Genomic DNA, 63826 nt, shown 5'->3' on the forward strand with positions numbered 1-63826 from the left:
CCTAGAAATAGTGGATGCATTGTGGTTATCTTCTAAGATTCTATAGACTCTGGAACAGTTCCTACAGGTTGGAGGGTAGCTAATATAACCCCACTATTTAAAAAGGGAGGCAGAGAGAAAATAGGAAATTATAGACCAGTCAGCCTGACGTCGGTAGTGGAGAAAATTCTAGAGTCCATTATAAAATATTTAATAGCTGAGCACGAGGAAAACAGTGGCAGAATCAGACAGCGTCAGCATGGATTTATAAAAGGGAAATCATGCTTGACAAATCTACTGGGATTTTTCGCAGATGTAACTCATAGATTTGATGAGGCGGAGCCAGTGGATGTGGTTTATTTGGACTTTCAGAAGGCTTTTGTCAAAGTCTCACATAAGAGAGTGTAACATTAAAGCGCATGGGATTGGGGGGAATGTATTGAGATGGATAGAAAACTGGTTGGCAGACAGGAAACAAAGAGTAGGAATAAACGGGTCTTTTTCCAAATGGCAGGCAGTGACTGGTAGGGTACCGCAGGAATTGGTGCTGGGACCCCAGCTATTCACAATATATATTAATGATTTAGATGAGGGAGTTAAATGTATCTCCAAATTTGCAGATGACACAAAGCTAGGTGGGAGGGTGAGCTGTGAGGAAGATGCAGAGATGCTTCAGTGTGATTTGGACAAGCTGACTGAGTGGGCAAATGCTTGGCAGATGCAGTATAATGTGGATAAGTGTGAGGTTATCCATTTTGGTTGCAAAAACAGGAAGGCAGATTATTATCTGAATATCTATAAGTTGAGAGAGGGGAATGTGCAACGAGACCTGGGTGTCCTTGTACACCAGTCGCTGAAGATAAGCACGCAGGTGCAGCAGGCGGTAAAGAAGGCAAATGGTATGTTGGCCTTCATAGCCAGAGGATTCAAGTACAGGAACAGAGATGTCTTGCTGCCATTGTACAGGGCCTTGGTGAGAACACACCTGGAATATGCAGTTTTGGTCTCCTTATCTGAGGAAGGATGTACTTGCTATAGAGGGAGTGCAGCGAATGTTTACCCAACTGATTCCTGGGATGGTGGGACTGACATATGAGGAGAGATTGAGTCAATTAGGATTATATTCGCTGGAGTTCAGAAGAATGAGGGGGGATCTCACAGAAACCTATAAAATTCTAACAGGACTAGACAAGGTAGATGCAGGAAGGATGTTCCCGATGGTGGGAGGGTCCAGAACCAGGGGTCACAGTCTGAGGATATGGGGTAGACCATTTAGGAGTGAGATAAGGAGAAATTTCTTCACCCAGAGAGTGGTGAGCCTGTGGAATTCATCACCACAGAAAGTGGTTGAGACCAAAACATTGTATGTTTTCAAGAAGGTGTGAGATATAGCTCTTGGGGCGAAAGGGATCAAGGATATAGGAAGAAAACAGGAGCAGGCTATTGAGTTGAATGATCAGCCATAATCATAATGAATGGCAGAGCAGGCTCGAAGGGCCGAATGGCCTACTCCTGGTCCTAGTTTCTATGTTTCTATGTGCCTGGCTCATTCCTGTGCCATAGTAATCTGAGTGGCTCAGGCAGAATCTGCATCTGTGACCTGCCTGGTGTGACTGTGCGCTGCCAATTGGCAGATCGGCCAGATCACTCCAGCTGTTGTTTGGAAGGACCCAGAGGTGCATGCCTTTGAGGCAGTTAGTGCCTCAAGGCAATGGTTCTCTAAACTGGGGGCCTGTGGACTCCTAGTGAGCCAACAAAGAGCCCGCGATGCAGGGCCAGCTTGCAAGTGAGCCATAGCGAAGTGTAAGGAAGAGAGCAGCGATTGGACGCATGCCCTGCTCCTCGTACCTGCAAATCCCTCCCCTCCATGTTCCAGCTCTAAAAGACTAACCTCTGATTGCCAGGACTCTCCACCATCCACTGCCTCGCACTTCAGTCCACCTTCTCCTGCTCCTAATGCCACACTCTGCACTTCCAACTCTACTCACTAATACTGTGCCTTCATCTCCTAACCCTTCTGGGACCCTTCACACAACAGAGTACCAGTGCCACCTTGGCAAGCACATCCTCAAAGCATCTCACAAGACACCCACAAGCACCCTCCCATCTTCCTTGCCGGGTAAACCTGATAGCAATGGCAGTTGGGAGGTGAGGGCTGGTGGAAGAGAAGAATCATTTCAGCTCCTCTGACCATTTATGGAGCAAGCCAGGGAGATCATGAGAATAGGTCTCATCAGGGGCGAGGCAAGTGGTGAGGTGGAAGGCTGCATCCTTCAGGGTTTCTTGGCAATTGGCTAGCTGGAATCGATGTCCAAGGAAAGCTTTAACCACAATGACGGGTCCCAATTTTGTGCGCAATTCTGTCGCCAGGACGTCCTGCTGTGAGGTTGGTTGTTGGGATGCCAATCTTAACCCCGCAACCGAGTTTGAACTCCTTGGACAGGCCCTGATGCAATTGCTGGTCTTGTACAGATCGTGAGGATCTCAGATGCAGACTCATCTGCCTGGCATGGACCTCCTCTACCTCTTCCAAACCCTGCAACTACAGAGGCATGTGTGCAGAGACAAACATGCAAGCAGCCTAAGAGGAAATGTCCGCAGGAAACACTTAGTTTCAGAAGTTGGAGTTCTCTTTAAGAAGCCAACTTTGCACAATCCTGATGCAGCGCGCAAATACACACTCACACACAGGCACATGGACACAGACACGGACACACACACACCCTCACATTCACCCAGACACACGCTCACAAAGACCCACGCATGGAGACACCCAAATATATATGTGACCAACACAAGCATGCACATATACAAATACATACAAACACCATACACCCACACTCATGTACATGCATGCAAACACATACACACTCTCACATACACAAACACATACACTCACACTCATACATGCCTACTCACAGAGACATACAGGCAGACTCAAATTAACCCACACAGACATACAAATGCAGACACACACTTGCTCACATACTTACACTCCCAAACACATACACACACTCACACAGATACAATGCACACAAAGACACACATAAAGGCAAGTCATGATACAAGCATTTCCATGGTACATTTTCAATTGTGAATCAAGAATTGAGCAGGCCTCGCTCTCTGACAGTAAGAGTCATCAGTTTCTTAAGCAAAGGCCACATTGTTAGTCCCATGAGAGTCACAGCTACTGGTAGGTTGCAGACGGCACAAGATCTTGCAAAGCACTTTACACAACCAATTAGCCTGATTCCCCAAGGAAAGCCTTTGAACTCAGCTCTGACTCATAAACTGGAAATAGTTCTTTCAAGATACCATTTCCTGATAATATCACGCTGTATCTCCTACGCATAGTTGCAGGAAGTATTTGCAAAACCTAACATTAATAAATCCCCAATGGATTATTCGGGAATTGTTTCAATTGTTTAATGTACTGCATTCCAATAGCCCAGTATGAGTGTGGGCATGCAGGTCCTATTCCCACCTGAGTTGGAAGGATGTGGGTTTGGGACCTGCTCTGTCAGCCCTGCTGATTGGAGATTAGAATGATGTCTCTAAATGCTGGATTGGTATCCACAGGGGCACATGGGTCCAGACAGAATGATTACATACTTGTGATATTTCTGGTTTTGAATCTAGTTGGGGGAAGAGGCTAAGCCCCACAGGTAGACCAGAGTTCAGGTGCTGCATGTCAGACCGATTCCCACCCAGTGGAGGGGAGGCACTCTCCTTCGATGGGTGCAGGTGCCTCTAATTCCAAAGTAAAAGGGTAGATGGTGCTCTTTAGTTTGCATCTGCGAGAACTAACTCTGAAGTTAAAAACTGAGTAGGTAAATATAAGACATTAAAATTTGGAGGTGAGTTAGGTCAGATTTGCAGTGGGGATGTAGAAAAGGACCACTGGGGAAAGGGAGGTTAAATTTGCTGTTGGGAATCCAAAAGCCGCTGTGTGGCTGAGCACAAATTAAAACGTTTACTGTGTGCTTTGATCTGAGAGATAGGAGTCCCTGGAGTAACTGTGGAGCAGAGACAGGGTCCGCTATCAACGTCCGGGAAACCCTGCCAGGCTAAACACCCAGAGTTTTCAGCCATCAGGAGTCAGATCAGGATCAGCCTCCTTAACCTGTGGTCTCTGTCCTGTCATACTGGCTTCTAAGCAAATCAGCAATTTCTTCACCTTAACATTCAGGCCCCTTCAGCTGTCTGACTCGCTGTGGAGAACCACAAGCTTCTTTTGAAGGAATGCAGGAATAATTGCAGGAAGTGGAGGGTGGGGTGGGGGGAGCGGTGGCAGGTGCGGTTCTCATGCACAAGTCTTTGAAGGGGCCAGGACAAATCAATGAGGCTGTTCATAAAGCAGGCAGGATCCTCAGCATTATATATGGAGACATGGGGTGAATTTTAACCAAAGAAAAGTTGGGTTTGGGTCCGGTCAGGGGATAAAGACTTAAAATCAGAATCCCAATCTCCCCCGACCCACCTCTATCTGACCCACTCCTTGCTTCAACTGAAGGAGGGTGGTGCCCAGGCAGCCAATTCACACCAAATTATGGGTTGGCATTAAAATACGATAACGGGGATGAGAGAAGACACACTGCTTGAACTGTTCGCTCAGGTCCGAGATGCCTCCGTGTGACATTATCAGCCCACACCCGCAGCCAGAAAACTTTTGCAAATGTGCAGGGGCGTGTTTAGTTCATGGCAGGCAATTATTGCTCAGTGTCATGCTTTGAGCCAACTACGAAGAGAATAAATTTTACAGTTGTGGGTGCTAACCGGTCCAAAATGTTGTGAGGGAGGATTGCATCTGATGATATTGAGGCACAATTGAAACTCCAGGATATTGAAATTAAAGACAAATGATTTAGGAATTTCTGAAAGGCAGCTTTGCACATAACTGAGCAGCACATATGGCTAAATATAGAAGGGTGTTTTGGAATCTGGCCTGTGTACGCGCATTTTACTTGATATAGTTCATTTGTCACTTGTTGAAGTTTCCTGTCTTGCAGAAGAGAGGGGCTCTTATCTTGAGAGAACATGAGCAGCCGGCGCACCATGCAGTTAAATGGGACCTGCCTCCACACAACCTCGCCCTCCAGTGTGTCTCAGCAAAAGAGTTGACAACTTCCGTATCTGATGAATAGTAGCCACCAGCTACTTTGTTACTGAGTGATCAGGGAGCAGAAAACGACCATCCCTTCTTGCTAGGGAACACTGGCCTTTGATGGATTATGGAAAGCAATATAGGCGATCATATTATGGGCTGTCAAAAGGAAAGGGTCTGATGCCCGGATCCAGTTCATTTTGCTGCATGCCGTTGGATTAATCAAATAGCAGGAAACAGTGATTGGGCCGTGTCGGGCAAGGAAGATGTTGGGTGTCGCTGGGAAGGATCGACAGGTGCAGCAAAGAGAGAAAACAGTTTGCATTCAGTCGCAATTCGTGAGGTAAAGGAAAATGAAAGAGAGGGAAGCAAGAAACATGGAACCAACTTGTATTTATATAAAGCCAGAGAACATGCCAAAGCAATTTATAGCCATTGAAGTACAATTGAAGCGCAGTCACTGTTGAAAGGTAGAAAACATGGCAGTCAATTTAAACACAGCAAAACTCCCACAAACAGAAATGTGATAATAACAAGTTAATCTGATTAAGTGATGTCGGTTAAGGGATAGATATTATCATGAAAAGCTGATTGCAGTCACGAATTACTTACGGGCATATCAAACTTTTTAAGGAAGGCCTGTAGTTTTTAAAGGAAATACAAGCAAAGGCACTGAGCAAAAGATGGCTGATAATGTAAAGTGACAACTTTCTTGAAAATACCTCTGTGGATTATGGTTGACTGAATGGCCCTGAGAGAATGTGGAATGGTGCTCCCAAAAAGGCATCATGGCCTTCTTCAAGCAGAGGCATTTGAAAGGAGGGTGTGGAAAAAGTAAAAGACTGGCCTTTAATCTCCTGTGGTTGTGAAGACAATGGAGACTGTTTCCTACTTTGTCAGACATCCAAAAATCCATCTCCTGTTGATTTATATCTCAGTATCTGTAAAATGGTCTGAGATGAAAGAAAATAGACTCTGAAAGACATTTTTTTCCCTCCTAACAGGGAAACACAGGGGAAAATGGGTTTAAAAGCTAGCTGCAGAGCAGTGCAGTGTGTGCCAAGAGTGACAGAAGTAAGAGAAACACCAACCAGTCACCCCTGCAGGTTGCAGACGAATTCGCTCTCTCGCTCTGTTGCTGGAGGCAAGGTACAAACCAGCAGAAACCACAAAAAAAGGAAATAGGACAGCCTCTTCAGCTATTCTTTGGAATCAAGTGTCTCCAACTGAATGCAAAATCTGCCAAAGTCAGCTCTACCACAGTCACCCAACTTAACAGCTGCAACGTACCGCATCTATATCTCAGGGAAAAGCAAAGGACTGATGTGTATATTTTTAAAACTTTTATTTGGACTCTTGACTTCTCATTTCTGATCTGTCTGTATGTGTGTTGTGTTTTTATTATTTTTCTTAAGTTTTAGTAACTAATAAACTTAATTTTTCTTTGACTCAAGAATGCCTGGTTAAATTGGCTCCTTAATAAAAGGAAATACATTTGGACTGGGAAAAGGTGCCCATGGGAAAGCATTTTTAAACTAACCTTGCTGCAACCTGCCAAGAGGGTTTAATAAAGAGGGGAGCCAGCTCATTCCTCCTTACCTGGGATCATAACAAATTGGGGTGCTGCCCCAGTTGTAAAAATTGGGGTTCTTGTACAGGAATTTAGCAAATTGGGGTCCTGGTCCGGGGACCAGTTGTAACAATATTGGTCAGGACACTGGGAAGAACTTCCACGCTCTTCCTAAAATGGTGGCCACGGAATCATTTATATCCACCTGAGAGGCTAATCGAGGCCTCAGTTTAGCATCTCAGTGCTTGCACTGAATGGTGTCAGCCTAGATGTTGGCCTCAAGCCTCTGGAATGGGACCTGAACCCATGGCTTTCTAACTCAAATGAGAGTATTGCTGAAAAAAGAGACATGTTGAAGTTTTTCATCTTGCATTTATCAGGACACTTCGCAAGAATTCCAACGCAAGGGGAAAAACAACAATTTATACTGTATGTGAAGAGAGTGCTGATCGGTTGACAAGTGAACTCTGATTGGTGGAGGCATTGCCATGGAGAATGCACCAGTGATGGCGACTGACAGTTAACTGCCGAGCATTGTTTAAAATTTACCAGGCAGCTCGACCCTGATTGGTCAAGGCATTACCCTGAGAAATGAGTCAGCGAATGGCTGGCACTTACTTTGTTTAGCTGAAACAGGCGCAAGAGTTGTCCAACCACAGAATCACATCTAATGTTGGACACTGTGTATTGAGTTTTGCCAGCACGGGCTGGCTGGGTTGGTCTGTACCTTGCCTGTTGTGAACAGCGGCTGGGACATGCTGTTTGATATGATCCGCCAGTCTTTGGGATGTATGGCCTACACACCTAGCGTCACACGGGCACTAAAATTTATATACCACATTACTCATTTGTCTGATAGGCAGGACGTCTTTTTGGCTTGGGGGCAGTATCCTGTCAGTGGCGAACACCACTCGTTTCACCTGTCGCTCAAACTTTCAGGATACCTTGCACTTCTAGGGTAATCTGAGGGAGACTGGTCACTTTTCAGGCCTGAAAGTGGTGGCCTTAGGCCTGTTCATGAATTGGTGTGATATACAGCTCGAAATGATCTGATCAGGGTAGCCATTATCCTGCAGGATGCCTTTGACGTGCCTTATTTCAGCATCAAGCTTGCATGGTGAGCAAATGGCTCGGGTCCTTTGAGCAAGGTTGCTGCACTCTCTTCACGTACAGTATAAATTGTTGTTTTTCCCCTGGTATTGGTATTCTTCTGAAATGTCCTGATGAGTGCAAGACAAAAAGTTTCAACATGTCTCTTGTTTAAGCAATACTCAAGTTCTGTACTACCAAACGACTATCAGATGTAGTGCTACCAACTGAGTCATAGCTGACAGTGTAGAATTATTGATGTAACAGATGCAAATGCAAAGCATGGAGAGCGTTCCAGTCTTAAATACCCAATTGTAACCTGCAATGGCTTCACTCCCTACTCTTGCACCATTATCTTTTGTGACCCCCCCCCCCCAGGATCTATCCTTGGAACACCTCATATTTCTCACGCACATGCTTCCCCTGGGCAACGTCATTTGACAACACATCAGTTTTTACGTGCTGAATGTTCCCGTTGGCATGCAGGACCCGCATGCTAACACGTAAAATGACGCGGGGTGATGTCACCATGTGCCATCGCGATATTTCAACGGGTGGGTGCACAATGATATCCGATGCGCGCCCGCCATTAATTAATGGGCCACTTAAGGCCCTTGAGGCGCCAACTGATGATGATTTTTCAGTGCCCATGCGACCTTCGGGTTGGCGCACAGGCGCAACAGGCAGGCATTTGTATAGACCTCATCCACAGGTGGGATAAGAGGACTCAGTGGAGTCATGAGTGTGCTCTGATAAATATTTATTTTTCAAAGTTACTGATACTTGCCTGTGTAATCTGCAGTACTTCAAAGCGCATACCAACTGTGTTTTCTGGACTCACAACCTTCAGGTCAGCACTCTGCAGTGAGGAATCATTTTTGGGCCTGCAAGTTTCAGGAAGCCTTCCCTTAGGCTGGGAATGGGAGCTGAACTCTCCACTGGAGGCACCTCCTCTAAGAGGAAGGGAGGGCTAAAGGGGGAGAAGGTCAGGGGTCCACATTCAGCATCCAGGGGGGCCACCTTTGGGAGGACACGTGCAGGCACAAGGGGTGCAGGGCCAAGAGGTAGTCCAAGGTGGAAGGGGCCGCAGAAGACTCCACTATCCTGCTGCCAGGGTATACAGGCAACGGAGAAGCTACATCAATATGTCTGAGGTGCAGTGCTGAAGGAGGCTCTGTCTCTCAAGGGAGACAGTCAAGTATATCTGCCAAATGATTGGACCTGAGATCTCCGTGAGCTATGTGGGTGGACACCCCATGCCAGTGGCTCTAAAGATCACAGCTGCCCTCAACTTCCATGCCTCTGACTCCTTCTAGTTGTCGGTGGGTGATCTTTGCGGTGGGCTATCCCCTCAGAAGGTGGCTCATGACTCCTCTCTGCCATCCAAGAATAGAAGCTGAGCAGCGGTACAATAGAAGTCACACCTCCACAAGGGCAGTGGTGGAGAGAGCCATCGGTCTTCTCAAAATGCACTTCCGCTGCCTGGACCATTCAGGGGGTGCACTCCAGTACCCCCCAGATCATGTGTCGCTGATCATGGTTGCATGCTGCGCTCTCCACAATCTTGCGCTGGAAAGGGGGGTTGCAGTGGACGAAGAAGATGTAGGCACAGTGACTGCGACTGCACGAGATGAGTCCAGCAGTGAGTCCGAGGATGAGCAGGCACAGGGAAATGCTGAGGGGGTAGACGCTGACCCAGGTATACTCCTCGGAGGCTTTAGTACAATGAAGCTTCAGCTAGCACACCACATATGGACCTCCAGGACAAGCCTGGGCTGCAGGCTTCATATTTGATACCTGATTGTAAAATCTGCCTGGATAGGAACATTAACTAAGGGCCTTGTTACTGATGCTGAATGTCCCACAAATCACTCACAACATTATTGGTAACCATCCACCCGCAGAAGAAAAGAAGCACCCTCAGCCACGGTCACATGTCTGAATTTAATATTATAATAAAAGAAACTTAAGAAAACAAAATGACAAAGGTGTTAAAAATCACACCAGCTCATAAAGACCTCATTGTGGGCCAACACAAAAACACCAGTGATAAACCCGGGGTGTGCCTAAGGTGCCTTATGTTTACATTTTCGGGTGCTTCGTGCTGCCCCCTCGCTAGCACTGGCACCTGAGACAGCCCGCTCACTGTCCTGTTGGCCTCGATGACCTTGGCGGTCGTCCTCTGGCCCGTGGAGCCAGTGCTGGCTCTGCCTGGGAGGGAGCAGCCAGTTCCACAGCTGGCTCCTCCCCAGTTGTCACAGCCTCATCGGATGCCATGGTCACTGGGAGAGGGGCGGAGGATCTGTCGCCCTCACCCGAGTGCCCTGAGAGGTGCCTGCAGAGATGCCAGGCAGCTGCTGTGCCAGTGAGGTCAGTTCGGACCTTCCTGCTCAGCGTGGACGGATGGGCACCGAGCAGGGAAAGCTGGTGCCCAGACCATCTCCCGCACTGGCACTGACCAGCTGAGGTCAATGCTGATGTGAGGGCTTGCTGATCCGAGCGCAACCCCAGGAAGCCCTGATGGGTCTCCTGGAGTAGCCTCTCCATGAGAGTCACCACTCTTTCCATGGAGGATGCGTGGTGCTTGGACATGAGGCTCATTGCATCGGCGATGGTCCACGTAGACTCCTCGACCACAGAGACCAAGCCAAACATAGCTTCTCCCCAAGATGCTCCCGCACACCTGGCCACATTTCCTGCGTTTGCTGCCTCATGGACGTCTCCAGAGGCACATCATCAACCACCGACTGAGCATGCGCCTGGTCCCCTGCAGTCCTCCGACTGCTGGCGCCATGGGCCCTCTCTGTCTCTGCCAGCTCCTTCAGCAACTGTGAAGTGCCCTCACCACTGTGCCCCGGGACACTAGCCGATGTTCGAGTTCCCACCGAGGTGCTAGTATCTGCGCTGGTGCCTACCTGGCAGAGATGGTGTGACGCTGGTGAGTCTGAGACTTCAGGGCCCTCCGGTGTGAGAGGGGGCCCGGACTGCTCCTCCTCCTGGCCCTGCTTGCGACACTGGATCCAGGTGCGTCGCACCACATTGTGGGAGCTCCCTATCTCCGCCACCTCCTCCCAGGCACGTTTGGTCATGTTGGGGGGGTGGGGTGCGGGGAGGGATCTCCTCCTCCTGTCCTGGGGTACGAGGACCTCCCTCTGTGCTGCCACCTCCTCAAGGAGGGCAGCAAGGCAATCATCAGAAAAACGCGGGGACAGTGCCCCCTCTGCCCTACCCTACTGCCTGGCCTGCTCACCAGCAGTGCTCTGGCGACCCTTCCACTGGCCATGTTTCACAGCCCTTGAAAGGATGCAGCAGCTTTTTAAAACAGGCCACCAGGTTGCCATTGGACCCGGCAGTCATAGCAGTCCCGCTGCTGCACGCCCACTCCCTCTGGCCTTGGGAGCCACGTTTCACACTGGGCGGGCCTTAATTGGCAGTGCGGATATGATCACGGGCATCAATCCGTGCCCACCCGCGCCTGCTCCCACATGGCCCACCCAACCAGGCAGAATACTCTGCCCTGCATATAGCTCACCACCACTTCCCTAGACCCCTCCACTGGTTCTGAGTTGTTAGGCTGCTTGTCCGACATCCAGTAATGAATGATCAGGAATTTCTTCCAGCGATATATTTGGAAGACCAAAACCAATGTCTTTGGTCCCCTCTACAAACTCCACTCCATAGCCGCCCACTCCATTCCTTTTTCCCCCGAGAAAACTTTTTTGTGCAACGAGTGGATTAGGCCTGGAATGCACTGCCTGAGAGTGTGGTAGAGGCAGGTTCAATCAAAGCGTTCAGAAGGGAATCAGACTGTTACCTGAAAAGGAGGAACGTCAAGGGTGACAGGAAGAAGGCAGGGGAGTGGCACTAGGTGAACTGCTCGTTTGGAGAGCTGGTGGAGATACAATGGGCTGAATGGCCTCCTTCTAGGCTGTAACAATTCTGTGATTCTACTCTCCATAAACCTGACATCATCCAAAACTCTGCTGCCCTTGACTGGACTCACACCAAGACTCATTCACCCATCACCTCTGTACTCACTGCCAACATTGATTTCCAGTCAACCAAAACGTTGCTATTAAAACTTTCATCATTATCTTCATGTCCATCTAAGGTTTCACCCTTCCCCAGCCCCGAAATGTTCTCCAGCCTTGCAAACCTCTGTACTCCTGCAATTCTGGCCTTTCGAGTATCTCCAACTTCCATTGCCCCACCATCGGCAGCCTGGGCCATAAGCTCTGGTGACCCTCCCTAAATGTCTTCACTTCTCCTTTCCCCTTTCAGACACACCTTAAAGCCTAACCCTTTGATTCATCTGCCGTAATCTGTTGATTTTGATAATCTGTCATAATATCTCCTTATTTGGCTCAGTGTCAAATTTTGTTTGATCATTGCTCCTGTGAAATGCATTGGGTTGTTTTACAACTTTAAAGATTCTACATAAATGCAAGATGTTTTTTTTTGCCATCCTGCTGGCATCCTTGGAGTTGAACCCTTGCATGAGGCAGCACTTTCAGAAAAGAAGAGGAAATATAACACACTAAAGAAAATGTCAGACTGCTCTTTGTGGGGGATGTCCCTCAAAGCCTTTGTACGACATGATACCTCATTGTATTTGTTGAATGTTGTGTAGATCCTAGAGTGAGTTTTAACAAGCCCAGCTAATGAAATATATTTGCCCAACCAGCTTATCCTTAGGAGCAAAGAAATTAACTTGTCCTTACTCCTCCAAGGCTGTGGGGAGAGGAAAATGCTGCAGATTGATGGTAACTTAACAACCAAGTAAAGCTGTCCCAACAAGGAGATAACACAGCTACAGGGAAGTGGTGAAATATGATATCGACCTGTCATTAAGCAATAGAACTCTGAAACATACTTCTGGCTGAAATTGATTGCAACCTGTTGTCAGTTCATTTATTGCCAGAGCTCATTATCAGTGTGTGTGTTCCTGTCATTGTGCTCAAATCTTTTGGGAATTTGCTCCTTTGTTGATGGAATTTAACTCTTCTACCGCCAGAGGTGTCCACAGTGAATGACTGTGAGGTTTGAGATTTTTAGTCGTGAGCGGAACCCTGGGGAATGACTGCAGACAGTTGCAGCTCAGAGGGATTTGGGGGTCCTTGCTCATGAATCACTAAAAGCTAGTGATTCAGCGGGTAATAGGGAAGGCAAATGGAATGTTGGCCTTTATTTCAAAGGGAATGGAATATAAAAACAGGGAAGTCTTGCTAAAACTGTACAAGGCGTGAGTTAGACCACACCTAGAATACTGTGAACAGATTTGGATCCCTTATTGAAGGAAACGTTTAATGGCATTGGAGGCAATCCAGAGAAGGTTCACTCAGTTGATACTGGGAATGGAGGGATTTTCTCATGAGGAGAGGTTTAGTAGGTTGGGCCTGTACTCATTGGAGCTTAGAAGAATGAGAGGTGACCTTATTGAAACATATAAGATTCTTAGGGGGATTGACAGGGTAGATGCTGAGAGACTGTTTCCCCCTGGGAGAATCTAGGACCAGAGGCATAATCTCAGAGTAAGAGGGCGCCCATTTAAAACAGAGATGAGGAGGAATTTCTTCTCTCAGAGCATAGTTAATCTGTGGAATTCTTTACCACAGAGGGCTGTATAGGTTGGGTTGTTAAGTATATTCAAGGTTGAGATAGACTGATTTTTAATCAGTAAGAGAATCAAGGGTTATAGGGAAAAGGCAGGGAAGTGGAACTGTGGATGATCAGATCAGCCATGATCTTATTGAATGGGGGAGCAGACTCGATGGGCCGAATGGCCCACTGCTGCTCCTACGTCTTATGGTCTCAGGGTCAAACTAGCAAACTCTATCACCTGAAAGGACAAGGGCAGCATGGGAAACTATCACTTCCAAGGTAAACTCCAAGTTACACACACGATGCTGACATATCAGCCTTTCCTTCATCATTCCCGAGTCAAAATTCTGGAATTGCCTATCCTAATAGTATAGAGGGAGAACTTTCACTGCAGGGATTGACTGTAGTTGTTCAAACAGGTAGCTCACCATCAGAGTAAAGGCAATAAGAGATGGGCAATTAGTGTCGGCCTTGCTGTTGATGTGCATAAAGAGTATTGACTTGAAAAAAAGTATACAGGACCAGCTGAACATTTCTGGAAATACTCAGACCAGGCAGCAACTTTGGGAGAAATATTCTCTTCCCCAGAGAGCAGTGGAGCTAGGGTCATTGAGTATTTTGAAGGCTGAGAAAGGTCCTAAATTGTCCTAGGCCCAATCATTTTCAGCTGCTTTATCAATGACCTTCCTTCCATCATAAGGTCAGAGGTGGGGATGTTCGCTGATGATTACACAATGTTCAGCACCAATTGTGACTCCTCAGATACTGAAGCAGTCCATGTGTAAATGCAGCAAGACCTGGACAATATCCAGGCTTGGGCTGACAAGTGGCAAGTAACATTCGCGCCACACAAGTGTCAGGCAATGACCATCTCCAACAAGGGAGAATCCAACCATCGCCCCATGATGCTCAATGGCATTAACAACACTGAATCCCCCAGTATCAACATCCTGGGGGTTACCATTGACCAGAAACTGAACTGGATCAGACATATAAATACTGTGGCTACAAAAGCAGATCAGAGACTAAGAATCCTGCGATGAGTAACTCACCTCCTCACTCCCCAAGGCCTGTCCATGATTCACAAAGCACATGTCAGGAGTGTGATGGAATACTCTCCCCACTTGCCTGGATGAGTGCAGCTCCCACAACACTCAAGAAGCTCGACACCATCCAGGACAAAGCAGCCTGCTTGATTGGCACCCCATCCACAAACATTCACTCCCTCCACCACTGACACACAATGGCAACAGTGTGTACCATCTACAAGACGCTCTGCATAAACACACCAAGGCTCCATAGGCAGCACCTTCCAAACCCACGACCACTACCATCTGAAAGGACAAGGGCAGCAGACACATGGGAACACTACCACCTGGAAGTTCCCCTCCAAGCCACTCACCATCCTGACTTGGAAATATATCGGCCGTTCCTTCACTGTCACTGGGTCAAAATCCTGGAACTCACTCCCTAACGCGTTGTGGGTGTACCTACACCACAGGGACTGCAGTGGTTCAAGAAGGCAGCTCACCATCACCTTCTCAAGGACAATTAGGGACGGGCAATAAATGCTGGCCTATACAGCAAAGACCACATCCTATGAATGAATAATAAAAAAAAAATTGACAAGGAGGTCAAAGGTAGGGGGTAGGCGGGAAAGTAGAGTTGAGGCCACATCAGACCAGCCATGATCTTTTCAAATGGCAAAGGAGGCCTGAGGGGCGAAAACGCCTACTCCTGCTCCTAACTCGTATGTTTGTGTGTTTGCAGTTAGCCTTTCAGGTTGACGATCTTTTGTCAGAACTGGGAGAAGTTTGAGGTGTAACAGGTTTTAAGCAAGAACAGAGTCAGGGAATGTGGGTGAAAGATCAAACAGGAAGTTCTGGGACATGGTGGAAAGCAAGTGTGTCACATCTACAAACGTTTTCCAGCTCTGATGAAAGGCCTTCAGACTGAAACGTTACCCCTGGTTCTCTTTCTGCCAATGCTCCCTGACCTGCTGAGTGTTCTCTGGCATTTTCTGTTCAGTTTTTCAGTTTTTCAGCATCTGAAGTATTTTGCCTTTAGGTAGCTAATTGTGCCAAAAATATAAAGATGATTAAACAAAACAGCAAAGGGCTCAAGGGAATTTCCATACTGTATTACAATATATACAGTAAAATGATACATATATTGAACATTATATGCAAATCAGCACTGTCCCTGGCTTTAGACACTTTTCCTTATATTTTACTAACTTCCTCCAAATCTAGTATTTACATCACTGCAGAAACAACAATATCCACTCCTTCCTCTCTCCTGCTGCCATTGGAATCTTCAATGCCACTTTTTTCACTTCCACCACCCATAAAACCATAAGACCATAAGACATAGGAGCAGAAATTAGGCCATTCGGTCCATCGAGTCTGCTCCACCTTTCAATCATGGCTGACAAGTTTCTCAACCCCATTCTCCCGCCTTCGCCTCATAACCTTTGATCCCCTTACCAGTCAAGAACCTATCTATCTCGGTCTTAAATACACTCAATGACCTGGCCTCCACAGCCTTCTGTGGCAATGAATTCCATAGATTCACCACTCTCTGGCTAAAGAAGTTTCTCCTTATCTCTGTTCTAAAAGGTCTTCCCTTTACTCTGGGGCTGTGCCCTCGCGTCCTAGTCTCTCCTACTAATGGAAACATCTTCCCCACATCCACTCTATCCAGGCCTTTCAGTATTCTGTAAGTTTCAATCAGATCCCCCCCTCATCCTTCTAAACTCCATTGAGTATATACCCAGAGTCCTCAAACGTTCCTCATATGTTAACCCACCTCCTGTACTCCCCACACTCGACTCCTGTACTCCACACAGCATGAACAGGAACGGATATAAATTTTGGGCCCTTCCACAGTGCCAGCCACGGGTCAATGTAAACAATGTTGCCTCTTAGTTAGAAGGCTGCAGTTTCCAATCCCAACTCCAAAGACTTGAGCGTGTAATCCAGCCTGACACTCCGAGTGCTAATGCTGAGGGTGTGCTGCACTGTTGGAGGTGCGCTGTTTCAGGTCAGATGTTAGGCCTTTCTGCCCTCCCAGTTGTAAAAAAAAAATCCCATGCCACCATTTTGAAGAAGAGTAGGGGAGTCCTGCTCCCATCTCCTGGGCCAATATTTGTCCCCCACCCAAACTCCAAAAAGCAGGTTATCTGGTTGTTATCACATTTCAGTTTGTTGGGTCTTGCTGTGTTCAGGCTTCCTTTGTACATTAAAGAAAGGAATTGCTGCATTTAAGGTAAGACATCATCGAGGCAGAGTAGTCGCCCAACAAAGGGATTGAACCCATGACCCTGCTCTAAAGTAACCAGATTAAACCAAGTTCAGTGACATGCTGCTCTGGTTGTCGGGGGTGCGTGGGATCCAATTGGATTGTGGAGCATGGCCTACTCCTCCTCCTATTTCCTTGTGTGCCTATGTTGAAATATCCATGAACACATTCAACCTGTTGCTAAGTGATGGTGAGCAGGAAGTGGCTCAAGGTAGGAAGAGGTAGTCGAAGTTCAGTGTATTTTTTAACCGTTCTCATCACAGAATCAGAGTCACAGTATCACAGAGTGCAGAAGAGGCCCTTCGGCCCATTGAGTCTGCACTAACACGTGAGAAACACCTGATGTACCTACCTAATCCCATTTATCAGCACTTGGCCCATAGCCTTGAATGTTATGAGGTGCCAAGTGCTCATCCAGGTACTTTTTAAAGGATGTGAGGCAACCCGCCTCCACCACCCTCCCAGGTAGCGCATTCCAGACCATCACCACCCTCTGGGTAAAAAAGCTTTTCCTCACATCCCCCCTAAACCTCCTGCCCCTCACCTTGAACTTATGTCCCCTTCTGACTAACCCTTCAACTAAGGGGAACAGCTGCTCCCTATCCACCCTGTCCATGCCCCTCATAATCTTGTACAGCTCGATCAGGTCACCCCTCAGTCTTCTCTGCTGCAACGAAAACAACCCAACTTTATCCAACTTCTCTTCATAACTTAAATGTTTCATCCCAGGCAACATCCTGGTGAATCTCCTCTGCACTCCCTCCAGTGCAATCACATCCTTCCTATAATGTGGCAACCAGAACTGCACACAGTCCTCGAGCTGTGGCCTTCACCAAGGTTCTATACAACACCAACATGACCTCCCTACTTTTGTAATCTATGCCTCGATTGATAAAGGCAAGTGTCCCATATGCCTTTTTCACCACCCCACCAACATGCCCCTCTGCCTTCAGAGATCTATGGACACACACACCAAGGTCCCTTTGTTCCTCAGAACTTCCTAGTGTCATGCCATTCATTGAATACTTCCTTGTCAAATTACTCTTTCCAAAGTGTATCACCTCACACTTTCCAGGGTTAAATTCCATCTGCCACTTATCTGCCCATTTGACCGTCCCGTCTATATCTTCCTGTAGCCATGGGGCCAAGGAGGAGGTCAACTGTTCCTGACCTTCCCCAGCACCCACATACTTGCAGTTAAGAACTTGGGACCCCATTTGTTGCATCAGTGTTGCCTGAAGTGCCAATGGCGGAGCAAAGAGATGGTTGATACACAAGAGGTTGGGGTCAGTGGAACGGACAGTTCTGGGTTGGGGATATGCGTTATTCAATCCTGAAATGAATGCATTTCTTTCATAGCATTTCCACAGCACAGGATCATCCTTCATCTGCATTCATCCTTCTAATTCGCAATCCCACCCAGATCGTCACCCAGACCCTTTGTGAAACAACAAGTGGACAAAGTTAAAAGCAAAAATATAAAGGCAAGATATAAAATGGACAAAGTGCATGTAGTGCAATCTATCCCTCGCCCATGTTACTCTACAAAGAAAAATAAACTTTTTATCCTTTTCATTTCTCAGCCCTTAAAAGCCCTGCTGTTGGACAATTTCTTTTGCACTCTGTAGCCACTCTTAGTTCCGGGTGCTAATTTTATAATGACATAAATGCTGAAAGGAAAGATTTCAGATCTGCCTGATTAAATGCAATGGAGTGACCTTTTTTTCCCCTCAGGGTTCAAATGCAAGTAATGTACCATACCCATTGTTGCACTAGAAGCTGTTATGTCATGTTTAAACGTGTGGGTTCCAGGCTCTATTTAGTACAGACTATGTGAGATCAGCTTCCAGCTCCTTGCAGTCAGGAATGATTTTATTTTCTGACATGCATTGGTCACATCTGTCAATACCTGGTCTTTTTCAAGCTTATGACCAAATCTCCGCATTAACCAGGCAGTGGGGCTGCAGATGGGCAGGGAAAAGTGTGTGAAGAGGGCAGATCCCGATGAATGACTGGTGGCCCATGCAGGTAAAGGGTGGAGAGCAAACGTGGATCAGCTGGTTTAAGAGGCTTTAATGTTTTAGACAATAATTTACCTATTTTTACTCTTTGAGCAGCACCATGGATTGAGTCACCCGGTCTGCGACCTGTGTATATGAAAAGGCACCGAAAGTAACGACACACACAAGAGGATGATTGTTCCTGCAGGCAGGTCATAAACCATCTCATTTAAAGGGGCAGTTGTTTCTGAACAGCAGAACCTTCAATTTGAATCATTGTATGATACAGCACTAAGAGAGGCCATTTGGCCCATCACGCCTGTGTCAGCTATTTGGTAGAACTATCTGATTAATCTCTGTTCCCCACTCTTTTCCCACAGCCCTGATTTTTTCCCTCCTTTTAAAATGCTCCAAAAACTGAATTTTAAACAAAATTTTATTTGTTTGTGGGATGTGAGTGTTCCTGGCTAGGCCAGCATTTATGCCTCTCCCAAACTGCCCTTGAGAAGGTAGTGGTGAGCCATCTTCTTCAACTGCTGCAGTTTGCCTGGCTAATACAGGTAGTCCAAGGCATAAGAAGGCCACAGAAGATGTCACTACCCTGCTGCCAGGGTTTACAGGCACTGGTGCAGCTACCTCAACATGTCCGAGGTGCATGCTGAAGGAGGCTCTGCCTCTCCAGGGAGACTGTGGCCTCCATTTGTCAGACAATTGGGTCTGAGATCACCTCCAACTGTGAATGTGGAGGCTGGTGACATGTCTTTTTCCTTAACTGAGGTTTCCCACCCACGGTGGTTGACAGGGCCCTCAACCGTGTCTGACCCATCTCCCATGCCTCTGCCCTCACATCTTCCTCTTTTTCCCAGAACCATGTCCTCACTTTTCACCTCACCAGCCTCCGCATTCAAAGGATCATCCCCAACCATTTCTGCCAACTCCAGCATGAAGCCACCACCAAACACATCTTCTCTTCACCCCCATTGTCGGCATTCCATCGGGACCGTTCCCTCTGGGACACCCTGGTCCACTCCTCCATCACCCCAACACCTCAACCCCCTCCCACGGCACCTTCCTACGCAATCGCAGAAGGTGCAACACCTGCCCCTTTAATTCCCCCCTCTACACCGTTCAAGGGCCCAAACACTCCTTTCAAGTGAAGCAGCACTTCACTTGCACTTCCCTGAATTTGGTCTACTGCATTCTCTGCTCCCAGTGCGGTCTCCTCTACATTGGAGAAACCCACCGCAGATTGGGTGACTATTTTGTGGAACACCTTCAGTCTGTCCGCAAGCATGACCCAGACCTCCCAGTCGCTTGCCATTTCAAGACACCACCCTGCTCTCATGCCCACATGTCCGTCCTTGGCTTGCTGCAATGTTCCAGCGAAGCTCAATGTAAACTGGAGGAACAGCACCTCATCTTCCGATTAAGCACTTTACAGCCTTCTGGACTTAACATTGAGTTCAACAACTTCAGGTCATGAACTCTCTACTCCATCCTCACCACCTTTTGATCCCCTTTTCTTCAATATTTATTTTTTAAATTTTTATATATATATTTTTTTCCCACCTATTTCTATTATTATTTTTAAAAAATTATTTCAGTTCATTGTCTTATCCCTACCCTTTGGCCTATTTCGATTTTTTTCTCCACACCATCTCCTCCCCCACCCCACCCCCACTCAGGCCATCTGTCACTAGCTCATCCTGCTTTCCACTCTTAATGTCACCATTAGCACCTCCTTTAGCCAGTATCACCACCATCAACCTTCGACCTTTTGTTTGTGCCATCTTTTGCAATCTCTCCTTTGCCTCCACCTATTATTGGCCTTCTATACAGCTTCATCTGTCCCACTCCCTTTAACAGTGTATATTTCACCGCATTTCTACTTCTCCTTCGTTCCGAAGAAGAGTCATGCGGACTCGAAACGTTAACTCTGTCTTTCTCTCTGCCATCAGATCTGCTGAGGTTTTCCAGCAATTTTTGCTTTTGGCCCATAACAACAGCTCTGTACACATGAAACATTGAACCTATTTACAAACAACAGTTGCCGAGTACGGTAAATCATCTACTGTAGTGGAGCCATCTCATCTCTAGCCTTTAATACTGCATGTTTCAGTTGTTTCATGGATATGTTGAGGCCAAGGGTTCTGTGTTTGGATGCAAGCATGGAAAATTATAAGAGATTTTGTATACAGCAATAATGGCTGTGTGTATTCCCATAGAACTGAGCCAGTAAAAGCAGCACAGGGAAGCTAGCCTGGGGCAAGAGCACCAAAGGTCAGATAATTTTTTACAATGGACAAGGCATTGGTGGTTAATTTAATTAAAACAATATGATCTGGAGTCCAGTGCTGTGCACCACAGATAATTGGAAGGCATTGATTGGAAGCAATGTACATTGACACAAAACAACAGCAGAACCTTCAAATTGAATCATTGTATGATACAGCACTAAGAGAGGCCATTTGACCCATCATGCCTGTGTCAGCTAATTGGTAGAACTATATGATTAATCCCTGCTCCCTGCTCTTTCCCCATAGCCCTGTTTTTTACCCCTACTTTTAAGTGTTTACCCTATTTGCTTCTGAATGTTACTGTTGAATATACTTCCGCCCCGCTTTCAGGCAGTCCATTCCAGATTACAACAAAAATAAAATTTCTTCATGAGTTCTCGGATTCTTTTGCCATGACCTTAAATCTGTGTTGCTCTGGTTATCGACCTTTCTGCCACTGGAAACAGTGTATCCTCAATCACTCTATCAAACTCCTTCTTTATTTTGAACACTTGTATTAAACTTTCCCTTAACCTTCTCTGCTCTAAGGAAAGTGAAAGGGTGTAGGCTTGCTCCAGTACCCAAAAACGCCTCAAGGGTTGGATGTCTTGTTCAAATGAGTGATCTTTATTACGAGTGTGCCAAGGAGAAGCCCCACTCTCACAAGTAGGGGTTCTACCTGTACAATGTTTGAGCAGTCAATATATACAGTTTTGAGAGCTTTATTTGATGACCTGTTTCTTTAATTATGCCATCTTTCCACCTTGTTCTCTTCCCTGATCTCATCTTTTCTCATATGACTCTGTCTTTTCCCCCTGACCTTGTCTCTTCTTGATCTTTCAATGGCCTCACAGACAAGTTTCTAATTTTGTCTTGCACTCATCAGGACACTATGCAAGAATACCAATATAAGGGCAAAACAACAATTTATACTGTATGTGAAGATAGTGCTGATTGGTTGGCAAGTGAGCTCTGGTAGAGGCATTGCCATGGAGAATGCACCAGTCTTAGTCTTAGTTTTCTTTCGGTATGCTCAAAGAAGCAAGCTTGTCACAGTGTGGTAAAGTGGAGTGCGATGCACCTTTAAGAGAATGTAGTTAATTGACCATGTGACTGTATTGACCAATCGCTATACAGCGCGGGCTGCTTGGGTAACTGTAAGACTAGAGCTGAAAGTGACTGAAGAAACACACATGCTGTTAGCGCTCTGTTCTTAGTTCCAATAAACTACCAGTGTTTGTTCAGTTAATCAGTCTCTCTCTGCCTATATTGTTTCAAGCACCAAATAATGTGTTAATATCAAGGGCGCAGCTAGCGTTGGCTGGGCAAAGTGAACTGGTTAACCGAAAACATAAAACGCAGTGCCAACTATTACTGTTTCAGACCCTCCTCCTCTAGAGCTAGCCTCCTCAGAGGCCTCAGGGCAGTTAGCTGTCACTGATTACTGAGGGGTGACTTGTTAGAGCTCTTTAATACTGTGAAAGTGTTTGAATGGGTAGACAAAGAGAATAAAATCAAAATCCAGTGGATACTGGAAATCTGAAATAAAAACAGAAAATGCTGGAAAAACTCAGCAGGTCTGGCAGCATTGGTGGAGAAAGAAATACAGTGAATGTGTTAAACCTCATATGACTTTTCTTCAGAACTGAGGCAAAGAGATGTTTTCACTTGTCAGGGAGACCATGGGGGACCATCAACATAAGATAGTCACTAATAAATCCAAAGGGAATTCAGCAGAATCTCCCCTACCCAGAAAGTGGTGAGACTGTGGAACTCACTAGCACAAGGAATGATTAAGATGAAATGTAGAGATATATTTAAGGAGGCACTAGATAAACTGATAGGGGAGAAATGAATAGAAGGATATGTTGATGGGGTAAGATGTAGAGGGGTGGGAGGAGGTCCCTATGGAAGATAAACACCAACATGGGTCTGGTGGACCAAATGGCCTGTTTCTGAACTGTCAATGCTATGCAAATCTATGTAATATGATTCAGTGCAGGCTGCTTTCTACTTACCAAGCTGGGCAATGACATGATGAAACAATACAAACTATCACCCAGCAAGGTGATCACTATCACCCAGCAAGGAATAATCCCATGTATAGCTAACCAATTGGGTTCATGCCTCATAGCGATGAGCTGGCTGACTAATGATTTAATGAGGGTAAAGTTTGATCATTTGAAAGTCAATTCCACTGCTATGTTATTTGTGCTCTGATCAAAGTCCAGTAACAGCATAAATAATCAACTAAAAATTCGTAATGACCATGCCATGGTTTTCAATTTAAGTGACAAATTTGATAACCTGCATTGTTACTATGCAGTAGACATGAATCCACTTTCTTGTTAAACCTTTCATGGCCTGGTATAACTTGACAGAAAAACTGTAAGGAAAAACCACAGAGCTCAGGAACTATAAATGATTCTGTTGGATGTAACAATATTGATTGTCGTTGCTTAGTGATCAGTCGCTTCTAATGATCAAAATCTGCCTTCAGAAACCACCATATGTCTCAGTCCAGCCTAAAAATTCTTTGTTGTTCTTGGGGTAATTTCAGTGTATAGTCAATTGCAAAATATTTCATTTACATAGCACCTTTAATGTAGTAAAACTTCTCAAGGTGATCTGGGAAGCATAATCAGGCAAAATTTGACACTAAGCCAAAGCCAAACACAGGTTGAAAGGAGTGTCTTAAAGGAGGAAGAAGAGGTGGAGAGGTTTAGGAAGGGAAGTCAAGAGCTTTGTGTCTCAGCAGCTGAGGGCATATGGCAGAAATCAGCGATGCACAAGTGGATCAGGCTCAATGTGTTGAATGGCCTTCTCATGATCCTGCATTCCCCTCCAATGTGGATGTCTCCAATTAAATGCCATGGCCTGGTTACTGTAGGTGTTAAGTATTGCTCCCATGAATATTCCTCTTGTAGCATTGGCGGTGCGTTGTTAGAGAACAATATTCGTGTAACCGAGTGATATGACGCAACATTTGGTAAAGGCTGTTATTTAAAATCTCAGAGGGAAACTTTAAACAACTGTGATAACCCAGATTTTCAAGTGGTATGTTTTGAGTTGCAGCTCTAAATTCAGGAATAAGACCACCAGTTCTTGAGGGATTTTTATATCAAACCACATGAGACATTTATTAATTTACACAAGTTAAACGCATGGCTACAAACTACTACTATCATAACTTTTTAACAAATTCCCCAACTAATCCCCACTAAGGCAACAACAAACCATAGGGCAGAATTTTCTGGCTGGTGGGCAGGCAGAGCGGGAGCGGACGCGGGCAGGCGCAAACCTGATCGCCGCCTGTGATCGGGTCCGCGCCGCCATTTTACATGGGCGGGCCAATTAAGCACGGCTCCCGAGGACTGCGGGAGTGGGTGGGCGGTGGTGGGACAGCAATCGCTGCTCGGTCCAATGGTAACCCAGTGGCCTGCTTAAAACAGCCAGGGTGCAGCCTTTCCAAGGCTGTGAAACATGCCTTCAGGAAGGGCTCAGCAGAGTTCTGTTGTTGAGCGGGCCATGCAGGAAGGTAGGGCCACTGTGCCCCCCCAACACCGCCCCCCCCTCCGTTTTTCTGACGACTGTCTTGCTGCCCTCCTCAAGGAGGTGGCAGCACAGTGGAAGGTGCTCGTTGTCCAGGAGGGGAAGAGGAGGCCACACCGCTTGATCAAACATGCATGGGAGGAAGTAGCGGAGGTGGTGAGCTCCCGTGATGTGGTGCGGTGCACCTGGACCCAGTGCCGCAAGCGCTTTAACAACCTCCTGCGCTCGGGAAGGGTGGATACCATGTTGGCATTGGTCACTTAACCCAGCAGGTAGGCTTTCCCCCTGGCGCCCTCCCCTGCCAGGCCTAAGTGTCCTGATTGCAATAAGTCATTGACCGCATGTGTCCCTTGCTGGGCGGGCCAGCGGATATTCCCCATGCCTAGGTCAGCCTGAGAGAGTGGAGATGAGATGGGTTCTGTACCCGCAGCATATGGTGCACTGAGACCCACATGACTGTCTTGGGGGTGACCTGGAGGATCTGCACCCAGACCCATGCTGGAACTCCAGGACGTGTCAAAGTCCGGGTGATGACATGCTGGGAGGGGGTCTTCAAGGTGGCGCGGCACTGAGCTATCTGCTGCCCTCTGCGCTCCATGTGCTTGCACCTCCTTGCTATGGAAGGTTATACCATATGTTCCCAAGTGTGATGCAGGCAGCATTTGGCCAAGGAGGTAGGGGGGGGAGGTTGAGGGGAGGGAAACACCTGGCATCTTTGTGTGAGTGTTCAGCAGCAACCGGGTAAGGAGACACTGGAGCCCTGCAATGCCCCACTCTGGTTGGGGTGGGCCGTCCACAAAGAGAATCCAGGTAGGAGTAGCACTGATCAATGCTCTTCTCTCCTTTTCAGGAGGAGAACTCTCACAATGCCGCAGAGTGGGTGAGGACTGGCGGTGGGCCGGCCCAGGTGGCAATGCTTACCTGCCTTGAACAGGAGGCTCTCAACCTAGAGAGGCACCATGTGCCCAGGTCCACTAGTGCCGGTGAAGCTGGGGTTCCGCAGGCAGGTATGTTTGGCCAGCAGTGAGGTCACCATTGGTGTCCTAGCAGCCATGTCAGTGCTGATTGCTCAGTGTGTGAAGTTTGCAACATGGCTTGCCTATTGCTTATGGAAGGATGAGCGCATAATGATCTGGGGAACAGGCATGGCCGACGGGAGGAGCAGCAGGAGCCCCATCTCACACCCGAGGGCCCAGAAGTTTCCACATCACCAGCGTCATACCATCTCTGCCAGGCAGGCACCAGCGCAGATATCGGCACCTCGGTGGGAATCAGATCATCGGCTAGTGTCCCGTGGCACAGCGGTGAGGGCACTGCTGGTGGATCTGGGGGAGACAGAGAATGCCGATGGTGCCAGCAGTTGGAGGACTGCTGGGGACCAGGCACATGCTCAGTCGGTGCCTGATGGTGAGCCTCTGGAGTCGTCTGCGATGCAGCCAATGCAGGAGATGCGGCCAGGTGTATGGGAGCATCTGGTGGAGAAACATGGGGCTCTGCTTGGCTTGCTGTCCATGGTGGAGGAGTCTACGTGGACTGTAGCTGATGCTTTGAGCCTCATGGCAGAGCACCATGCTTCCTCCATGGAGAGATTGGTGACTTTCATGGAGAGGCTCCTCCAGGAGAACAAGGAGTGTCTCCTGGGGTTGCTCTCGGACATGCAAGCCCTCACCGCGGTAACAACCTCAGCTGGTCAGTATCCATGTGGGCATTGGCTTGGGCACCAGGTATCCCAGCTTGGTGCCCATCAATCCACAGTGAGCAGGGAGGTCCGAAGCAACCTCACATCGGTGCAGCAGCTGCCTGTCACCTCTGCGTCTCCCCTCAGGGTGCTCCAGATGAGGGCAGCAGCTCCTCCGCCCCTCTCCCAGTGACCATGGCATCTGATGAGGCTGCAATGACTTGGGAGATGCCAGCTGTGGGACTGGCAGCTCCCTCCCAGGCAGGGCCAGCACTGGCTCCACTGGTGAGAGGATGTCCGCCAAGTTCATCGAGGCCAACGGGACAGCAGAGTGAGCGGGCTGTCTCAGATGCCACTCCTAGTGAGGGGGTAGCACCAAGATGTCGCACCCAGAAACGTAAACATAAGGCACATTAGGCACACCACAGGTTTATCACTGGTGCTTTTGTGTTGGTCTACAATGAGTTCCTATTTGATTTTGTGTGAAGTGATACACCATTTCCATTTTGTTATGTCAAGAACCTTTTGTGAGACCATTACAGTAAGATATGCTACCATGGCTGGGTGTGCCACCTTTCATGTACAGGTGGATGGTTTCCAATGATGTTATGAGTGATTTGTGGGACATTCAGCTTTATTAACAGGGCCCATCCTTAATGTTCCTATCCAGGCAGATTTTGCCCTTAGGTATCCAAGATGGAACCTGCAGCTCAGGCTTGTCCTGGAGGTCCATATGTGCTGTGCTAGCTGAAGGTGCATTGGATTAGAGCATCCTGGATGTCCCTGCCTCCCTGGAGTATGCCCGGGTCAGCATCTACCCCCTCAGCATTTCCCTGTGCCTGTTCATCCTCGGACTCACTGCTGGACGCATTGTGTGCAGCCACAGCCACTGCATCTACATCTTCATCGTCCACTGCGTCCCCCCCTTTCCAGCGCAAGATTGTGGAGAGCGCAGCATGCAACCACTATCACCGACACACGACCTGAGGGGGATACTGGAGTGCAGCCCCTGAATGGTCCAGGCATCGGAAGATCATCTTGAGAAGACCGGTGGCTCTCTCCACCACAGCCCTTCTATTGTACCGCTGTTCAGCTTCTGTTCTTGGATGGCGGAGAGGAGTCATGAGCCACCTTCTGAGGGGATAGCCCTTGTCACCCAGCAGCCATCCATCCAGCCGGGCTGGAGCACTGAAGAGCCTCGGCACCTGGGAGCATCTGAGAACGTTGGCATCGTAGGAGCTGCCTGGGTACCTTGCACAGACTTGTAGAATCTGCATCCTGTGATCACACACTATCTGCATGTTCATGGAGTGGAAGCCCTTCCTGTTGATGAAGGCACCGGGCTCACCTGCTGGGGCCTTGATGGCCACAAGTTTGCAGTCTATTGCACCCTGGATGCGGGGGAACCCAGCAATCGCTGCGAAGCCTCTGGCTAGCTCTGTCTGGCTGGTCTCAACCCAGCGGCAGTGGATGAAGGTCAATGCCCATCTGAACAGAGCATCTGTGACCTGCTTGGCCCAAGTGTGGACAGCTGACTGGGAGACACCACAAAGATCACCCACCAGCCCCTGGAAAGAGCTGGAGGCATAGAAGTTGAGGGCAGCTGTGACATTTAGAGGCACTGGCATGGAGTGTCCATCCACACAGTTAGGAGAAATCTCAGACCCAATCATCTGACAGATAATGTTGACTGTCTCCCTTGAGAGGCATTGGACATCAGACATATTGAGGTGGCTACTTCGCCACTTGTAAACCCTGGCAGCAGGATAGTGGCGTCTTCTGCTGCCCCTTCCACCTTGGACTACCTCTTGGCCCTGCACCCCTGGAGGCTGAAGGTGCACTCCTGGCCTCCACCCCCTTCTGGACCTCAAAGGAGGTACCTCCAGTGGAGAGATCACCCCCCATTCCCAGGCTCAGGGAAGGCTTCCTGAAACCTACAGGCCCCAAAACGATTCCTCATTGCAAAGTGCTGGCCTGAAAGCTGTGAGTTCAGTCCAAGCAGCTGGTATGCGTTCTGAAGTTTGGCAGCTCACACAGGCAAGTTTCAGTCACTTTTCAGGCTAAACATTTAAAGAAGCAGACTCATGACCCCACTGAGCCCTCTTATCCCGCCCGTGGATGAGGTTTATATAAATGTCTCCTACCCGCCTGCTTGTTGCGCCCATGCGATGAGCCGAAGATCACACGGGCACCGCAAAATCCCCATCAATTGGAGCCTCAAGGGCCTTAAGTGGCCCATTAATTAATGGCGGGCGCGCATCGGAGATCATCACGAGCCCACCCATCAAAATATCTCGACGGCGCGCAGTGATGTCGGGACACTCGCCCGATGTCACCACGCGTCATTTTACATGTTGGCGTACGGGTCCCGCCCCCGTACGCCAACAGGAAAATTCTGCCCATAGACTTTAAGCAGGCAGCAGGCAAAGCATTGTCACCTTACAAGGTCAAGATGAGGTTCCTTTCACTTTGGTTGCTTTGCATGCAGTTGTAGGCTTATGGCTACTTTGATGTTACATGCCTCTCTGCCCTGCACCCACAAAACTGCTTTCTATCCTACCCAGCACTTCTCTTTGAATGTAAAATTTCATTGTATCGCCAGGGTCTTTGAACTCCACCTCTTCTAACAATAAAAGCCCTTTCATAGTACCAATTTTATTAGTAATATAAACATTGCTTGATCTCTCGTAGCTAGTTGCAAGATTTCATTCCCCTTCTTGAATGCTCTATTCAACAAAAGGCAAATGTACTGTAGCTTACTGTTTACATCAAAACATCCAGACTAGCTGGATTTAATCCAATTAACGCACACAGACACACCCACAGACTAAACCACAATTTAAAAAAAATCCAATAACAATTGTATACTTTAATAGCTTCATGACACCGGGGCCTTGTTACTTAATAGACTACATAGGTAAGCGAAAAAACATTTGGATGACATTTTCTTGACATTTTGAATCTGCTTGAAGGTCTGCAGCAGGAGGATTGCATGCATTGCATTTTCTACTGGTTTCTTTTCTCTTTTTGAAATTGACAGCATTTTTGCTGGCACTGTGTAACCTTCTTATGCAGCCATCTCAGTGTTAGATGCAGAGGGGTGGGAGGATGCTCTTGTGGTACACCAACGTAGACCTGTTGGGTCAAACGGCTTGCTTCAGCGCTGTCGATCTTATGTAATTTTATGTAATTCCCCATTCATGCTTTGGTTAGAATGTGAGCAATGGAAATTGCAAAATGGAGATCGATAAATTATTGTTGGGTAAGGGTATTCAGGGATATGGAACAAAGGCCAGGGGTGGAATTAAGATACAGATCACCCATGATCTAATTGAATGGCAGAATGGGTGTGAAGGGCTGAATGGCCTCCTTCTGCTCCTTAGTACCTATGTTCTTATGAACAGGACCCATGGTTTATGATTGGTTTCCGTCAAACAACATGATGTGAATATAATCTTTCGACAACATTCCAATAGGACCATAATACTCACCACAGTATTCATAATTTGTCTGAAATCTTTCTTAGTCATTTATCTGTCCAACTTGGTTTAGTAGCTGCTCCATATTCTCTTCATCACCAGAGCCGCTTTACTTCCTCCTCTATCATATCACCCAACTCCACACCTGCCTCAATCCATCTTCTGCTGAAATTCAATGCCTTTATTAACTTCAAACTCAATTATTCCAAAGGTCTCCTTGCAGGCCTCCAACCTTGCATCCTCCAATAACTTCAGCTCATCCAATATTTTGCTCCTAACTCACATCATGCCCCCTTTACTTATCGCTCCTGTGCGAGCTAATCTACATTGACTCCAAGTCTGGTGGCATCTCATCCTTGTGTTCAAATCTTTCTATGGCCTCACCTCTCCCCATCTCTGGAACCTTCTCCACACCTAAAACCCCCAGCTATCTTCACATTCATCTAATTCTGACATCTTCTCCAACCCCGGTGTCCTTCATCACATGTATATTGTGAGGATGATCCTTTGCCGGGTGTTATTGACTCTGGGTGATAATGTGAAGTGGGTGATAACCCCACTCTCTGCACCACATCTGATTTTCATGTTTAAGATCTCCCTTTCTATGATTTGACAGCTCTGAGACAGCCAGCGTTGTGGGCTACATGCGGGGAAGCTAGCTCCAGGGATCACCTGCAGCAAAGACGTAAGTGACAGAACCATGATTCTGATCTCTGCAGCACCTGAACTCCAATCTCCCCCTCTCAACTTCCTCTCCGAACTCCCCATCATTGCTGCCTCCCTGACCTCCCTTCCTGATTTCCCTCCCTCAGCCTCAATACCACCTAACAACCTTTCATGCTGGCTCCACTCATCTTTTTATATTTCTCCTTTTAACTTTTCTCTTTTTTAAACTAATTGATGCACCACTGGTTTTGACAGAAAATACTAAGAAAATTACAACAGAGGAAGATAGATTTCTAGATACCAATGACATCAGGTGATGTAGGGATAGTGTGGGAAGATGGCATTGGGGTAGAAGATCAGCCACGATTTAGTTAAATGGCAGAGCAGGCTTGAGGAGCTGAATGGCCTACTCCTGCTCTTATGTTCCAAAACAAACTTCTTATCACCTGGTTACGGTCATATTGTTTAGAAATTTTTCCCTGCATATTGCTCAAGTTGAGGGTTATACATACCATAGAGCTTTTGCAAGCACATAGAAACTATCTTGTGATGCAAGCTACCATTAATATGCAACAGTTCACAACTGCAATCAAAATAGGAACAAGAAGTGGGTGTCCTAAAATGACACCCAGACCAGCAGTGCCTAATGGGTATTCCATTGCTACAGTGGGGTCTGCTTGTGCAAGATAGTAGTACATGGGGCATGAAGGGTGTGTGTTGCCTCTAAAACTAAGGTGTTTTCAGCACTATACTTTATAGTCCAATTGTCACTTTTGGTTCAGCATTGGCTCAGTTGATACTACTCTCGCATCTGAGTCACAATGTCCTGATTGAGGGATTACTGCTTTGCCGGAGGTGCTCCCTTTCAGATGAGATGTTAAACTGAGGCCCCATCCACCTGCTTGGATGATAAAAGGTCCCATAGCATTATTTTGAACAAGAGGAGGGGAGTTAGCCTAGGAGTGCTGGCCAATATTTATCCCTCAATCAATATAACAAAAACAGATTATCTGGTCATGATCACAATGCTGTTTGTGGGAGCTGGCTGTACACAAATTGGCTGCCTCATTTCCTATATTGCAACAGTGAATACACTTCAAATACCCTTCATTGCCTGTAAGGCGTTTTGAGACGTTCGGTGGCCCTGAAAAGCGCTGTATAATAAATATTGCAGAACAGAAGTTTACAGCCAGTGAGAAATCAGGAAAGAGTTTGGGATTTGGTGTCAGGGCCAAGCTTGGAGTTTCTGGAGAACAGGCCAGGGGCACTATTTCCCCAGAGACGGCTGCCTAATTAGCTAACTCGGAGCTTGCCATCTGTTTGAGGATGACGGGCAGTCACCAACTGACTCTGGCCCAATCAGAGAGCTGGCAGGAGACTTGGCAGGCCCAGGGTGGGAGGGGGGCGCTGCTCAAGCAGGGAGGGAATGCGAGGGTGCCTCAAAATGGCTGAGCCCATGGAGGGGTGAAAATTAATACATTTTTTCAGAGAGACTGTGCAGGCGGGCTGAGAAATTTCTGCCCGTAGGTCACCACAAAGGGTAAATTTAAAATGCTTTATTTAATTGCTGCAGCATCTGATCCAGGTCACAGTGATTCTGTGTGTCTGCGTTGGGGAGCATGGGTCGGTCATGGACTTGACAACTGAGGACAATTTGATTAAACTGAGGACTCAAAGCCAAGTGCTGAAAGCAGGGTGTAGCTAAATTAACCATGATTCAGTGGGTGCTTTGATCTTCCCAGAAACTTCTCAATTATATGACCCCATGTAAACTCTGCTATTTGTTGGGAAAGTTTCCTCATGTTAAAGAGGTTTGTGTGTGCTGTGACTCAGTGGGTAGCACTCATGCCTCAGGGTCAGAAGGCTGTGTGTTCAAATCACATTCTTAAGCAGAAAATCCAGGCTGACATCCCAGTGCTGGGTGAGTGCTGCATCTTCGGTGGGGCTATCTTTTAGGATGAGACATCAAACTAAGAGGCCTGTCTGTTCTCTCAGGTCTTCGTAAAAGATCCAATCACTACTATTTCAACAGAAGAACAGTTGAGTTCTCCCTGGTGTCCTGACCAATATCTATATAAAAAAAATATATATATATAGTATATATATCCATCAACAAACACCATCAGCCAATTATTTGGTCATTATCACTTTTTTTTTTGAAAAATATACTTTATTCATAAAATATCCGGAAGAACATTACAAAACATTTCTAAATTGCCATCACAAAAGGTACAATCAGACTCAACTTTTACACATGGATCACGAGGTGCTTCAATACAATCAGTGAACATTACAGACATTTCAACATGGTCATTACAGACAATCAGACAGTGCAATGGTATTGGAGTTATCAGCATACATCACGTTGCACTCTGAGGTGCTTCAATACAATTATAATACAACCAGTATTCAATGCATACGTTCATCATGAGCTGTACAGCCCGAGGGGCTCTAAACAGTTCCCAGCCCCTCGGTGCACTATGGCAAAAAGGTCTTGGACAGCGACCTTTCCCCATTTTGCCTTTGTGGCGGCTGCCCCAAGCTTTAGTACATCCCTCAGCACGTAGACCTGGACCTTGGAATGTGCCATTCTTCAACACTCGGTCAGGGACAACTCTTTGCACTGGAAGACCAACAAGTTTCAGGCAGACCAGAGAGCGTCTTTCACCGAGTTGATGATCCTCCAGCTGCAGTTGATGTTTGTGTCGGTGTGGGTCCCTGGGAACAGCCCATAGAGCACAGAGTCCTGTGTCACAGAACTGCTCGGGATGAACCTCGACAGAAACCACTGCATCTCTCTCCAGACTTTCTTTGCAAAGGTACATTCCACAAGGAGGTGAACAATGGTCTCGTCCCCACCACAGCCACCAGCCAAGCTACGTCTTGGTGCTTGTTGGAAAGTTCTGGTGATGAGGCATTCTGCCAAATGACTTTGACAATCTGCTCGGGGAACCATCCCACAGGATCCACCCTCTCCTTTTCCCTCAGGGCCTTTAAGGTGTTACTTGCCAACCACTGCCTGATAGACTTGTGGTCAAAGCTGTTTCTCTGCATAAATTTTCCCACGAGGGACAGGTGGTACGGCACAGTCCAACTACTTGGAGCGTTCCGCGGCATCGTGGCCAGACCCATCCTTCGTAACACTGGGGACAGGTAGAACCTCAGCATGTAGTGACACTTGGTGTTTGCGTACCGACGGTCTCTGCATAGCTTGATGCAGCTGCACACAAAGGTGGCCATCAGTATGAGGGCGATGTTGGGCACGTTTTTTCCTCCCTTATCTAGAGGCTTGTACATCGCGTCCCTGCAGCCGCCACAAAGGCAAAATGGGGAAAGGTCGCTGTCCAAGACCTTTTTGCCGAGGGGGTGAGACTCCTGGCATGTAGGAAGGATCTGATGGGGAGGGCCTTTCTCACCACCAGCCAAGCTACGTCTTGGTGCTTGTTGGAAAGTTCTGGTGATGAGGCATTCTGCCAAATGACTTTGACAATCTGCTCGGGGAACCATCCCACAGGATCCACCCTCTCCTTTTCCCTCAGGGCCTTTAAGGTGTTACTTGCCAACCACTGCCTGATAGACTTGTGGTCAAAGCTGTTTCTCTGCATAAATTTTCCCACGAGGGACAGGTGGTACGGCACAGTCCAACTACTTGGAGCGTTCCGCGGCATCGTGGCCAGACCCATCCTTCGTAACACTGGGGACAGGTAGAACCTCAGCATGTAGTGACACTTGGTGTTTGCGTACCGACGGTCTCTGCATAGCTTGATGCAGCTGCACACAAAGGTGGCCATCAGTATGAGGGCGATGTTGGGCACGTTTTTTCCTCCCTTATCTAGAGGCTTGTACATCGCGTCCCTGCAGACACAATCCATTTTCGACCTCCAGATAAAGCGGAAGATGTCTCGGGTGATCGCCATCGCGCAGGAGTGTGGAATGGGCCTGATCTGCGCCACGTACAGCAACAACGAGAGTGCCTCACACCTGATGACCAGGTTCTTACTCGCAATGGAGAGGGAGCGTCGCTCCCACATGCCCAGTTTTCTTTGCACCGTAGACATTCGCTCCTTCCAGTTCCTAACGCGTGCCCTGGTCCCTCCGAACCATATCCCCAGCACCTTCAGGATAGGTCAGCCCAGTTCCCAAAGAACATGGCCTCACTCTTCCCATGATTTACCTTGGCTCCCGAGGCCAGTTCGAACTGGTAGCAGATGTGGATCAGTCTGTGCACCGACAGCGGATCCGAGCAGGAGACGGTGATATAATCCATGTACAGGGAGGCTTTGACCTGAGTGCCGCCACTGCCTGGGATCGTCACTCCTCTTAAGCCTGGATCCTTCCTGATGGACTCAGCAAAGGGTTCTATGTATCACATTGCTGTTTGCTCATTCACTGCTCCATTTCCTAATTTACAACGGTAAACTACACTTCAAAACAACAGTCCATTGGCGGCAAAGCACTTTGGGTCATCCTGAGGCAGTGAAAGGTGCTCTACAAATGCAAGCCTTTCTCTCTTTAAGGTTTAATGTTAACAAAAGTGTTGGGCAAGGAACTATTTGTGTGATTTAGAGACTCAGCCACGGCTCCTGAAAAGAGAAACAGGGTATTTTCACCCTCGGCTTATTTGAATATCTAAGCCGGAGGTCAGCAGAAGATGGTTGCTGCTCCTGTTCTGCCTCTGGAATTCCTTGTTGTGAAGTTAATTGGCAACATGATCAGACATGGCTATGAAAGACTTGGTCAGCCTGTGCTTTGCAACAAGATGGATGGTTACTTGGGTGGAGTGCCAACGTGCAGAATATGCCCGTGGTGACTATTACCCCAGCAAGATATTCCCTATTTCGCTTCTCTCAGAAGATTGTGTGCCTGGGTTAGTGGAGGCATGAATTGGGATCATGGTTTCACAATGAGTGAATGAGGCAGGCCTGGTGCACTAGCTGGCCTTCCCCTTTATCTCCATATGTTGATGTTTGCTGGTTACAGACTTTATCTTCAGTGTTAATGTTGCAAATGCTGTGACAATTGAGTGCGTGCTCTAGTTATGATTAAGAGCAGTTGATACGAATTGGGGAAAAGTTAGGGTACATATATAAGAGCCAGTTTCCACCTGTGGCAGGATGGAGTTATGTGGAAGGGAAAGGGAGCCTGCACTTAAGGTATACAGGATTTTGTGAATAAACCCACACTAAAGACAGACTGGTTCCAGCTTCCACCTTTGCCAGAAGATCTTCACCTCCTTAACTTTCAAAAAAGGAGAGCAGGAAAGTAAGAAACAAGGATGGATTTGAAGAGGATGGATTAGGACACGAAACATTAAGTGTATTCATCTCCTCAGATGCTGTCAGACTGGCTGAGTTTTTCCAGCTATTTTTGTTTTTGATTCAGATTTCCAGCATCCGCAGTATTTTGCTTTTACCTATGGATTTGAAGAGTGTCAGGAAGAAGAATAATCTCCAAACACCAGGCAGATGGTGGCACTGACTGGATTCTAGAAAGGTTCCAGTAGATTGGAAAAATGCTAATATAACGCCCTGATTCAAAAAGGGGGCAAGGCAGAAAGTAGAAAACTATAGACCAGTTAGTTTAACATCTGTCATTGCGAAATTGCTGGAAACCATTATTAAGGAATAGTAATGGGGCATTTGAAAAGTCAAAATGCAATCCATCAGAGTCACATGGTTTTATGAAGAGTAAATCATGTTTGACTAATTTGCGAGATGTGACAAGCAAAGTGGATAATGGGGATCCTGTAGGCATGGTGTATCTGGACTTCCAGAAGGCCTTTAATAAGGAGCCACACAAAAGATTAATACACAAAATAAGATCACACGGAGTTAGGGGTAATATATTAGCTTGGACAGAGGATTGGCTAACCAACAGAAAATGGAGAATCGGGATAAATGGGTCTTTTTCTGGATGGCAAGCTGTAACTAGCGGGGTGCCACAGAGTTCGGTCCTTGGGCCCCAACTATTTACAATCTAGATAAATGACTTGGATTCAGGGATAGAAGGTACAACAGCTAAATTTGCAGATGCCACCAAATCACCAAAATAGGTGGGAAAGTAAGTTGCAATGAAGAAAGAAGAAACTTACAAATGGATATGGACAGGTTAGGTGAATGGGCTAAAATTTGGCAGATGGAGTTTAACGTGGATAACGGTGCGGTTATCCATTTTGGTCAGAAGAATAAAAAGGTGACTTATTATTTAAATGGGTGTCCTCGTGCATGAATTGCTGAAAGCGAGTATGCAGGTACAGCAGGTAATATGGAAGGCAAATGGAATTTTGGCATTTTTTGCTAAAGGAATAGAGCATAAAAATAGGGAAGTATTGTTGGAACTGTACAAGGCATTGGTGAGACCACAACCTGAGTACTGTGCACAGTTTTGGTCCCCTTACTTGAGGAAGGATGTAGTTGCATTGGAGGCGATTCAGAGGAGGTTCACTAGGTTGATTCCAGAGATGCGGGGCTTGTCTTATGAGGAGAGATTGAGCAGTTTAGGCCTATACATGTTAGAGTTTAGAAGGAGGAGAGGAGATCTAATTGAAGTATATAAGATGCTAAAGGGGATAGATGTTAAAGGGGATAGACGTGGAGTGGATATTTCCCCTTGTGGGGCACTCTAGAATGAGAAGCCATAGTTTTAGGCTAAGGACTGGTAGATTTAAATCAGAGATGAGGAGGAATTACTTTTCTCACATGGTTGTGAATCTGTGGAATTCACTACCTCAGAGTGCAGTGGATGCTGGGACGCTGAATAAATTTAAAGGGGAGATAGATAGATTTTTAATTAGTAACGGGTTGAAAGGCTCTGGGGAGAGGGCGGGAAATTGGAGTTGAGGCCGAAATGAGATCAACCATGATCTTATTGAATGGCAGGGCAGGCTCGAGGGGCTGAATTGCCTACTCCTGCTGCTAGTTCTTACATTCTTATAGCATTGCAACTTTAATCATTACCAACACAGTGAAATATGACCCTGTGTTTCATTCTGCACTGCATAACTTACAAGGAAATAAGGAAGTAGATCACCAAAAAAAACAATGAATATACCTATTATCTTGAAAGCAATTACCTCCAACTGCTAACAACATATGATACTGCTTTAACAGCTCTAATTTAGGCTTATTGCAAACTTGCAATCTGTATCTTTGGTTTGACCAGAATGTGGATCATGCGGAATTATATCAGTCTCCTCATCGCTCAGAAGACATTTTGTTTTTATGCAATGTCACTGTTGCTACATTGTTTTAAAGGCAGGGTAATAATAATAGTTGGTGGCATTTCCACTTGAGCATCTGGCCCAGGGGATGGGAGAAGGGAAGACCTTAGAGTCATAGAGTCATTATGGCACAGAAGGAGGCCATTTGTTCAGGTGGGTCCATGCCAGCTCTCTGTAGAACAATCCATTCCCCACTCTAGCCTTATCGCCTCCAGGTTTATTTACCTTAAGTATCCAGCCAATTTCCTTTTGAAATCATTAATCATGTCCGCTCTGATCACCCGCTTAGGCAGTGAATTCCAGAGCATTACCACTTGCTCCGGTAAAAGATTCTTTCTCACGGACCCCTGGCATCTCTGACCCAGAACCTCAGATCTCTATCTATGAGTCCCTGTACCATCAGCTAATGAGATGAGTTTTTCTTTGTCTATTTTATTCTAGTCTGTCACAATCTTCTATACCGCTGTCAAATCTCCCCTCAATCTCCTTTGTTCCAATGAAAAAACCCCAATTCCCCAACCTAATCTTATAGCCAAAATCCCTCATCCCTGAAACCATCCTGATAAATCTCCTCTGCACCCTCTCAAGGACCTTCAGATCTTGAGTGTTGCTGAAAAAAGACATTTTGCCGAAGCTTTTCCTCTTGCACTCATCAGGACAATCACAAGAATACCATTGTCGGGGTAGCAACTGCTTTATACTGTATGACAAGAGAGTGCCGATTGGTTGGCAAGTGGACAGTGATTAGTAGAGGCATTGCCATGGAGAATGCACCAAATAATGGCGACTGACAGTTAATTGCCAAGACAAAAACAAATACAAAAATACCTGGAAAAACTCAGCAGGTCTGACAGCATTGGCGGAGAAGAGCACAGTTGACGTTTTGAGTCCTCATTACTCTTCAACAGAACTAAGTAAAAATAGGAAAGGGGTGAAATATAAGCTGGTTTAACAGGGGTGGGGTGTTGGGACAAGAAGAGCTAGGTAAAGGGCCAGTGATAGGTGGAGATAACCAAAAGATGTCACAGACAAAAGAACAAAGAGGTATTGAAGGTGGTGATATTTTCTAAAGGAATGTGCTAATTAAGGGTAGAAAGCAGGACAAACAAGGACAGATAGCCCTAGTGGGGGTGGGGTGGGGTGAAGGAATCTAAAAAGGCTAAAAGGTAGAGATAAAACAATGGATGGAAATACATTTAAAATAATGGAAATAGGTGGGAAAAGAAAAATCTATATAAATTATTGGAAAAAACAAAAAGGAGGGGGAAAAAACAGAAAGGGGGTGGGGATGGAGGAGAGAGTTCACGTGCTAAAATTGTTGGACTCAATATTCAGTCCGGAAAGCTGTAAAGTGCCTAGTCGGAAGATGAGTTGCTGTTCCTCCAATTTGAGTTGAGCTTCACTGGAACAATGCAGCAAGCCAAGGATAGACATGTGGGCATGAGAGCAGGGTGGAGTGTTAAAATGGCAAGCGACAGGGAGGTCTGGGTAACGCTTGCGGAGAGACCGAAGGTGTTCTGCAAAGCGGTCACCCAGTCTGTGTTTGGTCTCTCCAATGTACAGGAAACTGCATTGGGAGCAACGAATGCAGTAGACTAATTTGAAGGAAGCGCAAGTGAAATGCTGCTTCACTTGAAAAGAGTATTTGGGCCCTTGGACGGTGAGGAGAGGGGAAGTGAAGGGGCAGGTGTTGCATCTTCTGTGGAAGGTGCCGTGGGAGGGGTTGAGGAGTAGGGGGTGATGGAGGCGTGGACCAGGGTGTCACGGAGGGAACGATCGCTACGGAATGCCGCTGGGGTGGGGGGGTGAAGGGAAGATGTGTTTGGTGGTGGGATCATGCTGGAGTTGGCGGAAATAGCGGAGAATGATCCTTTGAATGCGGAGGCTGGTGGGATGATAAGTGAGGACAAGGGGGACCCTATCATGTTTCTGGGAGGGAGGAGAAGGTGTGAGGGTGGATGCGCGGGGCTAACTGCCAAGCATTGTTTGAAACTTAAACCAGGCAGCTTAACTCTGATTGGTTAAGGCATTGTCCTGAGGAATGAACCAACGAATGGCTATCACTTATTTGGTTTAGCTGAAACAGGTGCAATGTGTGTACATGTTCTTTCCATCTGCAAAGAGCTGGGCCCTGCGTATTGATATATGTAGCTTCTAGTACACGCAAATCTTCCACAATGCGAGCATGACTGACAATCTTGAATTGAGGATTATTTAGAAAATGTTCTCCAATCGCAGAATCACATCTAATGTTGGGCACTGTATTTTGAATTTTGCAAGGACAGGCTGGTTGGGTACGGTCTGTACTTCGTGAACTGTGGATGTGAAATGCTGTTTGTGAGACGTAACCAGTTTTTGAGACGTAAGGCCTAATTACCTAGTATTGCACTGGCACTGAAATTCATATTCCACACTACTCATTTGTGTGATAGGCAGAACGTCTTTTTGGCTTGATGCCAGAATCCTTGCCTACTTTCACCAGTTAATATGTGCGTTGGGATTCTTACAGTTCCACGTGCTATAAGATTGGCCTTATTGGCAACTTTATAAATTGGGCCCAAGCTGTTTGCTCAGTATGCAAGCTTGATGCTGAAATAGGGTGCATCAAAGACATCCTGTGGGATAATGGCTGCCCTGATCAGATCATTTTGCACTATATATCACGTAAACTCATGAATGGGCCTAAGGCCATCACTTTTTGGCCTGACAAAGTACCCAGACTACTTCAGATTACCCTGGAAGGGCAAGGTATCTCAAAAATTTGAGCAACAGGTGAAGCTAGCTGTTTCATGCTGCTACTGTGCCATTGCAACATGAGTGGTATGCACCACTAACACAATGCTGATGCAAAAATAAAGCAGAATGCAAAAAAAACGCTCTGCCTATCATACAAATGAGTAATATGGTATGTGAATTTCAGTGCCAGTGTGATGCTAGCTAGGTAGGACATACATTCCAAAGAATGGTGGATCGTATCAAACAGTGTGTCTCTTCCACAGTTCGCAGCGGGCAAGGTACAAACTGTACTGAACCAGCCCCGTGCTTGCAAAACTCAAAACACAGTGTCCAACATTAGATGTGATTCCACGATTGGGCAACAGTTGCTGAATAATCCTGGGTGTGCTAAAATTTACACCGATAGCCAATTTAAGATTGTCAGTGGAGCTCACAGTGTGGCACGTTTGCGTGTACTGGGGAAGCTACATATATTAATATGCAGGGCCCAGTTGTTTGCAGATGGAAAGAACATGTACACGCATTGCACCTGTGTCAGCTGGACAAAATAAGCGATAGCCACTTGCTGGGTCATTCCTCAGGACAATGCCTTAACCAATCAGCATCAAACTGCTTGGTTTAAGTTTCAAACAATGCTTGGCAGTTAGCTGTCAGTCACCATTAACTGGTGCATTCCCCATGGCAGTATCTCTACCAATCAGGGTCCACTTGCCAACCAATCAGCACTCTCTTCTCATACAGTATAAAGTTGTTGCTACCCCCTGACATTGCTATTCTTGTGATTGTCCTGATGAGTGCAAGAGGAAAAGCTTTGACAAAATGTCTTTTTTCAGCAATATTCAAGTTCTGTACTACCAAACAACTATTTGTAGACCTTCAGGTCCTTTAGGAAGCATGGTGGACCAGAAATGGATTCTGTGGAACAATCAAGCACAAGCTGGTCATCATTTTCTGCCCATTCATTATAATTCACAAAACACTGAAACAGCCCATATCTACTTTAATGACATGGGTTTTTGTGTCAACAAACTCATGTGCACTGGTCCTCTCTGATGTCCTCATAAATACCCACTACATAATGAATCAAGTCTGTTCTCTTCTGATTTCAATACAGTGGGACCCTATTAAATGAAAGGGTTTGAAACATAGGCCAGAATACTGCCATTGGAAGGGGTGGTGTTAAATGACGGAGATGATGTCGGGCGTGCATCATTTCAATATTGTGTTCGGCGGGCACGTGCCATAGGCAGGTGCGCGCCCTCCGAACTGTCAAAGGCCTGTTAACACCTTTAAGAAAGTAATTTACATCATTAACACCACTGCCTGTCCAACCTGAAGGTTGGCAAGCAGGTGAAGAGCCCGAGTGGCCTTCACGTTTTCTAGGAAAGCTCATCCACGGGAAGGATGAGGTTTCCTGAGGGTTTTATAGAATTAATAAATAAATTTGGTGAGCTTGACAAACATGTCCCAGCTCATGTGACAGTGTCACACGAGGGGACGTTTAAATAATTTTTCACTTGAATTTTTAAAAACTTTAATTGTCTATTCAATCTCCCCTGAGGCAGCTCCGCGCATGTGCATAAGACCGCAGGCCTCAACTCTCCCTCCTCCCCCCGCCCGCACAGCTAGCGCTGATGGAACGTGTATTACACTGGGCAGACCTTGATTGGCCTGCCTATGTAAAATGGCAGCACGCAGCTGATCACAGGTGCCGATCGTCTACGTGCCAGCCACCACCTGCTCCCGCCCAGCCCGCCCAACATGGGTAAGATTCAGTCCATAGTAATGTGCACATAATCTCAGGTTATGTGACTATTAGCATCCAAAGGGAATAAGATATATGAAAGGTTTGTATTTATACAGCTCCTTTCATGGCTTCAGGACATCCCAGACACTTCACCACCAATGAATTCCTGAAGGGGAGAGAAAAACTAAAGGTCATTAACATAAACCACTCACCAAGGAGTCAAAAAAAGAGAATACAGAAGAAATGAGTTTACCCAGAGAATGGTTAGAATGTGGAACTCAGTTCTGTTGAAGAGTCATATGGACTCGAAATGTTAACTGTGTTCCTCTTCGCCATTGCTGTCAGACCTGCTGAGTTTTTCCAGGTGTCTTTATTTTTGTTTTGGATTTCCAGCATCCGCGGTTTTTTGCTTTCATCTTTTCACTTCAACTGTAAGTGGTAGAGATTAATAGAATATCTGCATGTAAAAGGAAGTTAAATTAAGAACATAATGGAGAAGGAAATGGAGTTTTACACTCACAAAGTTGGATGAGGAAAGAGAGAAGGAGAACCCAGTGCAGCATAAATGTGAAGCTGCCAGGAACTGGTTCTGCTGGTTGGCCTGCTTCTGTGCTGTGTATTTTATGTAATGTAGTTTTTTTTTAAGCGTCCCTGCTCACTGGAAGTAATGCCTGTGGGCCTGTCGGGCCCTTATCCCATAAGTTATAGTCTGATGAATACAAGAGTGCAAGGGGAGGAGTGAAAAGGACACTGAGGGCTATCGAATTAGTGCATAAAATTGCTAAAATCCAACACAACTGCTACTTTTACCGATATCATTAAACCACACTGTGATTTTAATCTGCAAGCTTGTGGACAAGCAAGCAGAAGCAGAAAGAGAAGAGGCAAGCACAGCTGTAGAATTGGGATGCCATGAGGTTAAAATTTAAGTTAAAATGGTGGTTTAAAAAAGTGGTCAGGAAGTAAAGTTGCTCGGACATAACCAAAAAACAAAAGCTTGCAGGCTAGAAATTTGACTTGGGCAGTTTCGCTAAACTTGCAGCGAAACTGAATATTGGGCAGCTGATGCTATAGCGGCAGCTTTGTGCTCTCACTGTAGTCGAACTTCTAACCCAAAATTTATAAGGTGGGACCAGCTGCTTCTTTCTCCAAAGCACTTGCAGATTCATGCACAAAAAAGAAAAATACCTGGAAAACCTCAGCACGTCTGACAGCATCTGCGGAGAGGGATACAGTTGATGTTTCAAGTCCTTATGACCCTTCATCAGAACTAAGAAATATAGAAATGAGATGAAATATAAGCTGGTAAAGGGGGTTGGGACAGGTAGAGCTCGATAGGGGGCCAGTGATAGGTGGAGGCCAAGAAGAGACTGCCAAAGGTGTCATAGACAAAAAAACAAAGGGGTGTTGACGGTGGTGATATTATCTAAAGGATGTGCTAATGGGGACATTATGGATAGCAAGCAGGAACAAGCTAGTGGTAGATGGCCCTAGTGGGGGTGGGGTGGGGGGAAGGAATCAAAATGGGCTAAAAGGTGGAGATGAAACAATAGATCGAAATAAATTTAAGAATAGGTGGGAAAAGAAAAATATATTTGTAAAAAAATTATAAATTATTGGAAAAGGGGGGATCGGAAAGGGGGTGGGATGGAGGAGAGAGTTCATGGTCTAAAGTTGTTGAACTCAATGTTAAGTCCGGAAGGCATTAAAGTGCCTAATCGGAAGATGAGATGCTGTTCCTCCAGTTTGCATTGAGCTTCACTGAAACGTTGCAGATTCATGCACTCAGGACTCTGGAGGCTGCGGGGGGTCGGGGGTGGGGGGGGGGGGGTGTTGGTTGGCGTCAAACCCTAATCTCCTGATCCAAAGTCTTACCTCCGAGTGAGTCACAGCTGACACCCAAGGCTAACAGAGGTTCTGTTGCACTGTTTGTGCTGGTTTTGTCATCAGGCTTTAAGCCAGTAGAAACCCATTTGGTTCTCAACCACATGGTGTTAAGTTACAATCCTATGCTGCCTGAAACTAATGGATGTGACACTTGGCTGGTTAATAGGAGACTGTCAACCTAAGGCATGAAATTCTATCCATTATACGCCATGCCCAATTTACCTTCCATTGATTTAATATTTAAGAAGACCACTTTGACATTAGACAACACATCTTTCACTGACAAAAGCAAGCAGAAAACACTCAGTAAATGTTTGCAATTTATATTATTAGCAGCAAAAGTGATATGAATCCATTTAATGCCCTGAGCTGCGTACATTTTTCAGCAGTGATATATACCAGTATGAGTTATAGTTTAAAATTAATATATAGCAGTGATCAGCACTCCCAATTTCAGATAAATCTATTCCCATTGGTTAACTGGCAGCAGCAATACAGTCAACAACCAGTAGTAGGTAAAAACAGATTGTGTTTCACAATGTGCAGGGAGTTTCCACACATATATAATAACTGCTTGCCTGTAACCACAGCAGGATCAGCAGACAAACTGCAGCTCCTTGGGACTTACAAGAATTTGATTATGTAAGCAGATTGTACAGATCGTGCCAAACTCATGCATTTCTCTGGTGGCATGGGTTCCTGCTTTAGTTATTTAAATGCTTAGACAAATGTGTCAGCCTTAGCTCAATGGATAGCACTCTTGGTCCAAATATACTTCAAGTCCCATTTCAAGAGCCCATGATACAAACTGACAGTGCTGCATGGTTGTGGTGTAGTCTTTTGGATGAGGTATTAAACTGAAGCCCTGGCTGCCCTCTCAGGTGGATATGAAAAATCCCATGCCACTACTCCAAAGAGCAGCAGTTCTCCCTGGTGTCCTACCAATGTTTATCTCTCAAACAACACTAGTAAAAAAAAAACAAATCATCTGTTTATTTATCTCACTGCTGTCTGTGGGGCCTTGCGGTAGATGCCATATTTGCTACATTGCAACAGTGACCATATTTTAAAAGTACCTTGTTGGCTGTGAAACGCTACAGGGAATTCTGGATTCTGGATTTTAGGTTAGAACCCTGATGTTGGGGTCAAAAGGAGAGCCCAACTCCACATTGTGGAAACCATCACCAAACAATGATTTCCCCGAGTTGGCTTATTAGCACACTTGCCATCTGGTGGGCAGGGTTTGGGTGCTGCAGGACAAGCCTGTCATTTCAGGTAAGAGAGGGTGAGAGAGAGAGGACATGTCCACCTTGAGCCACCCTCCCAGCAAATTTAAAACCCTTAAACTAAAAAATGGCCACAGTTTCTAAGTAGCCATCACAGAAGGGGAGCCCCTCCACTGTGTGGCCTGTGGCTGCAGAAGTGGCCAGAGAGGGCCTCAAAGCCTGCCTGGAGTGCTGGCCCTCAAACAGCTCTCAGTCTGGAAGGCCACTTTCAGGCAGCTGCTCTAGTCTCCAATGGCTTTGGGGGCCTGCAGGCCAACTGGAATATTCTCGTCGGCCGCTGATAATTGGCTTTAATTGGCTACCTTCCTCTTTCCTCACCTCCATATGAAATTTCTGCCCCATGAGATTGTAAGAAGCGCTATATGAATGCAAGATTGTTCTTTAACTGTTAAATTGTTGGCCTAGCATATGCCTAGCACTGGAATTCCAATGAATGCTCTGGTAATTCCTGCATATTTACATCAGTTCATTTCACAATGCTCAGTTTTCACTATCATTCACTTACCTTATTCTTCTGTGCGTCCTATTCCATCCTGTAACATCGCAAGTGGGAAATAGGGGAGGTGGTAATTCCTGAACAAGGGCTCACATAATGCTGCATTTCCTTAAGCTGGCATCTGCGCTCCCCATTGGCAGAAATTTTTTTAAATGGGCATTTTTCCCACATTTTATTAATTCACAGGAAGTGGGCATCGCTGACCAGGCCAGCATTTGTTGTCCATCCCAGGTTGCCCTTAAGAAGGTGGTGATGAGCTGCCTTTTATAACTACTGCAGTCCATGTGGTGTAGGCAATCACTCAGTGCTGTTAGGTAGAGTGTTTCAAGATTTTGACCCAGCGACAGTTAATGAACAGCGATACATTTCCAAGTCAGGGTGGGATATGACTTGAAGGGGAACTTGCAGGTGGTGGTGTTCCCATGTACCTATTTTCCCTCATCGTTCTAGGCACATTGTGGTGATGGGCTTGAGGAGTGGTGCCGAGGAAGCGTTGGTAAGTTGCTGCAGTGTGTGCCAGATTCTCAGTGCGCCAATGCTTGAGGGAATGAATGTTTAAGGTCTTTCATCAGAACTGGAAGAAGTTAGAGATTTAAAAGATTTTACAGAGCTAGGGAAAGAGTGGATGAGGATGAGAGTAGATCATGTTTTACATTGTTCCAGCAGAAGGATGATTCTGCTAATGACCAGGGAACAAGGAGGATAGTCTTTGACAGGCAAAGCATCTTGAATGGCAGTAGTAAAGCAGTAACATTAAAACAAACAAAATGGAAGACAATCCAGTCCAAATAGATAATAGTGCAATACAAAGAAAGCAGTCCAAATATGAGGATTAATCTCCCCACAAGCATAGGACTGAAACCCATTTTAAACCTACATTCAATGACTGTGCATCCACAGATGTGTGTTTTCCCCAAGTTGCTAAAGATGAAAACAACTGTGCACAGGAGTACATAGAATTAACAGTACAGAAACAGGCCAGTTGGCACAACTGGTCCACGTCTGTGTTTATGCTCCTCATGAACGTTCTCCTACCTTACTTCATCTAAACCTGTTAAAATGTTCATCTAAAATAAAAAAAGAAAATGATCCACAGCTCAGGTGGCATATGTGGAGAGAGAAATGAAGTTATACTTCAGGTCGATGGCCTTTCATCAGAACTGGAAGAAGTTAGAGATTTAAAAGATTTTACAGAGCTAGGGAAAGGATGGATGAGGATGAAAGAGTAAAGGGGGAGATCTGTGATAGGTGGAGGGAAGTGATGATTAAATGATAAAAGGGATGATGCTGCAAAGTAAAAGGTGGTATGAATGGGCATGTAAAGATGCATCCAGAGGAGATGTAAATCATACAGAACATTCATCAGCACATCCTCTATTCCTTTCTCTCCCATGTGTTTATCTAGCTTCCCTTTAAATGCTACTCCATGTGACAGCTCATTCCACATTATAACCTCTCTCTGGGTGAAGATCAGTAAAAGCACATGTAATGGGGCAGTACATTAGAATTCTTGGGCCAGCAAGGACACATCCACAAAAGATTCCATGATTGCACCGAGGCGCATAACAAGCCTAGGGCAACATTACTGGAACATCTCAGAGCAAAGAGACACAAGGATCGAGGATCTTTGCCTCTCATTGGCTTGAGATATATCTCTGTGGCCAAAAAAGGACTGGTTTGAATCCTCATTCCTTTCAGGGAATGAAGAGTGGGCAGCAGAAATAGTTGGTTTGGTGTGCCATCTTTAGTCATTAGGTGATCATAGTGCTAATCATAGCGTGAGTCAGATGTGGCTCAGTGGATAACTCTCTAAGCAAGAAGGTTGTGGTTTCAATTCCCACTCCAGTCACGAAATTCTAGGCTAGCATGATGCTGCACTGTTGGAGGTGCTATCTTTCGTGTGAGATATTAAAGCAATGTCCCATCTGCTCCAAGATAAAAGCAAAATACTGCGGATGCTGGAAATCTAGAACAAAAACAAAAATACTTGGAATACTAGCCCATTTCGATCCCTTCCCATCACCCCACCCACACTAGGGCCATCTGCCACTAGCTTGACTTGTTTACTTCCCTTAATGTCCCCATTAGCACATCTTTTAGATAATGTCAACACCCCTTTGTCCTTTTGTCTATGACATCTTTGGCAGTCTCTTTTTGGCCTCCACCTATCACTGGCCCCCTATCAAGCTCTCCTGTCCTACCCCCTGTCCTACTTTCCTGTCCGAATGATGTGCGGTGACATCAGAACGCACACCCGATGTCACCGCGCGTCATTTTATGTGAAAATTCTGGCCGATGTGACTTGTCAATAAAGCTCAATGACAAACAAGTCACTCAAAACATCAAGGGCTCCTGTCCTGCAGAAGTAATAAAGCACCCAGAGGCTTATTGAGAACTAAAACATTTAATGATTGTATGCTACAATACAGAAATGAAAGTGCATTAAAAGGTGTTGAGCATCATACCGAATGAAAAGCAACTAATACAGGGACAAAAGAAAACCACCAGTGATAAGCCCATGGTGTGCCGAAGGTGTTTCATGTCTATGTTTGCAGGTGCTACGTCTCGGTGCTGACCCCCTCGCTGGCACTGGCATTGGAGACAGCCTGCTCACTCTGCTGTCCTGTTGGCCTTGATGACCTTGGCGATCATCCTCTGGCCCATGGAGCCTGTGCTGGCCCCGACTGGGAGGGAGCAGCCAGTGACACGGCTGGCACCTCCCCAGTTGCAGCAGCCTCATCAGATGCAACAAACACTGGCAGAAGGGCGTAGGAGCTGCTGCCTTCATCCAGAGTGCCCAGAGAGTTGCTCACAGAGATGACAGGCAGCTTGTGTGCCAATGTGAGGTCACTTCGGACCTCCCTGCTCACCACAGATGGATGGGCACTTAGCTGAGATATTGGGTGCCCAATCCAACTTCCATGCTGACACTGAGTAGCTGAGGTCTGTGAGGGCTTGCAGGTCCGAGCGTATCCCCGGGAAGCCCTGATTGTTCTCCTGGAGGAGCCTCGCCATGAGAGTCGCCACTCTCTCCATGGAGGAGGCATTGCGCTCGGCCATGAAGGCCATTGCATTGCTCATGCTCCACATGAACTCCTCCAGCACAGCGACCATGGCACGCATTGCCTCATGTATCTCCGCCAGATCCTCCTGCACACCGTGCTGGACTTGCAGCCTCTGCCGCCTTAGGGACGACTCCAGAGGCACATCGTCAGCCATCGACTGGGCATGTTCCTGGTCCCCAGCAGTCCTCCGACTGCCAGTGCCCTGGGCACTCTCTGTCTCCTCGTGCACCTCAAGCAACTGTGAAGTGCCCTCACCACTGTGCACCAGGACACTAGCTGATGATCTTATCCCCACCGAGGTGCTGGTATCTGCGCTGGTGCCTGCCTGGCTGAGATGGTGTGACGCTGGTGCGTGTACATCTTCAGGGCCCTCAGGGGTCAGCGATGGTCCCTCTGCCTCCTGAGTGTGGGCATGCTCCAGAGAGGCTGAAAGGAAGAACAAAGATATTTGATTAGTTGAAGTTGTTACACTGTTAATGTGCACGCCTGGCACCCGGATCAGAATGCACTCCTCCTTCCAATATCAAGTGGAAACGCATGTTGGATGCTGAAATCAATATCGTCACCAGTGGAATGCTTGCACTTGCAGACATTGTCACCTCAGTGCGCACCACTCTTACCTTCCACTGGCACTTCAACCTCACAGCGGCTGGTAAACCTGGGTGCATGGCGCCTCTCCAGCTTGAGGGCCACCTGCTCATATCTGGTCAGTATGAGTAGGTGGGCCTGCCCTCTGCCAATCTGTATCCATTCGGCATTATTATGTGCGGTCTCGTCCTGAAAGGAGGGGGGAGCATTGATTAGTCCACCCTGTACCTGCATTGCCATTGCAGCCTTGCCACCCCCACCTGAATGAGACATTACAGGGCTCATCCGATTCATGACCCTGGAGCTGTCATACACTCACCCCAAGCAGCCAAGGCTGACCCTGTTGCCCAGATGCTGCCTCCATTACATTTGCCACTCACACTATAAGACCTCTCAAATCAAGGAACACTGCCACCTAGAAGGGCAAGAGCAGCAGATGGATGGCTGCCCCACCACCTGGAAGTTCCCCTCCCAATCAGTCAGCATCTTGACTTTGAAATGTTTTGGCATTCCTGCACTGCACCTAGGTCCAGGTCCTAGAGCTCACCCCCAAAACAGTACTGTGGGTGTACATGCACTACATGCAGCAGATACAGAAGGCAGCTCACCACCACCCTCTCAGGGGCAACTAGGCATGGGCAATAAATGCTGGCCCACCCAGCGAAGACCACATGCCATGAATGAATGAATGCAATCATAAAATTCTGAATTGGGTGGGTGGGGGGTGGGGGCAACCTAACTGCTGTGCTAAGTGACCCATGCCAACACAGTACTCACCCTCCCCAATTGCAAGAGGTCATTGAACCGCTTGAGGCATTGCACGCAGGTGTGTCTCATCACATTGTGGGAGCTGGCCCTTTCTGCCACCTCCTCTCAGGCACATTTCGTCATGCAGACGGGGGCCTCCTCCTCCCGTTCCTTGGCACTACGATGTCGCGCCATGCTTGCCATCTCCTCAAGGAGAGCAGCAAGGCACTCATCTGAAAATCTCGGGGCACACTGCCCCGCCGACCTGCCCTCCTGCCTGTCCTGCCCTCCGAGAGCGCTCTCGAACGTCCTCCTGTGCGCCATCATTGGTAGCCTTTGGGAGGCTGCCTGCGCCATTTTTAAACAGGCCACTGGGTCGCGATTGGACCCGGCGGCCATTGGACTCCTGCCGCGGCCCACCCCTTCCTGCTGTTCTCAGGAGCCGTGATTCAGGCTGGGTGGGCCTTAATTGGCCTGCCCGCATAAAATGGCGGCACAGAGACAATCGTGGGTGGCTCTGTGCCCATCTGTGCCTGCTCCCAAACAGCCTGCCCGCAATAGGAAAAATTCTACCCCTGGTGATCGTATTCTGTTAACCTAAATTAAACAGTTAGGTAGAACTGGGCAATCTGGTGGTTAGATCAAATTTCTCTCACATTTGTCACGGCTCAGGGAACAGTGGGTCTTGGTATTACAGTTCATTATCCCCAGTGACTCATAATAATAGTAGGAGGGCTTTAGATGGTAACTTTTCCCTACTGGGGCAGCTGCCCCAAGCTTTAGTGTGTCCCTCAGCACCTAGTGCTGGACCTTGGAATATGGCAGTCAGCAACACCCAGTCCTGTTTAGGCCCTTGTGCTGGAAGATCAACCATTTTTTGGCAGATCAAAGAGTGATTTTCACCAGTTTGATGGTCCTCCAGCAGTATTTCATATTTCTCTCGGTGCATCCCTGCTAACAGCCCATAGATCACGGATTCTTGCATTATGGACCTGCTCAGGATGAAGCTCAACAGAAAACACTGCATCTCTTTGCAAAGGCACATTCCAGAAGATGGGCAACGGTCTTTCATTAATCATTCACCTCCCTGAAAATAACGCTTATTGGGGATCGGGGGGTAAAGTCGGCCATCTGGCATCTACCTTTTAGTCACCATGCAGCCACATTAGGATTGAAATTGGATCTCAGATGCCTTCTCACAATTCCAACAGGAAATGTGCAGGATGCCACCTTGGCAAAGGAGAAAGAAGAGGTGCCCTTTACCCATGCCTGAATCAGAGATCACCATTTGCATTTGCATGCATCTGGGAAAGCTAACTCTAAACATCACACAATTAAGCAAAGGGAAATACTTGCCATAATCACTGCTGACCCTACTCCAAGACCTCTGACCTTATTCCCCATCTTGAAATCAAGGTCCTACCATTGGATCCCGTTCAGCCCTGGCCCCGACAGTGACCTCCTAGCCGCCTGACAGTACTCCAAACTCCCCAAAAGTACGTCCCAGGCCTGTGATCTTCCTATCCAATTCCTCACTGAATCCCAATCATGGACTCTTGAGGCCCACCCATCCCTCTTCCAAGCTCCCACAATCGAAACACATCGCTTATCAGGAAATTGGAGCACTACCCTGAATGGGGCCCTATTACTGTACCATATGAATGATGAAGAGTCCTGAGGATGAAAGTCTGGGTATCCTTGGACCTCACCATTTGAGCTTGGATTTGATAGCACTGTATGGGTGAGGTGCCTAATGATGGGTAATCCCAGATTTCTCCCCCACCATGTCTAAAACCAATGAAAATAAGACAGAAATGCTCATTTCTGCTGACACCTCTTTCTGTACATTATAACGTACACCAAAATGGCTCCCTGAAAGTCCTACTCCTATGCGATACCAGGATTTCATTTTAAGAACTTGCCTGTATGGTCTAATTACTGGATCGAGCTTTGTTAATGGTTTTATTTCTCCCCTCCGGGTGATGTTGTGGTACTGTCATTGGACTGGCAATCCAGAGACCTAGGGTACTGCTATGGGGACCTGGGTTTGAGTCTCGCTGCGGATCTGGAATTAAAAGCACAATGATCACCATAAAAACCATTATCGGAAAAATCCATCTTTTTCACCATTATCCTTTGAGAAGGAAACCTGCCTACATCTGGTTGACTCTGAAATGGCCTAGCAAGCCTCTCAAATCGCTTAAAAAGAATGAAACTGGGTGGCCTACTTGATATCGACCTGGGCACCGGAAATGACAATGGCAAATTCAGCCCTGTCAACCCTGCTAAGTCCTCCTTACTAACATCTGGGGGCTTGTGCCAAAATTGTGAGAGCTGTCTCACAGACTAGTCAAGCAACAGCCTGACATAGTCGCCCTCACAGAATCATACCTGGCAGATAATGTTCCCAGACATCACCATCACCATCCCTGGGTTTATCCTGCACCATCAGGGAACAGCTCAAGCAGAGGAGCAGCATAGTGGAATACAGTTGGGGGAGAGTTGCCCTGGGAGTCCTCAACATTGACTCCAGACCACACAAAGTCTCATCAGGTCAAACATGGGCAAGGAAACCTCCTGCTAATTACCACACACCACCTCCCAATACACCTCCGTGTTGAACACGACTTGGAGGAAGCACTGAGGGTAGCAAAGGCACTATATGTACTCTGGATAGGGGATTTCAATATTACTTCTCGGCCTTTTGACTAAGATCAAGTGTAGTGTGTGTGTGCGCATAGCAGGGGACTTCAATATCCATCACCAAGAGTGAATTGGTAGCACCAGTACAGACTGAGCTGGCTGAGTCCTAAAGGACATAGCTGCTAGACTGGGAAAAACATACTTGACCTCGTCCTCACCAATCTACCTGTAGCAGATGCTTCTGTCCATGACAGTGTCGGTAGGAGTGACAACCGCACAATCTCTGTGGAGACAAAGATAAATGGTATCCTCTTCACATTGAGGATACCTTCTGTCATGTTGTGTGGCACTGCCACTTCGTTAAATGGGATAGATTTTGAACAGATCTAGCAGCTCAAGACTGGGCATCCTTGAGGTGCTGTGGGCCGTCAGCAGCAGCAGAATTGTACTCAACCACAATCTGTAACCTCATGGCCCAACATATCCCCCACTCTACCATTACTAATAAGCCAGGAAATCTCTGGTTCAATGAAGAATGCAGGAGGGCTTGCCAGGAACAACACCAGGTACACATAAAAATGAGATGTCAACCTGGTGAAGCTACAACACAGGACTACGTGTGTGCCAGACAATGTAAGCAGCAAGTGATGGACAGAGCTAAGCAAATCCACATACAATGGACCAAGTCTAAGCTCTGCAGTCCTGCCATATCCAGTCGTGAATGGCGGCTGGCAATTAAACAACTCACTGAAGGAGGAAGCTTCACAAATATCCCCATCCTCAATGAAGGACGTGCCCAGCACATCAGCACAAAAAATAAGGCTGAAGCATTTAGAATAACCTTCAGCCAGAAGTGCCAAGGGGATGATCCATCTTGGCCTCCTCTTGAGGACCCCAGCATAACAGATGCCAGTCTCCAGGCCATTCAATTCATTCCTCGTCATATCAAGAAATGGCTGAAGGCACTGGATACTGCAAAGACTATGGACCCTGACAATATTCCGGCAATAGTACTGAAGACTTGTGCTCCAGTGCTTGCTGTGCCCTAGCCAAGCTGTTCCAGTACAGCTACAACACTGATATCTACCCGGCAATGTGGAAAATTGCCCAGATATATCCTGTACACAAAACACAGGACAAATCCAACCCAGCCAATTACTGCCCCATCAGTCTACTCTCCATCATCAGTAACGGAAGGGACCCTTAATAGTGTAATCAATTGGCACCTGCTTAGAAATAGCCTGCTCACTGACGCTTAGTTTGGGTTCTGCCCAAACAATTCTTGGCTCCTGACTTTGTTACAGCCTTGGTTCACACATGGACAAAAGACTCCAGAGGTAAGGCGAGAGTGACTGCTCTTGACATCAAGGTAGCATTTGACAAAGTGTGGCATCAAGGACTCCTAACAAAACTGGGGTCAATGGGAATCAGGGGGAATACTCTCCGCTGGTTGGAGTCATATCTAGCACAAAGGAAATTGGTGTGGTTATTGGAGGTCAATCATCTCAATTCCAGGACATCATTGCAGAGGTGCCGCAGGGTAGTGGCCTAGGCCCAACCATCTTCAGCTGCTTCATCAATGACGTTCCTTCCATCATAAGGTCAGAAGTGGGGATGTTCTTGATGATTGTGCAATGTTCAGCACCACTTGCGACTCCTCAGATACTGAAGCTGTCCATGCCAAATGCAGCAAGACCTGGAAAATATCCATGCTTGGGCTGACAAGTGGCAACATTTGCACCACACAAATGCCAGACAAAGACCATCTCCAATAAGAGAGAATATAACCATCGCCCTTGACATTCTTGTTGTAGCTTCACCAGGTTGACACCTCATTTTTATGTATACCTGGTGTTGCTCCTGGCAAGCCCTCCTGCACTCTTGGCATTACCATCACTGAATCGCCCACTATCAACATTCTGGGGGTTACCATTGACCAGAAACTGAACAGGACTAGCCATTTAAATACTGTGGCCATAAGAGCAGGTCCGAGACTAGGAATCCTGCGGCGAGTAACTCACCTCCTGACTCTCCAGTGCCTGTCCACGATTTACAAAGCACAAGACAGGAGTACGATGGAATACTGTCCACTTGCCTGGATGAGTTCAACTCCAACAACACTCAGGAAGCTTGACATCATCCAGGACTAAGCAGCCCACTTGATTGACACCCCATCCACACACATTGATTCCCTGCACCACCTACGCACAGCGGCAGCAGTGTATACCATCTACAAGATGCACTGCAGCAACTCGCCAGGCCTCCTTATGCAGCACCTTCCAATCCCATGACCACTACTATCTTGAAGGAAAAGGGCTGCAGACACATGGGAAGCTGGTCATTACCCTCCAAGCCACTCACTATTCTGACTTGGAAATATATCGCCATTCCCTCGCTGTGGCTGGGTCAAAATCCTGGAATTGCCTTCCTAACAGCACTGTGGGTGGACCTACACCACAGGGATAGCAGCGGTTCAAGAAGGCAGCTCACCACTACCTTCTCAAGGGCAATTAGGGATGAGCAATAAATGCTGGCCTAGCCAGCGACACCCATATCCAATGAACAAATAAATACAGCTGCTTTAGTTCCTCCCATTCGGTTGCTGTTCATGTCAATCACAGGAAGTTCATTCCACCTTTGATTTGGCTCCATGAGTTGCCACTGCTGAACCCTAATGTCCCAATGGGCTACCACTTCTCTTTGCAGCAGCTTGACATGACCCATTCAAAATTATTTGTTACCTGTATATCCCAGTCTATCCCACCATGGAGTAGACCTGCAGTTCTGTATGGTCTGTCTAACCCTGCTTGGTACTGTTCAGCCTTATTGCCCACCCCACCACTCAACCAGCTTAAGTACTTCATCACTCCACTTACCTATAATCATTCCCAATTGAAGGCAAACATCTCACATTGTAGCACTTTGTCTGCATTGCACTGAAATGTCAATTTAAATTGTGTTATTGAGTAACAGGGTAGAAATTTGAACCCAAAAGCTTTGGATTCAAAGAGAATGCCATTAATCAGTGAGCCTGCCATTGAAGCACCATGTTGCAGCACAATTGACTCCATGTTGATAGCTCTGCATAATTGAGCCACACGCTACTGCTTAATTAGCTGTTGCTTTGTCAATCTCCTTGGCATCAAATCTAGTAAGATAAGTTGCATCATGCAGTGACAATTAGGAAGGCATAAGTGCACCCAACTTGTGACTCTGTGGTGTGCTGTTCTGTAATGAGCCTGATCATCACAAAGGAACAGGAGTAGGCCATTCAGTCCTTCGAGATGGCTCCACTATTCAACTAGGTTATAGCTGAATTGTACCTCAGCTCCATTTATCTTACTTAGCTCCATATCCCTTGATAAATTGACCTAAAAAAAATGCCAATCTCAGTCTTGAAAGTTCCAATTGCCCTGCAGCATCGATTGCCTTTTGGAAGAGACAATTCAGGATTTCCATTATAATTTTAATGAACAAACTGCTCCCAAATATTGCTCTTAAATGGCCAGGAGCTAATTAAATGCATGTTCCCTCTTTCTTGATGCCACCAGCATACAGTTTCTCTGTATCTACCCTACTGAATCCTTTTTGCATTTTAAACACTCAGATCAGATCACCTCTAAACATTCTATGCTCAAGATTATACAAACCAAGTTTATGCCATCTATCCTCATAATTTTACCCTCAGTATCATTCTGATGAACGTACACTGTACCCCCACCAAGAACAATATATTGTTCCTGAGGTACAGTACCCAAAACTGACTTCGGTACTCCATATGAGTTCTGCCTGGGTCTCTATAAAATTCAAACATAATTTCCTTCATTTTGCAATTTAGCCTCCTTGATATAAAAGGCCAGCATCCTATTAGCCTTTTACATTAATTTTACAGCACCAAACTATTTAGCGCAATGGGTCATTGCCAATATTTATGCTCCATATGATTTTGGATTTATTCCTTAGAGCTGCCACTAGTTAGAAATAATATATATGCTTGGACCCCCAAGTCTCTTAGCTTCTCCCACTATTAAAAATACGCTGATTGATCTTTCTTAGTACAAAGTGGATAACCTCACAATTGCCTACATTAAAAATTATTAGCCATCGTTTTGCAAACTTTTAAGCTGCCTATGTCCCTTAGCAACTTGTTGCTCCTATTTGCACAACTGTAAGTGCCTCCCAGAAAGACTTGGATTCATATAGTATCTTTCACATCCATAGGATACCCCAAAGCATTTTGCAATCTATAAAGTACTTTTGAAGTTCAGTCTCTGCTATAATGTAGGAAATGCATCAGCCCTCCCACAAGCAGCAATGTGATAATGACCAGGTAATCTGCTTTTGGTGTTGTTGATTGAACAGGACACCAGGGATAACTCCCCCGTTCTTCTTTGAAGCAGTGGCCATGGGATCTTTTACATCCACCTGAGAGTGCAGATGTAGCCTCCATCTAAGCTCTCATCCTTGTGTCATCTGCAAACCAGGACATACAGCTCTCTATTTCTTTCTCCAAGTCATTAATAAATAAAGTGAAACGTTGAGGCCCCAGTGCAAATCCCAGGGAATCCCACTTGTCACATCCTCTCTATCTGAGTATGTTTATCTGTCTGTCCTTTATCCCACTATCTGTCACAACCAAGACCCTCCTCAAGTCAAAAGGCTACTGCCACATCGGGACAAGGTACAGATGGATTCATACTGCATGGTTATTCCTGTCAGGATTATACCCAAAGAAGCTTAGGGGAAAGTCTGGGAGCAACAGACTTGGGCTGGCATGTACTGTGGTGGGTAGAGGGAATGAGGGATAAGCTACTCAAATGAATTGCGGTGGAGAAATGGCAATGGCAAAATGCTGAAGGCAAGTGGTATAGGAGGAAGAGGTGACCCCTAAAGAGGTTAAGGAAAGCCTAGGTAAGGGTGAGAGTGGGGTGACTAACCATCCCTAATTTTGCAGGATTGTCCCATAATTGAGCCCACTGCCCTATGTTGCGTGCTGCATGCAACCAGGACACTGGTTTTCCCACAAGCCGACCCATAATCTTGTGTATGTGCAGTAACTGCTCTGCTCTCATGTGTGTGCTGTCACAGCTCTGGAGCCCCACCCCTGCTGTCACAGCTGTGGCGGCTTTAGTTCCACCCCCGCAGATCTGTCAGCCTCCCTGCTCTGATGAAACCCATGCCAGGGCGTCCCAAGTTGGTCACCCTGGGTGGGCGAGTGATGGCTTAGAGGGAGTGTCATATAAACTCAAATGACTTCCTGGAGGAGGAGGGCGGGGCAACGCCAAACATGCCTTTGAAATATCTTAAAAGTACGAGAGGAAAAGATGACGCATGAAAAGATACACATCGAAGTATACACCCAGTGGGAGTGGAGAAAAGGAAGGAAAAGGCCATAGCATTAAAATAGAAAGGAGGGGAGGGGGGAAAGGGCGCGGCTTCTGAGGAAGGAAGCGGACATGACAGGGGCGGGGCCGCTAGAAAAGCGGACGTGAAAGGGCGGCAAACGAGGGGGGCGTGCTCAACGGTCGGAGGAACCGCGCGCAGCATCCCTGCACTTGGGCCGGCGGAGGGCGGAGCTCGTGGCGGAACGGGGCCGCCTCTAATGTGACTGCAAGCAGGGGGCAAAGCGAGGTGTTAAAAAGGGGGCGCGACGTGACGGTTAGGCTGGAGAAGCAGGAGAAAGATGGCACCTGGTGGATAACGGGAGAGACAACTCCCTCCGCCTGCTTGTAGTTTGCCTCGTCATGCAGTTGCAGCAACCTTTTGCCCCTGGAATAGGGCTGTTTTTTTTTTCTCTCCGTTCCGAATACTTTCACCAACTCCATTAATTCTTGCTATTAGCCAGTGGGTAAAATTGGCCCAAGAAGAAAAGGTCTCCCTCTGCTCCAAAAGGTCATGCAGCCCCCAAAAAAAGTTGACAGATCACCTCTTGACCCTGCTGGATGTGATTGATCAGTGTGAGATTTGTCTTGGGTGGTAGCCAATTGGCAGCATGTTGTTCCCTACCAACCCCAATTTCCTGCCCCCCCCCCCCCCCCACCCGATGGAGCAGATGAATTCAACCCCCCAACATTTTAATGTCGCCACAGGGTTGACATTGGTTATGCTGTTTCCAGGCACTGATCACATGCCCTTACTAGGAGACCTAGCATTGGCTTCAAATTGGGCGTCGGGCCCTGTTTAACGTTGCCTGGCCCATCTCCAAAGGGAGCACAGCATATTTTCAGGCTGGGGTGGTCTGCTCCTTTTGCTTTCTTTCTCGTTGTGTCCCAGTTGAGACTGATATGCCTCACTGCAGCTCTCAAGTCAAGTTGCAGAAGAAGGGGAAACAGGAGGTATCTGTGAGCTGGCAGTGACTCTCAAAGGGGCTGTGCGGAGCTAGAACGAGGGGCCTCCTCCTGGCTCGACGAGAAGCTCTTTAAAAATAAGGGAGGTGGTGGCATAGTGGTATTGTCACAGGACTGGTAATCCAGAAACCCAGGGTAATTCTCTGGGTACCTGGGTTCAAATCCCTCCATGTCAGATGGCGGAATTTGAATCCAATAAAAATACGGAATTAAAATTAAACCATTGTTGATTGTCACAAAAACCCATCTAGTTCACTAACATCCTTTAGAGAAGGAAATCTGTTCTAGCCCACATGTGACTCCAGACCTACAACAATGTGGTTGACTCTTAAATGCCCTCTAAACAAGGGCAATTAGGGAGGACAATAATGCCAGCATTTAAAAAAAATGCTTCCTGGTTGCATCTTATGAAACCACATCCACTGAATAATCTGAAATGGAAAAGGCATGAGGCATGCACTGCTTGTTGTTCACTAGTTTAGAGGAGTGGAGTTCTAAAAACAGACATTAATAAAAGAGGCAGGGGGAGGGTGGGCATAAGCAGCCTAGCGCTTGCTATGGGCACTTGGGAAATGGCTCAATTCAGTATTTGGTTGGTCATCTTTTTGATGTACTTGGGGCACATGACATTGGTTCCTGGCTATATTAGCTCTCCACTTTCAGAACAGGTGCGGTGGGATCTAATTTCTTCCTCAAACTGAGGGACCTCAAACCGTGCCTTTGAGAACAAGATATTTCACCTTTTATTTTGAAAGACATGTTATTTGGCATGGCATGAACTCCCTTAATAGAATATTCACTATTTGGTTGGGGGAAAATCTCTAGCAGTCTTTGCTTTTCTATGAGATGCATTCCTATCTCCATTTGTGGTCTTCCTATCTCACTGCTGGAATACTGTAGTAAAGGGATCTTATCCAAGTGGCTATTGTGAGCCTTCAAATGGCGGGTCCTGATATCTGCAACAAACTCACTGTATCATTGCAGGGGCCTTGTTAATTTTATTCTTGTGTTCTCTTGCATAATTACATCTTAAGTTAAGCAAGCTTAATACAATCAGCCTCATTTTACACAATTCATGTCTTTCAGCATTTTACCTTGAAATGAAAGAACTTGGATTACCTGGCAAGCAACACGTCAGCTTGTAAAGCCAAGGTAAAATAAGGTTCAGGGTAAGAGAGTGCAGAATAACCAATGAGTCAGCTGCAAAAAAGTGCACAGCATTAGGTGCCACAGGGAATTGACAGACAAATGTTAGTTTAATGCACAAAGAATATATTGGATTGTTTATGAGTGGTTTATTTAAATTGATTGACTATGACCATTATTGTGCTTCAGGAATAACAAATGTGAGTACAATGATTGGAGCTTCATCGTGTGCTTTGTAATATTGATTTGAAGTTTTGGGAGTTGTAAGGTCGAATTGCTGTACAAGAGGTTTTGCTTGATTATCGCTGCAGTTCAGGGATATCTTTCACAAAGTTATGCTGAGCTGCCAACTGTCCATTTGTTGGCTTCGATAAAAGTTCACTAATATGCACTGTTCATACAGGGACTGGGAATGCAATGGATAACTAAAATGGTTCCCAAATGGACTGTGGTGATGATGGATCACAGTAAATTCAATAATCAGCCATTTTCCATGTCCTCGCTCAAACATCGCAGAAGTGGGCTGACAGTGTTGTCAGGTGTGGTTTACAAAGTCATCTTTGTAGACATTGTGTGATTCTTCTGTATTGTTTCGAGTTAAAATTTGCTTATATTCTACATGAAACAGCCCTGAAGAGCTTTCCTGAATTTACTGAAAAGGGAAATTGTCTTCTGTTTACAAGCATTAACTAGCTATTGGATAATCTATCTCTTGAAAGGCTGTTGAGTTGTTAAAATGTTGCAAAGAGGAGTATTTCCTTATTTGACCTTTTTGAAAAATTTAGTGATTATAATGCTTGTTTGATTTGAAAACTTGTTTCTGTCCTTTGGTCTTTGGAAGCATTTTATTGATACATAACTTTAAGAAGCATTAATATCCAGGGCTGGTACACATAGTAGGCAAACTATGCTGTTTAGAGTAGCAAAATTTGGGGATGACAAAAAACTCAATTCATGAAACTACATAAGTAAACAAACAGGTTTCAGAAGTAGGAATGAAAGGTCTAGATATACTAATATATATCCACATGTACTGACATATGGATTTGCATGTATTTATGTTGCAGTCTTTCCCAAAATGTCATATTATAGGATCAGGAGAAGGCCATTCAGCCTGTTGAGCCTGATCCGACATTCAATATGATCATGGTTGATTGAACACTTCAATGCCTTTTACCCACACTATCCCCATAACCCTTTACATTATTGTTAGTCAGAGATCCATCAATTTCTACCTTAAACATACTCAATGACTAAGCTTCCACGGCCCTCTGGGGTAGAGAATTCCAAAGATTCACAACCCTCTGAGTAAAGAAATTTCTCCTCACCTCAGTCCTAAATGGCTTCCCCCTTATTTTGAATTTGTGTCCCCTGATTCTAGACTCCCCAACCAGGGGAAACATCTTACCTGCATCTACCCTGTCTATTCTTTTAAGTATTTTGTAGGTTTTAAAAGATTTCCTTTCATTCTTCCAAACTCTAGAGAATACAGGCCCTGTTTGCCCAACCTCTCTTCATAATACAGTCCTGCTATTCCTGGAACAAGTCTGGTGAGCCTTTGTTGCACTCCCTCTATGGCAATAATATCCATTCTGAGATAAGGGGACCAAAACTGCACGCAGTACTGCAGGTACAGTCCAACCAAGCTTCTGTACAATTGAAGCAACTCCTGTACTCAAATCCTCTTGTGATAAAGGCTAACATTCCAGTAGCCTTTCTAATTGCCTGCTGTACCTGCATCTGAATAGAGCTGGGACTGAGTTCCTTGCAGGTCATTTTGATAGTGCTGTTGGGGAGTGTTTGAACTAACTCAGCAGGGGTGTGGGAACCAGGAGAGAATATTAGAAAGTAATACCAGGGTGCATGGAATGTTGGGAGAGGCAGATAGCACTAAAATAGAGAATAGTAAGTTAATGGATGGAGTTGGAGTAAGGGAGCAAGTAATGAAGTCTAAATCAGGGTTACACTGCATGTACGTAAATGCACGGAGTATAGTTAACAAAATTGGGGAGTTACAGGTACAGATTGCCTTGTGGGATTATGATGTTGTGGCGATAACGAAGACCTGGCTTAAGGAAGGGCAGATCTGGGTGCTAAATATTGCTGGTTATAAGGTGTTCAGAAAAGATAGGAAAGGGAAAAAAGGAGGAGGGGTGGCATTTTTAGTTAGGGAGAGTATTGCAGTACTGGAGAAAGCGGATGTGTCAGAGGATTCAAGGACAGAATTGATTTGGCTAGAGCTAAGGAGTAAGAAGAGTGCAATTACATTGCTCGGTGTAATATATAGACCACCAGCTAGTGGGAAGGATATAGAGGAACAAATCTTCAAGGAAATTATAGAGTGGTGTAAACATCGGCGAGTAGTTATAATGGGGGACTTTAATTACCCATATATAGACTGGGATAGTGGTAGTGTAAGGGGCAGTGAGGGACAAGCGTTCCTAGGTCATGTTCAGGAGAATTTCCGACAACAGTATTTGTCCAGTCCAACAAGAAAGGAGGCACCACTAGACCTGGTTCTAGCGAATGAGGTGGGCCAAGCAGGGGAACATTTAGGGGACAGTGATCATTGTATCATAAGGTTTAGGATGATGGTGGAAAAGGACATTGGTCAATCCGGAGGAAGAATAATCAACTGGCAGAGAGCGGACTTCAATGGGGCAAAAACGGGGCTGGGCTGGATAGACTGGAACCAAAGGTTGGCGGGAAAAACAGTAGCTGAACAATTGGCTACCTTCAAAGAGGAGATGTTTTAGGCAAGTCAAGGTATGTTCCCTCAAAATGGAAGGGTAGGACAAACAAATCCAGAGCTCCCTGGATGACAAAGGAGAAATAAATTAAGTTAAAGAAGAAAAAATGTGCTTTCAACAGGTGTCAGGTAGCAACTACAATTGAGAACCAAGCTGAATACAGAAGGTTCAGAAGGAATGTGAAAAAGCAAATACAAGAACCAAAGAGGGATTGTGAAAAAAGACTGGCAACTAACATAAAAGGAAATCCCAAAGTATTCTATAAGCACATCAATAGTAAAAGGGTGGTAAAAAGAGGAGTAAGGCTGATTAGGGACCATAAAGAGAATAGAGGCAAGAGGCATGGCTGAGGTGTTAAAATGAATACTTTGCATCTGTCTTTATACCTATGAGGTGGATGATGCTTAGGCCATGGCGACAGAGGAGGAAAACTCAGGCACTAGAAGGGTTTAAAATTGATAAAGAGGGGGGATTGGATAAGCTGTCGGTACTTAAAGTTGATAAGGCACTGGGACCAGATGGGATGCATCCAAGAATATTGAAGGAAGTGGGAGTGGAAATTGCGGAGGCACTGGCAATAACCTTTCAATGTTCCCTGGATTTGTCTTAGCCAACTGCTTCCTTTTTACATAGCTATAGAAGCCTTTACAATCCGTTTTTATGTTTTTTGCTAGATTGCATTCAAATTCTATTCATATTATTATTGTATTATATTATATATTATTATTATTCATGTTACATTCCCAATTCTGTTCATGCAAATTTTACAAATTTGTACATCTACGTGGCTATTCCAAAACTGCGATCCATTAAATAATATCAAGGAACATAATTTATTTTAGCCCATTCTATCGTAATTGCACATAAAATCATCC

At 46.3% G+C, this 63826-nt stretch overlaps 1 long non-coding RNA gene across 1 annotated transcript; it reads left to right on the forward strand.

The window, feature by feature from the left end:
• The first annotated feature begins 29012 nt into the window (after window positions 1-29012).
• LOC121271040 lies at window positions 29013-60199 on the forward strand. The gene is made up of 3 exons (XR_005941661.1): window positions 29013-29066; window positions 30245-30313; window positions 60142-60199. It is a non-coding gene; the product is annotated as an uncharacterized LOC121271040 (long non-coding RNA).
• Window positions 60200-63826: the final 3627 nt, after the last annotated feature.

Source organism: Carcharodon carcharias, chromosome 29 (genome assembly GCF_017639515.1).
Source record: "Carcharodon carcharias isolate sCarCar2 chromosome 29, sCarCar2.pri, whole genome shotgun sequence".
Taxonomy (NCBI): Eukaryota; Metazoa; Chordata; class Chondrichthyes; order Lamniformes; family Lamnidae; genus Carcharodon; species Carcharodon carcharias.